This window comes from Zonotrichia leucophrys, unplaced genomic scaffold (genome assembly GCF_028769735.1).
Source record: "Zonotrichia leucophrys gambelii isolate GWCS_2022_RI unplaced genomic scaffold, RI_Zleu_2.0 Scaffold_363_52118, whole genome shotgun sequence".
Lineage (NCBI taxonomy): Eukaryota > Metazoa > Chordata > Aves > Passeriformes > Passerellidae > Zonotrichia > Zonotrichia leucophrys.
The window spans coordinates 1-52,118 of NW_026992568.1; the positions used below are offsets into that span (position 1 = coordinate 1).

At 61.8% G+C, this 52,118-nt stretch overlaps 2 protein-coding genes across 2 annotated transcripts; both read right to left on the bottom strand.

Moving 5' to 3' along the window:
- Positions 1-468: 468 nt before the first annotated feature.
- LOC135441597 (lysine-specific demethylase 5C-like) lies at positions 469-18,483 on the bottom strand (the record flags this gene model as incomplete). The annotated part of the gene is made up of 7 exons (XM_064701157.1): positions 17,541-18,483; positions 14,088-14,165; positions 13,867-13,989; positions 5,988-6,158; positions 5,781-5,915; positions 5,574-5,697; positions 469-645 (listed from the first exon to the last, which is right to left on the bottom strand). Coding segments are annotated over exons 1-7 (1,438 nt in total), but the record flags the coding sequence as incomplete, so codon positions are not given.
- A 2,478-nt stretch (positions 18,484-20,961) lies between these two features.
- Positions 20,962-45,106, bottom strand: IQSEC2 (IQ motif and Sec7 domain ArfGEF 2). The gene is made up of 14 exons (XM_064701159.1): positions 45,027-45,106; positions 41,707-41,983; positions 38,288-38,758; positions 36,929-37,776; positions 34,945-35,106; positions 33,688-33,810; positions 31,778-31,944; positions 30,653-30,792; positions 28,213-28,338; positions 28,035-28,134; positions 27,016-27,177; positions 24,653-24,814; positions 24,029-24,078; positions 20,962-22,489 (listed from the first exon to the last, which is right to left on the bottom strand). The coding sequence occupies exons 1-14, from the start codon at positions 45,089-45,091 to the stop codon at positions 21,464-21,466; spliced, it is 3,879 nt and encodes a 1,292-aa protein (XP_064557229.1). The 5' UTR covers positions 45,092-45,106; the 3' UTR covers positions 20,962-21,463.
- Between the last annotated feature and the right edge of the window lie 7,012 nt (positions 45,107-52,118).

A 52,118-nucleotide genomic window follows, 5' to 3' on the forward strand; every position in this document is an offset into this window, starting at 1 on the left:
CTAAAAGAGCCCCAAAACTGAAATAAAACCCCCAAACCTGTGGATTTTCCCCTACTCATGAACTGGCTGTTGCACTAAAAGAGCCCCAAAACTGAAATAAAAACCCCAAAACTGAAATAAAAACCCCAAAACTGAAATAAAAACCCCAAACCTGTGGATTTTCCCCTACTCACGAACTGGCTGTTGCACTAAAAACAGCCCCAAAACTGAAATAAAAACCCCAAAACTGAAATAAAAACCCCAAAACTGAAATAAAACCCCCAAAACTAAAATAAAAACCCCAAACCTGTGGATTTTTCCCCTACTCATGAACTAGCTGTTGAACTAAAAGAGCCCGAAAACTGAATAAAAACCCCAAAACTGAAATAAAAACCCCAAACCTGTGGATTTTCCCCTACTCACGAACTGGCTCTTGCACTAAAAACCCCAAAACTGAAATAAAACCCCCAAAACTGTGATTTCCCCTACTCACGAACTGGCTGTTGCTGTGGCTGCGGCGCAGCCTCATGGTCATCTTGGTGCAGGGCTCGGGGCTGTGGCGCAGCTCGTCCCGAGCCCCCCCCGGGGAAATTGGGGACCCCCGGGGCTCCCCCGGAGGCTCCTCCTTCACCACCACCGTGGGGGGGCACTCGGGGCCGTCCTTGTCTGTGGGGAGGGGGGAAATGGGGGTTAACGGGGGGTTTGGGGGTCACAGGGCAATTGGGGGTTAACGGGGGGTTTGGGGGTGACAGGACAATTGGGGGTTAACGGGGGTTTGGGGGTGACAGGACAATTGGGGGTTAACGGGGGGTTTGGGGGTCACAGTGCAATTGGGGGTTAAGGGGGGGTTTGGGGGTGACAGAGCAATTGGGGGTTAACGGGGGGTTTGGGGGTGACAGGGTAATTGGGGGTACTGGGGGGTTTGGGGTGACAGGGCAATTGGGGGTACAGGGAGGTTTGGGGGGACAGGGCAATTGGGGGTTAATGGGGGGTTTGGGGGTGACAGGGTAATGGGGGTTAACGGGGGGTTTGGGGGTCACAGAGCAATTGGGGGTTAAGGGGGTTTTGGGGGTGACAGGGCAATTGGGGGTTAAGGGGGGTTGGGGGGTGACAGAGCAATTGGGGGTACTGGGAGGTTTGGGGGTGACAGGGCAATTGGGGGTACTGGGGTTTGGGGGTGACAGGGCAATTGGGGGTTAAGGGGGTTTTGGGGGTGACAGGGCAATTGGGGGTTAAAGGGGGGTTTGGGGGTGACAGGGCAATTGGGGGTTAATGGGGGTTTGGGGGTGACAGGGCAATTGGGGTACTGGGAGGTTTGGGGGTGACAGGGCAATTGGGGGTTAATGGGGGTTTGGGGGTGCTGAACTATTGGGGGTTCACGGGGGTTTGGGGGGTGACAGGACAATTGGGGGTTAATGGGGGGTTTGGGGGTGCTGAACTATTGGGGGTTAAGGGGGGTTTGGGGGTGACAGGACAATTGGGGGTTAAGGGGGGTTTGGGGGTGACAGGGCAATTGGGGGTTAATGGGGGGTTTGGGGGTGACAGGGCAATTGGGGGTACAGGGAGGTTTGGGGGTGACAGGGCAATGGGGGTTAACAGGGGGTTTGGGGGTGACAGGGCAATTGGGGGTTAAGGGGGGTTTGGGGGTGACAGGGCAATTGGGGGTACTGGGAGGTTTGGGGGTGACAGGGCAATTGGGGGTTAAGGGGGGTTTGGGGTGACAGGGCAATTGGGGGTACTGGGAGGTTTGGGGTCACAGGGCAATTGGGGGTACTGGGAGGTTTGGGGGTGACAGGGCAATTGGGGGTTAAAGGGGGGTTTGGGGGTGACAGGGCAATTGGGGGTTAACGGGGGGTTTGGGGGTGACAGGGCAATTGGGGGTTCACGAGGGGTTTGGGGGTGACAGAGCAATTGGGGGTTAATGGGGGGTTTGGGGGTGACAGGACAATTGGGGGTTAACGGGGGGTTTGGGGGTCACAGGGCAATTGGGGGTTAACAGGGGGTTTGGGGTCACAGGGCAATTGGGGGTACTGGGAGGTTTGGGGGTGACAGGGCAATTGGGGGTTTACGGGGGGTTTGGGGGTGACAGAGCAATTGGGGGTTAAGGGGGGTTTGGGGGTGACAGGGCATTGGGGGGTTAATGGGGGGTTTGGGGGTCACAGGGCAATTGGGGGTTAAGGGGGGGTTGGGGGGTGACAGGGCAATTGGGGGTTAATGGGAGGTTTGGGGGTGACAGGGTAATTGGGGGTTAAGGGGGGTTTGGGGGTGACAGAGCAATTGGGGGTTAAGGGGGGTTTGGGGGTGACAGGGCAATTGGGGGGTTAATGGGGGGTTTGGGGGTCACAGGACAATTGGGGGTTAAGGGGGGGTTTGGGGGTGACAGGGCAATTGGGGGTACTGGGAGGTTTGGGGGTGACAGGGTAATGGGGGCTAACGGGGGGTATGGGGTGACAGGGTAATTGGGGGTTAAGGGGGGTTTGGGGGTGACAGGGCAATTGGGGGTTTACTGGGGGTTTGGGGGTGCTGAATCATGGGGGGCTTAATGAACAATTGGGGGTTACTGGGAAATTTGGGGGTAACAGAACAATTAGGGGGTGCTGAACTATTGGGGGTTACTGGGAAATTTTGGGTAACAGAACAATTGGGAGGTGCTGAACAGCTGGGGGTTACTGGGAAATTTTGGGGGTAACAGAACAATTGGGAGGTGCTGAAGTATTGGGGGTTACTGGGAGATTTGGGGGTGCTCGACCATTGGGAGTTGCTGGACATTGGGGTTACTGGGAGATTGGGGGGTGCTGAACTATTGGGGTTACTGAGAGATTTGGGGATGCTGAAGCACTGGGGTTAGTGAGAGATTGGGGGTGCTGAATCATGGGGTTACTGGGAGATTGGGGGGTGCTGAGAGATTGGGGGGTGCTGAATCATGGGGTTACTGGGAGATTGGGGGTTACAGAACAATTGGGGGTTACTGGGAGGTTTGGGGGTAACAGAACAATTGGGGGGTGCTGAACCATGGGGGGTTACTGGGAGATTGGGGGGTGCTGAGAGATTGGGGGCGCTGAATCATGGGGGTTTGGAAGGTTGGGGGCTGCAGAATTGGGGTTACTGAGAGATTGGGGGGTGCTGAATCATGGGGGTGTTACTGGGAGATTGGGGGGCGCTGAACTATTGGGGGTTACTGTGAGATTTGGGGGTGCTGAATCACGGGGGGGTACTGGGTGGCTGAATTATTTGGGGTTACTGGGAGATTGGGGGTGCTGAACCATGGAGGGGTTAATGAGAGATTGGAGGGTGCTGAACAATTGGGGGTTACTGGGAGATTTGGGGGTGCTGAATCACGGGGGGGTACTGGGTGGCTGAACCATGGAGGGGTTAATGAGAGATTGGGGGGTGCTGAACAATTGGGGGTTACTGGGAGATTTGGGGGTGCTCAACCATTGGGAGTTATTGGGACATTGGGGTTACTGGGAGCAATTGGGGGGTGCTGAACCATGGAGGGGTAACTGGGAGATTTGGGGTGCTGAATCGGTGGGGTTAGTTAGAGATTGGGGGTCCTGAATCGGGGGGGTTTACTGAGAGATTTGGAGGTGTTGAAGCATTGGGGGTACTGAGAGATTTGGGGGTGCTGAACTATTTGGGGGTTAGTGAGAGATTGAGGGATTACAGAACAATTGGGAGGTTACTGAACTATTGGGGGGTGCTGAACCATTAGGGGGGGTGGGGGGTTACAGAACAGCTGGGGGAGTTCTGAATTATTTGGAAGTTATTGAACCATTGTGGGGTTATTGAACAGCTGGGAAAAGGGACCTGAAAAACGGGAGGGGGTGTCAAAAGAATGGGAGGGGGCAAAAGGACTGGAAGGAAAAAGGGGTTCCCTAAAGAACTGGAAGGAAAGGGGGTCCCTGAAGAACTGGGGGGAAAAGGGGGTCCCTAAAGAACTGGAAGGAAAAGGGGTTCCTAAAGAACTGGAAGGAAAAAGGGGTTCCTAAAGAACTGGAAGGAAAAGGGGTCCCTAAAGAACTGGAAGGAAAAGGGGTCCCTAAAGAACTGGAAGGAAAAAGGGGGTCCCTAAAGAACTGGAAGGAAAAGGGGTTCCTAAAGAACTGGATGGAAAAGGGGTTCCTAAAAAACTGGAAGGAAAAGGGGATCCTAAAGAACTGGAAGGAAAAGGGGTTCCTAAAGAACTGGGGGTAAAAGGGGTCCCTAAAGAACTGGAAGGAAAAAGGGGGTTCCTAAAGAACTGGAAGGAAAAGGGGGGGTCCCTAAAGAACTGGAAGGAAAAAGGGGTTCCTAAAGAACTGGAAGGAAAAAGGGGGTCCCTAAAGAACTGGAAGGAAAGGGGTTCCTAAAGAACTGGAAGGAAAAAGGGTTCCTAAAGAACTGGAAGGAAAGGGGTTCCCTAAAGAACTGGAAGGAAAAGGGGTTCCTAAAGAACTGGAAGGAAAAGGGGGGTCCCTAAAGAACTGGGGGGAAAAGGGGTTCCTAAAGAACTGGAAGGAAAAGGGGGGTCCCTAAAGAACTGGAAGGAAAAGGGGTTCCTAAAGAACTGGAAGGAAAAAGGGGGTCCCTAAAGAACTGGAAGGAAAAGGGGGGGTCCCTAAAGAACTGGAAGGAAAAAGGGGGGTCCCTAAAGAACTGGAAGGAAAAGGGGTCCCTAAAGAACTGGAAGGAAAAGGGGGTCCCTGAAGAACTGGGGGGAAAAGGGGTCCCTAAAGAACTGGAAGGAAAAAGGGGGTCCCTGAAGAACTGGGGGGAAAAGGGGTCCCTAAAGAACTGGAAGGGAAAGGGGTTCCTAAAGAACTGGACGGAAAAGGGGGGTCCCTAAAGAACTGGAAGGAAAAGGGGTCCCTGAAGAACTGGAAGGAAAAGGGGTTCCTAAAAAACTGGAAGGAAAAGGGGTTCCTAAAAAACTGGAAGGAAAAAGGGAGTCCCTAAAGAACTGGAAGGAAAGGGGGTCCCTAAAGAACTGGAAGGAAAAGAGGGGTCCCTAAAGAACTGGGGGGAAAAGGGGGGGTCCCTAAAGAACTGGAAGGAAAAGGGGGGTCCCTAAAGAACTGGAAGGAAAAGGGGTCCCTAAAGAACTGGAAGGAAAAGGGGTCCCTAAAGAACTGGAAGGAAAAGGGGTCCCTGAAGAACTGGAAGGAAAAAGGGGGTCCCTAAAGAACTGGAAGGAAAAGGGGGGTCCTCAAAGAACTGGGGGGAAAAGGGGTCCCTAAAGACTGGGAGGGGGGTGTCTGTCCCACAACAGAGAAGTCTGTCCATAAGTAAGTGGGGAGAGAAGGTTCCTAAAGAATTGAAAAGGGGAGACCCCATAAAACCTGTGGGTGTGGGAAGGCATCCCAAAAGAATGAGGAGAGGTGTGAAACTCTGGGTGGTGTGACCCAAAAGAGAGAGAGGAGATGAAGGAAAGAGGGTCCCTGAAGAACCCCAAAGAATTTGGGGACACCCCAAACAAACTGTGAGCAAAGAGGCTCCCACAAGAACGCCAGAAGGAATAAAAAAGATCCCCAAAAAAACCACAGAGGCTCCCAGAAAGATTTAAGAAGTCCCAACCACCCCTGCACCCCCACATGAGGATGGGGGATCCCCAATACCTTTCTTCCTCATGGTCTTATCCTTGGCCACCAGCCCCAAACCCAACATTTTGGGCCCGGCCCCGTAAATCTGCAGCTTCTTCAGCTCGGGGTTCTTTTCGATGTCCTCCTCCGTGGGCTCGGGCTGCGGGACAGTGACATCAGGGGGGGATGTGGGGATGCCAGGAGGGATTTTGGGGTGATTTAGGAGGGTTTAGGGGTGCCCACCTCCTGCTGCAGGCGCTTGGCACGCCGGCCGTAGCTGTTGAACTTGGAGGGCTGCACGGACTGGCGCAGGGGGATGCTGTGCGGTTTGTACTCCCTGTCCTTCTCCTCGCTCTCAAAGGGCCGCGCGTGGCACTGCTGGAGGATGGGGGGGACCCTCAGCGCGGCCTGGGGTGCCCCCCAAAGCCCTCCCCGAGGCCCTGCACTCACCACCAGGTTGGCCCCGGACTGGTACATCTCGTAGGGGTAGATGATGCGCTCGTAGTGCGCCCGCAGCAGCGAGCCGATGTTCTTGCCCGACGGGTACGAGAGGCGCTGGGCCACCCGCGCCCACCGGCGGTCCTTGCAGATGGCCTCGTAGCCACCCTCCTCCATCACCACCTGGGAGAGGGGACACAGGGCTCAGGGACAGCCAGGGACACCCCAGAGTCACCCCTGGGTCCTTGCAGATGGCCTCGTAGCCACCCTCCTCCATCACCACCTGGGAGAGGGGACACAGGGCTCAGGGACAGCCAGGGACAGCCAGGGACACACAGGGACAGCCAGGGACAGCCCAGGGACACCCGCGCCCACCGGCGGTCCTTGCAGGTGGCCTCACAGCCACCCTCCTCCATCCCCACCTGAGAGGGGACAGTGCTCAGGGACAGCCAGGGACAGCCCAGGGATAGCCAGGGACAGCCAGGGACACACAGGGACAGCCCAGGGACACCTCTGGTCCTTGCAGATGGCCTCACAGCCACCCTCCTCCATCACCACCTGGGAGAGGGGACACAGGGCTCAGGGACACACAGGGACACCCCAGAGTCACCCTTGGGTCCTTGCAGGTGGCCTCGTAGCCACCCTCCTCCATCACCACCTGGGAGGGGACACAGGGCTCAGGGACACCCAGGGACAGCCAGGGACAGCCCAGGAACAATCAGGGACACCCCAGAGCCACCCTAAGTCCTTGCAGGTGGCCTCGTGGTCACCCTCCTCCATCACCATCTGGGAGAGGGGACAGTGCTCAATGACAGCCAGTGACACACAGGGACACCCCAGAGCCACTCTAAGTCCTTGCAGATGGCCTCATAGTCACCCTCCTCCATCACCGCCTGAGAGGGGACAGTGCTCAGGGACAGCCAGGGACAGCCAGGGACACACAGGGACAGCCCAGGGACACCTCTGGTCCTTGCAGGTGGCCTCACAGCCATCCTCCTCCATCACCACCTGGGAGGGGACAGTGCTCAGGGACAGCCAGGGACAGCCAGGGACACCCAGGAACTCCCCAAGCCAGCCAGGGATGGCCAGAGCCACCACTGGTCCTTGCAGGTGGCCTCATAGTCACCCTCCTCCATCACCACCTGGGAGAGGGGACAGTGTGCTCAGGTACAGCCCAGAGACACCCAGGGACAGTCAGGGTCACACAGGGCCACCTGCGCCCACCGGCGGCCCTTGCAGATGGCCTCAGTGCCACCCTCCTGCATCACCACCTGAGAGAGGGGACACTGTGCCCAGGGACAGCCCAGGGACACCTCTGGTCCTTGCAGGTGGCCTCATAGTCACCCTCCTCCATCACCACCTGGGAGAGGGGACAGTGTGCTCAGGGACAGCCAGGGACACCCAGGGTCACACAGGGCCACCCGTGCCCACCCGCAGTCCTTGCAGATGGCCTCAGTGCCACCCTCCTCCATCACCACCTGAGAGAGGGGACACTGTGCTCAGGGACAGCCCAGAGTCACCCAGGGACACCTCTGGTCCTTGTAGATGGCCTCACAGCCACCCTTCTCTATCATCTGCTGAGAGGGGACAGTGCTCAGGGACACCCAGGGACAGCCAGGGTCACACAGGGCCACCCATGCCCACTGCCGGTCCTTGAGATGGCCTTGTAGCCACCCTCCTCCATCACCTCCTGTGAGGGGACACTGAGCACTCAATGACACCACAGGGACAGCCAGAGCCACTCACAGCCACCCCAGGGACACCCACAGCCACCCCCAGTCCTTGCAGGTGGCCTCGTAGTCACCCTCCTCAATCGTCACCTGAGAGGGGACAGCAAGCACTCAGGGACACCACAGAGCCACCCAGGGACACTCCCAGTCCTAGCAGGTGGCCTCGCAGCCACCTTCCTCCATCACCTCCTGTGAGGGGACACTGAGCACTGAGGGACACCCCAGAGACACCCAGGGACACCCACAGCCACCCGCAGTCCTTGCAGATGACCTCACAGCCACCTTCCTCCATCACCACCTGGGAGGGGACACAGCACTGAGGGACACCCCAGAGACACCCAGGGCCACCCCTGGTCCTTGCAGGTGGCCTCACAGCCACCATCCTCCATCACCACCCATGAGGGGACACTGAGCACTCAGGGACAGCCCCAGGACACCCAGGGACAGTCAGAGCCACCCAGAGCCACCCACAGCCACCCGCAGTCCTTGCAGGTGGCCTCGTAGCCACCCTCCTGCATCACCACCTGAGAGAGGGACACTGAGCACTCAGGGACAGCCCAGAGACACCTCTGGTCCTTGCAGATGGCCTCACAGCCACCCTTCTCTATCACCAGCTGAGAGGGGACACTGAGTGCTCAGGGACAACTCAGAGACACTCAGAGCCAGCCAGGGCCGCCCCAGAGCCACCCATGCCCACTGCCAGTCCTTGCAGGTGGCCTCAGCCACCTTCCTCCATCAACACCTGTGAGGGCACACTGAGCACTGAGGGACACCCCAGAGACACCCAGGGCCACCCCTGGTCTTTGCAGGTGGCCTCACAGCCACCCTCCTCCATCACCATCTGGGAGGGGACACTGAGCATTCAGGGACAGCCCAGGGACACCCCAGTGACACCCAGGAACAATCAGGGACACCCCAGAGCCACTCTCTAAGTCCTTGCAGGTGGCCTCGCAGTCACCCTCCTCCATCACTACCTGGGAGGGGACACAGGGCTCAGGGACAGCCCAGGGACAGTCAGAGCCACCCACAGCCACCCGCAGTCCTTGCAGGTGGCCTCAGCCACCTTCCTCCATCAACACCTGTGAGGGGACACTGAGCACTGAGGGACACCCCAGAGACACCCAGGGCCACCCCCAGTCTTTGCAGGTGGCCTCACAGCCACCCTCCTCCATAACCACCCATGAAGGGACACTGAGCACTCAGGGACAGCCCCAGGACACCCAGGGCCACCCCAGAGCCACCCATGCCCACCCCCAGTCCTTGCAGATGGCCTCAGCCACCCTCCTGCATCACCACCTGTGAGGGGACACAGAGCACTGAGGGACAGCCAGGGACACCCACAGCCACCCCCAGTCCTCGCAGGTGGCCTCAGCCACCTTCCACCATCACCACCTGGGAGGGGACACTGAGCACTGAGGGACACCCCAGAGCCACCCAGGGCCACCCCAGAGCCACCCAGGGCCACCACCAGTCCTTGCAGATGGCCTCGTAGCCACCTTCCTCCATCACCACCCATGAGGGGACACTGAGCACTCAGGGACTCCCCAGTGCCACCCCAGGGACAGTCAGAGCCACCCAGAGCCACCCGCAGTCCTTGCAGGTGGCCTCGTAGCCACCTTCCTGCATCACCGCCTGAGAGAGGGGACACTGAGCACTCAGGGACAGCCCAGAGACACCCAGGGACACCCCTGGTCCTTGCAGATGGCCTCACAGCCACCCTTCTCCATCACCAGCTGAGAGGGGACACTGAGTGCTCAGGGACACCTCAGAGACACTCAGAGCCAGCCAGGGCCACCCCAGAGCCACCCATGCCCACTACCAGTCCTTGCAGATGGCCTCGTAGCCACCCTCCTCCATCACCACCTTAGAGAGGGGACAGTGCTCAGGGACACCATAGGGGTCGGCCAAGGCCACCCCAAGCCAGCCAGGGCCGTCCCAGAGCCACCTGCAGTCCTTGCAGATGGCCTCGTAGCCACCCTCCTCCATCACCACCTGGGAGGGGACACTGAGCACTCAGGGACAGCCAGGGACACCCAGGAACAATCAGGGACACCCCAGAGCCACTCTAAGTCCTTGCAGATGGCCTCGTAGCCACCTCCTCCATCACCACCTGGGAGAGGGGACAGTGTGCTCAGTTACAGCCAGGGACACCCAGGGACACCCAGGGACAGCCCAGGGACAGCCCAGGGACAGCCCAGGGACAGCCAGGGACACACAGGGCCACCCGTGCCCACCCGCAGTCCTTGCAGGTGGCCTTGTAGCCACCCTCCTCCATCACCACCTGGGAGGGGACACAGGGCTCAGGGACAGCCCAGGGACAGTCAGAGCCAGCCAGAGTCACCCACAGCCACCCGCAGTCCTTGCAGGTGGCCTCCTAGCCACCTTCCTCCATCACCTCCTGTGAGGGGACACTGAGCACTCAGGGACAGCCCAGGGACACCTCTGGTCCTTGCAGATGGCCTCACAGCCACCCTTCTCTATCACCACCTGAGAGGGGACACTGAGCGTTCAGGGACAGCCCAGAGACACCCAGGGACACCCAGAGCCACCCACAGCCACCCGCAGTCCTTGCAGGTGGCCTCGTAGCCACCCTCCTCCATCACCACCTGGGAGGGGACACAGGGCTCAGGGACAGCCAGGGACAGCCAGAGCCACCCGCTAGTCCTTGCAGGTGGCCTCATAGCCACCCTCCTCCATCACCACCTGGGAGGGGACACAGGGCTCAGGGACAGCCCAGGGACAGTCAGAGCCAGCCAGAGCCACCCACAGCCACCCGCAGTCCTTGCAGGTGGCCTTGTAGCCACCTTCCTCCATCACCTCCTGTGAGGGGACACTGAGCACTCAATGACACCACAGGGACAGCCAGAGCCACTCACAGCCACCCCAGGGACACCCACAGCCACCCCCAGTCCTTGCAGATGGCCTCACAGCCACCTTCCACCATCACCACCTGGGAGGGGACACTGTGCCCAGGGACAGCCCAGGGACACCTCTGGTCCTTGCAGATGGCCTCACAGCCACCCTTCTCTATCACCAGCTGAGAGAGGACACTGAGTGTTCAGGGACACCTCAGAGACACTCAGAGCCAGCCAGGGCCACCCCAGAGCCACCCATGCCCACTGCCAGTCCTTGCAGATGGCCTCGTAGCCACCCTCCTCCATCACCACCTTAGAGAGGGGACACAGTGCTCAGGGACACCATAGGGGTCGGCCAAGGCCACCCCAAGCCAGCCAGGGCCGCCCCAGAGCCACCACTGGTCCTTGCAGATGGCCTCGTAGCCACCCTCCTCCATCACCACCTGGGAGAGGGGACAGTGTTCAGGGACAGCCAGGGACAGCCCAGTGACACCCAGGAACAATCAGGGACACCCCAGAGCCACCCTAAGTCCTTGCAGGTGGCCTCGTGGTCACCCTCTTTCATCCCCACCTGGGAGGGGACACAGGGCTCAGGGACAGCCAGGGACAGCCAGGGACAGCCAGGGACAGCCAGGGACAGCCCAGGGACACCCAGGGTCACACAGGGCCACCCGTGCCCACCCGCAGTCCTTGCAGATGGCCTCAGTGCCACCCTCCTCCATCACCACCTGGGAGAGGGGACACAGTGCTAAGGGACAGCCCAGGGACAGTCAGAGCCAGCCAGAGCCACCCACAGCCACCCGCAGTCCTTGCAGGTGGCCTCGTAGCCACCTTCCTCCATCACCTCCTGGGAGGGGACACTGAGCACTCAATGACACCACAGGGACAGCCAGAGCCACTCACAGCCACCCCAGGGACACACAGAGCCACCCCCAGTCCTTGCAGGTGGCCTCAGCCACCTTCCTCCATCAACACCTGTGAGGGGACACTGAGCACTGAGGGACACCCCAGGGCCACCCCTGGTCCTTGCAGGTGGCCTCACAGCCACCATCCTCCATCACCACCCATGAGGGGACACTGAGCACTCACGGACTCTCCAGGGCCACCCCAGTGCCACCCCAGTGCCACCCCAGAGTCATCCAGAGCCACCTGTGCCCATGGCTGGTACTTGTACCCCCCCTCTTCCATCACCAACCATGAGGGGACGCTGAGCACCCTGGGTCACCCAGGGCCACCCCAGAGCCACCCATGGTCACCCAGGGCCACCCCAGAGACACCTGTGCCCATGGGTGACACTTGTACCCCCCACCTTCCATCACCACCACTGAGTTCTCCAGAACTGGGCACAGTTCCCCCTAAATGGGGACAGCACCCCCTAAATGGGGATGTCACCCCAAAAATGGGAATGTCACCCCCTAAATGGGGATGTCACCCCCTAAATGGGGACATCACCCCCTACATGGGGACAGCACCCCCTGAATGGGGATGACACCCCAAAAACGGGGATGTCACCCCAAAAATGGGGACAGCAGCCCCTGAATGGGGACGTCACCCTCTAAATAGGGATGTCACCCCCTGGATGGGGATGTCACCCCCTAAATGGGGACAGCACCCCCTAAATGGGGACACCACCCCCTAAATGGAGATGTCACCCCCATAAATGGGGACAGCAACCCCTAAATGGGGACAGCAACCCAAAAATGGGAATGTCACCCCCTAAATGGGGATGTCACCCCAAAAATGGGGACGCCACCCCCTAGATGGGGACAGCACCCCCTAAATGGCAATGCCACCCCCTAAATGGGGACGCCACCCCCTAAATGGGGACGTCACCCCCTAAATGGGGACGTCACCCCCTACATGGGGACAGCACCCCCTAAATGGGGACATCACCCCCTACATGGGGATGTCACCCCCTACATGGGGACATCATCCCAAACATGGGGATGTCACCCCTGGATGGGGACATCACCCCCTACATGGGGACAGCACCCCTAAATGGGGACATCACACCAATAAATGGGGACTGCACCCCAAAAATGGGGACAGCACCCCCTAAATGGGGACAGCACCCCCTAAATGGGGACGTCACCCCAAAAATGGGGATGTCACCCCCTACATGGGGATGTCACCCCAAAAATGGGGACGCCACCCCCTAAATGGGGACGTCACCCCAAAAACGGGGACATCACACCAAAAATGGGGACAGCACCCCAAAAATGGGGACGTCACCCCCTGGATGGGGATGCTACCCCAAAAATGGGGACGGCACCCCAAAAACGGGGATGTCACCCCAAAAATGGGGACACCACCCCCTAAATGGGGACAGCACCCCAAAAACGGGGACGCCACCACCTAAAAGGGGACAGCACCCCCTAAATGGGGACATCACCCCAAAAACAGGGATGTCACCCCATAAATGGGGACAGCACCCCCTCAATGGGGATGACACCCCAAAAACGGGGATGTCACCCCAAAAATGGGGACAGCACCCCCTAAATGGGGACAGCACCCCCTGAATGGGGACGCCACCCCAAAAATGGGGACAGCACCCAGCACCCCCTGGATGGCGACGCCACCCCAAAAACGGGGACGTCACCCCATAAATGGGGACGTCACCCCCTAAATGGGGACGTCACCCCCTAAATGGGGACATCTCCTCCATGGGGCAGTGAACTCCTCTAAAACCAAACATTTCCCTCTCACAGAAGTAATTCATTCTAATTAGAAATACTCACCCAGAAAAAACAGAAATATTCTCCCACAGAATTAACCCCCCCCAAATAGAGAAATATCTTCCAAAATAACAAAATATTTCCCCAAAACCACAATTCCTAAATGGGAAAATTAAATTAAATTCCTAAATGGGAAAATACCCTCAAGGAGGGCAATTAACCCCCCCAAATGAGAAAATGTCTCCATGGGGGGAATTAATCCCCCAATAAAAAATGAACCCCCAGAGGAACAATCACACCCACAGTTCAGAAGACACCCCAAAATTTGGGGAATTTACACCCAAAAAAGGAAAATCCTCCCCCCAGGACTATTGGGGGGCACCTTCATCATCCTCACCCCCAGGTGAGACCCCCAGGCAGGTCTGGGGGTCCCCATTTTGCCCCCCCAGATCTGAAAACACCCCTAATTTTAACTTTAATTTTCCCAAATTTTGGGGGAATTAACCCCCAAAATAACAAAATATCCCCCCCTAGGAAACAATCACCACTGGGGGGGCACCTTCCTCATCCTCACCCCCAGGTGTGACCCCCCCAGGGATGTTTGGGGGTCCCCATTTTGCCCCCCCCTCACCTTGCTGAGGCTGTAGAGGTCGAGGATTCGCCGCTCCACGTTGGGAATTTTGAGGGAGGAGCCCTGGATCTCCCAGAATTTGGCGATCTGGTCCAGGTAGTTGAGCTTCACCCGTGTCTGAGCCTGCGGGGGGAGCAAATTGGGGGGGCACAGATGGGGGTGAGACCCCAAAATCAGCCCCCAAAGCCCCCCCCGGGTCCCCCCCATGCCGCCCCTCTCACCTCCAGCTCGTTGAGCCGCTGGATGCGGGGCGTGAACCTGAAGTTGTCGACCTCGACAGCAAAGGGGGGCTGCCAGTCCTGGGGGGGCAAAGGGGGGGTCAGGGACGGACAGACGGACACACTGACCCGGGGGGGGGCAGCAGCCATGGACCAGCCAGGGTGGTACAGACAGGGCAGCACTGGGAGATCCATAGGGGAAAAGGGGGAATGAACCCCAAATTCGGGGGGGAATAAACCTCAGATTTGGGGGAAATAAACCTCAAATTCAGGGGGAATAAACCTCAAATTCAGGTGGAATAAACCTCAGATTTGTGGGAAATAAACCTCAAATTCAGGGGAAATACAACCCGAATTCGAGGGGAATAAACCACACATTCAGGGGGAATAAACCCCAAATTTGGGGGGAATAAACCCCAAATTCAGGTGGAATAAACCCCAAATTTGGGGGGAATAAACCCCAGATTTGAGGGGAATAAACCCCAAATTGAGGGGGAATAAACTCCAAATTCAGGAGGAATACACCCCAAATTCAGGGGGAATAACCCCCACATTTGGGGCAAATAAACCCCATATCTGGGGGGAATAAACCCCAAATATGGGTGGGTATAAACCCCAAATATGGGGGGAATAAACACCAATTTCAGGGGGAATAAACCTCAAATTTGGGGGGCATAAACCCAAAATTTGGGGGGAATAAACCCCAAATTCAGGAGGAATAAACCCCAAATTCGAAGGGAATAAACCCTAAATTTGGGGGGGGGTCAGCAGCAATGCCCCCTCCCCAGTCCAGCATGGGCAGGGAGAACACACAGCCCAAATTTGGGGGGCACAGAGAACACACAGCTCAAATTTGAGGGCACAGAGAAAATACAACTCAAATCTGGGGGGTCCAAATCTGGGGGGCACAGAGAACACACAGCCCAAATTTGGGGGGCACAGAGAACACACAGTTCAAATTAGGAGGGCAAATTTGGGGTACGCAGCTCAAATTTGGGGGGTACAGAGAACACACAGCCCAAATTTGGGGGACCCAGAGAACACACAGCTCAAATTTGGGGGGCACACAGAAAATACAGCTCAAATCTGGGGGGCCCAAATTTGGGGGGCACAGATAACACACAGCCCAAATTTGGGGCACGTAGCTCAAATTTGGGGGGCACACAGAAAATACAGCCCAAATTTGGGGCACACAGCTCAAATTTGGGGGGGCACAGAGAACACATAGCTCAAATTTGAGGGGCAGGGGGGTCAGCAGCCATGGTCCCCCCAGTCTTGCATAGGCAAGAAGAAAGTTGGAGGGCACAGTTCAAATTTGGGGGGCACAGAGAACACACAGCCCAAATTTGGGGGGCATTTTTGGGGCACACAGCCCAAATTTGGGGGGCTCAGAGAACACACAGCCCAAATTTGGGGGGCAAATTTGAGACACGCAGCCCAAATTTGGGGGGCACAGAACACACAGCCCAAATTTGGGGGGCAAATTTGAGACACACAGCCCAAATTTGGGGGGCACAGAGAACACACAGCCCAAATTTGGGGGGCACAGAGAACACACAGCCCAAATTTGGGGGGCACACAGCCCAAATTTGGGGGGCACAGAGAACACACAGCCCAAATTTGGGGGGCAAATTTGAGACACACAGCCCAAATTTGGGGGGCACAGAGAACACACAGCCCAAATTTGGGGGGCACACAGCCCAAATTTGGGGGGCACAGAGAACACACAGCCCAAATTTGGGGGGCAAATTTGAGACACACAGCCCAAATTTGGGGGACAGGGGGGTCAGCGGCCATGGCCCCCCCAGTCCTACAGGGGTAAAGAGAAATTTGTGGGGGCACAGAGAACACACAGCCCAAATTTGGGGGGCATAGAGAACACACAGCTCAAAATTAAGGGGGGCAAATTTGAGACACACAGCCCAAATTTGGGGGGGCAGGGGGTTCAGCAACCATGTTCCCCCCAGTCTTGTAGATGCAAGGAGAAATTTGGGGGGGGGGGCACAAAGAACACACAGCCCAAATTTGGGGGGTTCAGCACCCACAGGAAGCTCAGCCCCGCTGAACCCCAGGTTTAAAGCGGGGGTGTCCCACCCCAAATCCCGGCTCTCCCCGTGCCCCCCCCCGCACCGAGGGCCACCCCCGCACCCCCATTGGCGGGGGGGGGGGACACACCGGGGGTGCCCCGCGGGGCCGGTGACGCCAGCCCGGCCCAGCACGGCCCGGCCCGGCCCTCCCGGAAGCCTCTCCCTCACCGAGCAGCGGGGACCGGCTCAGCCTGTGCCCCCCCACACACCCACCAGGACCCCCCCAAACCGGCCGCGGGCACAAAGGGACCCCCACAGGGCGGGGAGAGAGCGAGACCCCCCCCCCCCCCCAAAAACAGGAAACCAGCCGGGAAATGAGGGAGGGGGGGCGCAGCGCGGTGGGTGCGGATTGGGGAGGGGGGGGTTCAGCCGCCTCCTGCCCCCCCCGGTGCCCCCCCCGGTTCTCCCCAATGCCGGGGGTCGATGCCCGAGCCGGGCCCCCCCCCCGGGAGCGGCCGGACCCCCCCGCGGCCGCAGACAAAGGCTCGGCGCTGGCGCCATATTGGCCGTGGCACTGTTGTTGTTGTGAGGCCGCGGGGGGGGCACCGGGACCCCCCCACGGAGCGGCTGGGGGGGCACCGAGACCCCCCCGGAACCCGCGGGGACACCCCCGGGTCTGCCCCCGATACGGGCATGGGGGGTCCTGGGGGATGGGGGGGGGGGGTCCTGAGCCCCCTCCCCCACCACGAGGTTTGGGCTGTGCGGGACCCCCAAAATCCGCCCCCCAAAATTCACCCCAAAATCCGGGACTCCCTCCCACACGCCCCCCTCCCCCCCCCGAGTTTACCCCTGAATGGGTGAGGGGGCATTTACACCCCCCCCCCGTGAGGATTTGCCCCCCCACATTTGGGTCACCCCTCCCCCCAAACCCATAACTGCCCCCCCCGGGGGCATTTTCCCCCCTCCAGGAATGCAGCAAGAACACTGAGGATTAATTACCACCCCTGGTGGGGGTCATTATCCCCCCCCTTAATTAGAAATTACTCTGGGGGGGAGGGGTAATTAATCCCTCCCCTAAATTAGAAATTACACCGGGGGGAGAAGAATGAACCCCCCCCCCAAGTGGGAATGTGCCACCCCATGGGGGCAATCAATCCCAACACAAAATATCTCCATAAATCCAATTATATCCTAAAATAGAAAATATTCACCCTTCCCCCTCAGGAAATAAACACACAAAATGGGGGAGGGGGGCAATTCCCACCCCCCAAATTCAGAAATGACCCCACCAAGGGGACAACTCTGTCCTGAGGGGGGGCACCGACCCCAACCCCACACCGAGGGACGCCGGGGAGAACCCCCAGCCCCTCCTGAGTCCCCACAGCGAGGGGATCCCCAAAACCCCCCCCGGAACCCCCCCCATACTCACGGCCGGGGGTCGGATTTTGCAGATTCCGCTTTTCTCGGCGATCGGGCGGATCTTGGCGATGTAACCCAGGGGGTCGCTGAACTCGGCCCAGCTGGGCTCGAACACGGGACACTCCGGGGGCGGCAAAAAGTCCTCGGGGGGCTCCGGTTCCGCCGCCAGCCACGGCGACCCCCACTCCCCGCGCTGCTCCGGGCCGGCCCCGCCGCCGCGGGTGCCCCCGAGGGGCCGCCGGGCCTTGTCCTCGGCTCCGGGCCGCTCCCCGCCGCCGCGGGCCCCGCGCTCCTCGGCGGCTTTGCGGGGGCTCCGCTCCTCGCCCGGGGGGCGCCCCGCGGCTCCTTTGCCGGGTCCCCCCCCGCCCTTAGCCCGCGGTTCTGCCCCGGTCCGGGGGGGCCGCGGGGCGCTCGCGGCCTTCTCGTCCCCCGCCGCTTTGGGGGGCGCGGCCGCCGGCCGGGGGGGCCCCGCGTCCCCGGAGGGCTCCGGGCCCCCCCACTCCGCGCCGCGGCCCCGCTTGGGCTCCTCGTCCCCGTCGGGCGGCGGCGGCGGCGGGGGGACCCACGGCGGGGACCCCCCCGGGCCGGGCCCCCACTCGGGCCAGCCGCCCCCTGCACGCTGCTGCTCCCCCTCCTCCATGCCTCGCACCGAGGGGAGCGGGGGGTTCCGGGGCTGCCCGCCGGGACCCCCTCAGGGGGCCATGGAGGCCCCGCCGCCCCCGCGCCGCCCCCTCACAGGCCGCGGGCCGCCCCCCCCGGCCCCGAGCCGCGGGGAAAGGGGTGTCAAGACAACGCCCGCGAGCTCCGCCGACCCGCCGACCCCTCCGCGGCCCCTGCGCCGCCTCTCCGGCCCGTCCAGCCCCGCCGCCCCGCGCTCCGCCCGCCTCACAGCCCAGGCCTGCCCGGTCCCCCCGGCCGGGCCGCCGCCGCCATCTTGGATCCTCCTCCTCCTGCCGCCCGCCCCCCGCCCGCGCGCACGCGCGCACTGCGCAGGCGCGGCCGCGCACGCCGCCCCGGGCGGTGTGATGAGTCCCGCGTGTCCTTCCGCCGCGGAACCGGAACGGGCGCCGAGCGCCGCCACAGCGCCGCCACCGCCGGCGAGGGCGGGAACAGGGAGAGGGGAAAACAGCACCGGAGCCTCCCCGCCGCGGTCCGGGTGGCGGGAGACGGTGTGGCGGGATGAGGGACGGAGAAATAGTCCCCAGGCTCCGCCCCGTTCGCAGCGGAGGGATCTGCGGCACCGCTCGCCTCCGCGGCTGGGTCAGCGGTGGGGCCGGGACTTGATGTGCACGTTTAAAGGGACACACGGCGCATGCGCGCCCGGCGGCCGCTGGGTGGGCGGGGTCACGCGGAGGGGCGGAGTTTGTTGATGCCACGCCCCTGTAGGTCACGCCTCTCCGTCCCTCCACGCCCTTCTCGAGACCCCCGGGACCCCCAGGGACCCTCATGGTTCCTATAGACCCCTAAGGACCGTCATGAATCCTATAGACCCCTATGGACTCTCAGGGACCCTCATGGATCCTATAGAGCTCCATGGACCCTATAGACCCCTATGCACCCCAGGGACCCTCATGGACCCTGTAGACCCCTATGGACTCCCCAGGACCCCCAGGGACCCTTATGGATACCTATAGACCCTCACCCAGATTGATTCCTGGGACTCCCATGGACCCCTTTAGCCCCAGGACCCCTATAACTCCCATAGCCTCCAGGACCTCTGTAGCCCCCATGGCCCCTATAGCCCCCAGGACTCCTACGGCCCCCATAGCTCCTCTAGTTCCCACAGACCCTATAGTTCCCAGGAGCCCTATAGCCCCCAGGACCCATTTAACCCCCATGGTCCCTATAGTCCCAACAACCCCTATAGCCCCCATGGTCCCCATGGCCCACACAGCCTCTCTAACTCCCAAGACCCCTATAGCTCCCAGGACCCCTATAACCCCCATAGTCCCCATAGCCCCCATAGCCTCTATAGCTTCCAGGACCCCTATAGCCCCCAGGACCCCTATAGTTCCCACAGTCCCTATAGCCCCCATGGCCCCTATAGCCCCCAGAACCCCCATAGCCCCATGATCCCTATAGCCCCCTTAGCCCCTATAGCCCCCACAGCCTCTATAACCCCAGGACCCCAATAGCCCCCATGTTCCATCCCCATAGCCCCCATCTACCCTACAGCCTCTATAACCCCCAGGACCTCTATAGCCTCCATGGTCCCTATAGCCATCATAGCCCCTATAGCCCCCATAGCCTCTATAGCTTCCAGGACCCCTATAGCCCCCAGGACCCCTATAGTTCCCACAGTCCCTATAGCCCCCATGGCCCCTATAACCTTCAGAATCTCTATAGTCGCACAGCCCCTATAGCTCCCAAGACCCCAATAACCCCCATAGCCTCCACGGTCCCTATAGTCCTCATAGCCCCTATAGCCCTCATAGCCTCTATAACCCCCAGAATCCCTGTAGCCCCCCAGAATGCCCACAGCCCCATGATCCCTATAGCCCCCTTAGCCCCTATAGCCCCCACACCCTCTATAACCCCCAGAACCCCTGTAGCCCCCCAGAACCCCCATAGCCCCATGATCCCTATAGCCCCCTTAGCCCCTATAGCCCCCATAGCCTCTATAACCCCCAGGACCCCAATAGCCCCCAGAACGCCCACAGCCTCATGATCCCAATAGCCCTCATACCCCTATATCCCCCATAGCCTCTATAACTCCCAGGACCCCTATAGCCCCCGGAACCCCCACAGCCCCATGTGCCCTATTACATCCCCTATACCTCCCAGACCCTTTCAATCTCCCTGCCCACCTCCACTCCCATCCCCTATAGCTGTGTCGCCCCTATCCCCTACAGCCCCTATAGGCGTGTCCCCCCAATCCCCTATAGGTGTGTACCCCCCCAATACCCTATAGCCCCTATAGGTGTGTCCCTTTGCCGTCCTTTTTGACAGCTTCCCCCCATCCCCTATAGCCCCTATAGGCGTGTCCCCCCCATCCCCTATAGCCCCTATAGCCGTGTCCCCCATCCCCTATAGCCCCTATAGGCGTGTACCCCCATCCCCTATAGCCCCTATAGCCGTGTCCCCCCCATCCCCTATAGCCCCTATAGGTGTGTCCCCCCCATCCCCTATAGCCCCTATAGGTCGCCCCCTCCCCATCCCCTATAGCCCCTATAGGTGTGTCCCCCCCATCCCCTATAGCCCCTATAGGTGTGTCCCCCCCCATCCCCTATAGCCCCTATAGGTGTGTCCCCCCCATCCCCTATAGCCCCTATAGGTGTGTCCCCCCCCCATCCCCTATAGCCGTATCCACCCCCATCCCCTATAGCCCCTATAGGTGTGTCCCCCCCCATCCCCTATAGCCCCTATAGCCGTGTCCCCCCCCATCCCCTATAGCCCCTATAGGTCGCCCCCTCCCCAAAGAAGCGCTGGCGGGCGGGGCCGGCCGGTCCGTTTATGAAGCATCAAATATACAGTCTCGTCTCTTATATACAGGGCCCGGCGCGGGCGCATGCGGGTGCCTGGGGGGCTCCCCGGGGGGGCCCGGCAGCCTGGGACCCCCCCCCAAAAACCCCAAAACCCCCGGGGGGACCCCAGGCGGCCGGGGGGGGGCGAGGGGAGGAGGGGGGAGGGGAGGTTAAAGTGCCATGTGACATTCAGCCTGAGCTGGGAACGGGGGGACGGGGGGATTTGGGGTGAAGGAGGGGGGGGGCAGCATCACCGCCGGACCCCCGGGATGGTTTTGGGGGGGGGTTGGGCAGAGACCCCCCCCATTTCCTCGCTCCCGGTGGGTGGGGGGTGGCGGGAGCAGCCAAACACGAGCCACGTGCAGGTTTTGTTTTTTGGGGGGACATGGAGGATGGGGGGGGGGTTACAAAAATAACCACCGCGTCCAGCAGGCCGGCGCCGTCCGGGATGGGGGCGTGGGGAGGGGGCTCAGACCACCGTGCTGATGCGGTTCCCCCCCTTGGGTTTGGGGGGGCCCTGGCCGGCCTGGGCCAGGGGCGAGGTGGGGCCGGCGGGCGAGTGGGGGCTCAGGGGGGTGTGGGGCGATGGGGGGGGCAGGGGGGGGTAGGAAGGGTGGGGGGGGATGGGCGAGTGGGGGGGCGCGTGGGGGTGGTGGTGATGGTGGTGATGGTGGTGATGGGCAACGGGGGGCGCCGCCCCTCCCCCGCCGCCGCCCCCTCCCCGCAAAGCCCCCCCGGCCGGGCCCCCCCCCACGCCGCCGCCCCCCCCGAACACGAAGTGCTTGGCGGGGGCGGGGGGCGGCGGCGGGTGGTGGTGCGGGGGGGGCCCGGGGGGGTACGCGTGGGACAGCCCGTGGTGCGCGGGCGCGGGGCTGTACAGGGGCAGCGGCGACAGCGGCTGCCGGGGGGCGCCGGGAGGAGCCGCCCCCCTCTTGCCGGGCCGGTGCAGCGTGTAGTGGGGGTGCGGGGGGGGGAAGCCGCCGCCGGGGGGGCCGTGCTGCTGCGGGGGCGCCGAGAGCGGAGGGGTGGGCCCGCCGTGGAAGCGCGGGGGGGCCCCGGCGGCGATGGCCGGCAGCGGCGGGGGGGGCGCGGGGCGGCTGGGCGGCGGCGGCTGCTGCGGGTACGGGGGGGGCGGCGGAGGGCCCGGGCCGCCCCCCGCGCCCGCGGAGCCCCCCCCGGGCCCGTGGCAGTACTGGGCGTGCAGCGCCTGCAGCTTGGAGGGGCCCTCGGGGGGCGCGGCGGGCGGCGGGTGGTGGTGGTGGTGCGACGAGGACGCCGAGGAGGAGGAGGCCGAGGCCGAAGCGGGACCCCCCGCGCCGGGGGGCGGCCCGGCGGGGCCTTTCCCGCGGCGGCTGCCGAAGAGCGAGCCCAGGAAGGACGAGGAGTTGGAGACCGGGCGGGCCGGGGGCTTGTAGCCGCCCCCCCCCTCGGGAGCGCCCCCCGGCCCGCCCGGGCCCCCCCGCGCCTGCGGCCGGGGGCTGCTGATGATGGAGCCCTGAAAGGGGGCGGGGTCAGAAAGCAAAGCCACGCCCCTCGCGGGATTTGGCGCCTCCCATTGGTTTAGTCAGCCCCGCCCATTCTGTGTGCAAGCCATGCCTCCCAAAGCTAGCCCCGCCCCCAAGGCAAAAGCGAGCTCGCATTGGTGGATGAGAGCAGCCATCAGTTGTTGGCCCCACCCCATCCACTCAGGCCCCGCCCATTCCACGTGCAAGCCATGCCTCCCAACCTCTAGCTCCACCCCCGAGGCACAAGTGGGCTCCCATTGGTGGATGACAGCAGCCATCACTGGTTGGCCCCACTCCCAGAGCATGCACAAGCCCCGCCCCATCCATCCAGGCCCTGCCTCTTTTCCAGATTAAGGGTGGTTTGAGAGCCTGGGGGCGGGGCTAAAGTGGGCGGGGTTTGGGTGTGGCATTGGGGTGTGGCTTTAGGGGTGGCACTCAGGGGGTGACATTCGGGGTGTGACATTTGGGGTGGCACTCAGGAGGTGTGACACTCTTGGGTGTGACAGGGGTGTGGCACTCAAGGTGTGACATTAGGGCTGTGACACTCGGGTGTGACGGGGTGTGGCACTCAGGGGGTGTGACATTCAGGGGTGTGGCACTCAGGGTGTGGCATTAAGGCTGTGACATTCAGGGGGGGGCACTCAAGGGTGTGACAGGAGTGTGACATTAAGGGTGGCACTCAGGCTGTAACAGGAGTGTGACGTTCAGGGTGTGACATTCAGGGGGTGACACTCGGGGTGTGACAGGGGTGTGACACTCAGGGTGTGACATTCAGGGGTGTGATGAGGTGTCACAGTCAGGGGGTGACACTCAGAGGGTGACAGGGGTCTGGCAGGGGTGTGGCACTCGGGTGTCACTAAGGGTGTGACAGAGGTGTGACATTTGGGGTGACACTCAGGGGTGTCACTCGGTGTGACATTCAGAGTGTGGCACTCAGGGTGTGGCACTCGGGGATGTGACATTCAGGGGTGTCACAGTCAGGGGGTGGCACTCAGGGGTGTGACAGGGCTGCAACATTTGGGGTGGCACTACGGGTGTGACACTCAGGGATGTGACATTTGGGGTGACACTGGGTGGCACTCAGGGGGTGTGACATTCAGGTGTGGCACTCAGGGGTGTGACAGGGTGTGACAGGGGTGGCACTCAGGGGGTGTGACAGGGTGTGACACTCAGGGGCTGTGACATTCAGGGGTGGCACTCAGGGTGTGACAACTCAGGGTGTGACATTCAGGGGTGGCACTCAAGGGGTGACATTCAGGGGTGTGGCAGGGGTGTGACATTTGGGGTGGCGCTCAGGTGTGTGACAGAGTGGCACGCAGGGAATGTGACAGAGGATGTGACATTTTTGGGGTGGCACTCAGGGTGCGACATTAGGGCTGTGACACTCAGGGGGTGTGACATTCAGGGGTGTGGCACTCAGGGGTGTGACACTCAGGGGGTGACACTCAGGGGGTGTGACATTCAGGGGTGTGGCACTCAGGGTGTGGCACTCAGGGTGTGACACTCAGGGTGTGGCACTGTCCCCTCACCTCGATGGTGCTGTCCAGGGACCCCACGCTGTTCCGCCGGCCCCGCTTGCCTGGGGGGGGGGAGGGAACAGTGAGGGGAGACCCCCAGGGGACCCCCCCAGGGCACCCCAAATCCCCCAAGGGACCCCAAACCCCCCCCGTGGAGACCCCAAACTCCCTCCCAGCTCCTCCCAGTCCCTCCCAATCCCCCTCCCAGTCCCCCCCAGTGCCCCCAGAGCCTCCCAGACCCTCCCAGTCCCTCTCAATCCTCCTCCCAGTGGCTCCCAATCCCTCTAAATCCCCCCTCCCAGTCCCCCCCAGTTCCTACCAATCCCACACCCAGTGCCCCCAGCCCCTCCCAGTCCCTCCCAACCCCTCTCCCTGTGCCCCCCAATCCCCCTCCCAGTCCCCCCCAGCCCCTCCCAGTTCCTACCAATCCCACACCCAGTGCCCCCAGCCCCTCCCAGTCCCTCCCAGTCCCTCCCAACCCCTCTCCCAGTGCCCTCCAATCCCCCTCCCAGTCCCCCCCAGCCACTCCCAGTCCCTCTCCCAGTATCTCCCAGTGCTCCCAGTCCCTCCCAGTCCCTCCCAGTCCCTCCCAGTCCCTCCCAGTGCTCCCAGTGCTCCCAGCGCTCCCGCTCTCACCGCTGTCGGACAGGTCCCGCAGGGAGCTGCTCAGCGCGCTCCGCTTCAGCCCCTCGGCCCCGAACGCCTCCTCCAGGGAGCTGCGGCTGAGCCCGTTCAGCGCCTCGCGGGGGGGCCCCGCGCCCCGCGGCCCCGCCACGCCCTTCTGCTTCTCCAGCTCCGCTGGGGGGCACACCAGTTACACCAGTGACCCCCCAGAAACCACCCAGTAACACCCAGTTACACCAGTAACCAACCAGTGACCACCCAGTGCTCCCAATGCCCAACGCCCCGCGGCCCCGCCACGCCCTTCTGCTTCTCCAGCTCCGCTGGGGGGCACACCAGTTACACCAGTGACCACCCAGTAACCACCCAGTTACACCCAGTTACACCAGTGACCCACCAGTGACCACCCAGTAACACCCAGTTACACCAGTAACACCAGCAACCAACCAGTGACCACCCAGTAACCACCCAGTAACACCCAGTAACACCAGTAACCACCAGTGACCACCCAGTAACACCCAGTTACACCAGTAACCAACCAGTGCCCCAATGCCCCGTGACCCCGCCACGCCCTTCTGCTTCTCCAGCTCCGCTGGGGGACACCAGTAACCACCAGTGACCCCCCAGTAACCACCCAGTAACACCCAGTTACACCAGTAACCAACCAGTGACCACCCAGTAACACCCAGTTACACCAGTAACCCACCAGTAACCACCCAGTAACCACCCAGTAACACCCAGTTACACCAGTAACCACCAGTGACCACCCAGTAACACCCAGTTACACCAGTAACCACCAGTGACCACTCAGTGACCCACCAGTTACACCCAGTTACACCAGTAACCAACCAGTAACCACCCAGTAACACCCAGTTACACCAGTAACACCAGCAACCAACCAGTGACCACCCAGTGCTCCCAATGCCCAACGCCCCACGGCCCCGCCACGCCCTTCTGCTTCTCCAGCTCCGCTGGGGGACACACCAGTTACACCAGTGACCACCCAGTAACCACCCAGTAACACCCAGTTACACCAGTAACACCAGCAACCAACCAGTGACCCCCCAGTGCCCCAATGCCCCGCACCCCACGCCCTGCCATGCCCTTCTGCTTCCCCAGCTCCGCTGGGGGACACACCAGTTACACCAGTGACCACCCAGTAACCACCAGTGACCACCCAGTAACCACCCAGTAACACCAGTAACACCAGTGACCCACCAGTAACACCCAGTTACACCAGTAACCAACCAGTGACCCCCCAGTGCCCCCAATGCCCCGCACCCCACGCCCCTGCCATGCCCTTCCACTTCTCCAGCTCCGCTGGGGGACACCAGTAACCACCAGTGACCCACCAGTAACACCCAGTTACACCAGTAACCCACCCAGTAACCGCCCAGTAACCACCCAGTAACCACCCAGTTACACCAGGGACCCCCGAGTGCCCCCAATGCCCCGCGGCCCCGCCACGCCCTTCTGCTTCTCCAGCTCCACTGGGGGGACACCAGTAACACCAGTGACCCCCAGTAACCGCCCAGTAACCACCCAGTAACCACCCAGTTACACCAGGGACCCCCCAGTGCCCCCAATGCCCCGTGACCCCGCCACGCCCTTCTGCTTCTCCAGCTCCGCTGGGGGGACACCAGTAACACCAGTGACCCCCCCAGTCAGACCAGTAACCCCCAGTGACCACCAGTGACCAACCACCCAGTCACACCAGTGACCCCCTTAGTCACACCAGTGACCTCCAGTGCCCCTCCCAATGCTCCCAGTGTCCCTCCCAGTGCCCATTTTGGTGCTCCCAGTGCTCCCAGTGCCCCTCCCAGTGCTCCCAGTGCCCATTTTGTTGCTCCCAGCAATCCCAGTGCTCCTCCCAGCACTCCCAGTGCCCATTTTGATGTTCCCAGTGTCCCTCCCAGCACTCCCAGTGCCCATTTGGATGTTCCCAGTGCCCTCCCAGCACTCCCAGTCCCCCTCCCAGGGCTCCCAGTGCTCCTCCCATTGCTCCCAGCACAATCCCAGTGCCCCTCTCAGCTCTCCCAGTGCCCATTTTGTTGCTCCCAGCAATCCCAGTGCTCCTCCAAGTGTTCCCAGTGCCCATTTTGATGTTCCCAGTGTCCCTCCCAGCACTCCCAGTCCCCCTCCCAGTGCTCCCAGTGCCCTCCCAGTGTCCCCCTCCCTCCCAATGCCCATTTTGATGCTCACATTGTTCCCAGTCTCCCTCCCAGTGCTCCCAGTGTCCCTCCCAGCTCTCCCAGTGCTCCCAGTGCCCATTTTGATGTTCCCAGTGCTCCCAGTGCTCCTCCCATTGCTCCCAGCACAATCCCAGTGCCCCTCTCAGCTCTCCCAGTGCCCATTTTGGTGCCCCCAGCAGCGCTCACCCTCCACCCGGTACTTCTCCATCTCCTGCACCTCGGCCACGGACTCTCGGAGGTCGCTGGCGAAGCGCAGCCGGTCCTGGGGGCTCGGGGCGTTGAACACGATCAGCACCTTGCGCTCGCCGCCCGGCGCCGCCGACAGCAGCTTGATCCCAAACTGGTAATCTGGGGGGACATGGGGGGGCACAGGGGTCAGGGACACCCCCAGAATGTCACAGACACCCCCACAGTGTCACCAAACCCAGCTTGATCCCAAACTGGTAATCTGGGGGGCACGGGGGTCAGGGACACCCCCATGGGGACAGGGACACCCCCAAAGGGACAGGGACACCCCCAAACGGACAGGGACACCCCCACAGGGACAGGGACACCCCCAAAGGGACACCCAGCTTGATCCCAAACTGGTAATCTGGGGGATAATGGGGTCAGGGACACCCCCAAAATGTCAGAGACACCCCCACGGGGACAGGGACACCCCAAAAGGGTCAGGGACACCCCCACAGGGTCACCAACTCCAGCTTGATCCCAAACTGGTAATCTGGGGGGGGGGATATTGGATCAGGGACACCCCCATGGGGTCACCAACCCCAGCTTGATCCCAAACTCGGAATCTGGGGGGGACAGGGAGGGGGGGACACAGCAGGATGTCCCAGAGGGTCCTGTTGGGGTCCTACAGGGTCCCATGGGGTGCTGTGGGGTCCCATAGGGTGCTATAGAGTCCCATGGGGTGCTGTGGGGCTCTTTGGGGTCCTGTAGGGTCCCATGGGGTGCTGTAGGGTTCTTTGGGGTGCTGTAGGGTTTTTTGGGATGCTGTAGGGTCCCAGGGGATCATGTGGTGTTCTTTGGGGTGCTGTAGGGTTCCATGGGGTCCTATAGGGTCCCATGGGGTGCTGTAGGGTTCTTTGGGGTGCTGTGAGGTCCTGTAGCATTCTTTGGGGTTCTGTAGGGTCCCATAGGGTTTTTTGGGGTGTTGTAGGGTTTTTGGGGTTCTGTAGGGTCCCACAGAACGCCCTGGGTCTCACAGGCGTTCTGGAAGAGCTGCATGTGCATCTCCACCAGCGGGAAGCTCTGCCGGAAGCTGTAGGTCACCAGGATCTTCTTCTTCTGGAAGATCTTCGTCACCTGCCGAGGCCAGGGGGTCACCAGGGACCCCTCCCCTGTGACCCCCACCCCGAGACCCCCCGGGACCGCCCCGCTCACCACCAGGAGGTCGTTGAAGAGGAAAACCTCGCGCTGGTGCAGCCCCAGGCGCTGGGGCCGGTTGGGGTCGGGCACCTCGTAGAGTTGGCAGCAGCAGACGAGGCGGCGGTGGGGCAGGGACAGCACCTGGGGACAGCCATGGGGAGGGGGGGGTCACAGCTGGGACAGGGGGACACGGCCCCACGGACACCCCGGAGCTGCCCTGGGGTGGGGATGGTGGCCTGGGGTCTTCACTGGGGTCACACGGAGCGTGGCATCATTGGGTCACCCTCAATGTCCCTTGTGACGTCTTGACTTTCAGGGTCACCCCAAATGTCCCACATGGGTCACCCTGAATGTTACACGTGGGTCACTTTGAGTGTCCCCCAGAGGTCACACCAAATGTCCCCTATGGATCACTTCAAATGTCACCCAAATGTCCCATGTGGGTCACTTGAAGGGTGACCCCAAATGTCCCCGTGGGTCACTTAAGGTGACCCCCAAATGTGCCATGTGGTCACTTTGAGCATCCCCCACAGGTGACCCCAAATGTCCCACATGGGTCACTTCAAGGGTCACCCTGAATGTCCCACATTGGTCACTTCAAAAGTGACCCCAAATGTCCCGCATGGGTCCTTCAAGGGTCACTCTAAATGTCATATAGGTCACTTCAAAAGTCACCCTCAATGTCCCTTGTGACGTCTTGACTTTAAGGGTGACCCCAAATGTCCCACATGGGTCACCCTGAATGTTACACGTGGGTCACTTTGAGTGTCCCCCAGAGGTCACACCAAATGTCCCCTATGGATCACTTCAAATGTCACCCAAATGTCCCATATGGGTCACTTCAAATGTCACCCAAATGTCCCCGTGAGTCACTTAAGGTGACACCCAAATGTGCCATGTGGTCACTTTGAGCATCCCCCACAGGTCACCCCAAATGTCCCACATGGGTCACTTTGAGTGTCCCTCACAGGTCACCCCAAATGTCCCACATGGGTCACTTCAAGGGTCACCCCGAATGTCCCACATTGGTCACTTCAAAAGTGACCCCAAATGTCCCACGTGGGTCCTTCAAGGGTCACTCTAAATGTCATATAGGTCATTTCAAAAGTCACCCTCAATGTCCCTTGTGACGTCTTGACTTTCAGGGTCACCCCAAATGTCCCACATGGGTCACCCTGAATGTTACACGTGGGTCACTTTGAGTGTCCCCCAGAGGTCACACCAAATGTCCCCTATGGGTCACTTAAAAAGTGACCTCAAATGTCCCATATGGGTCACTTCAAATGTCACCCAAATGTCCCATGTGGGTCACTTGAAGGGTGACCCCAAATGTCCCCGTGGGTCACTTAAGGTGACCCCCAAATGTGCCATGTGGTCACTTTGAGCATCCCCCACAGGTCACCCCAAATGTCCCACATGGGTCACTTTGAGTGTCCCCCACAGGTCACCCCAAATGTCCCATGTGGGTCACCCCAAATGTCCCACTTGAGTCACTTCAAGGGTCACCTCAAGTGTCCCATATGGGTCATTTTGAGTGTCCCCTACAGATCACCCCAAATGTCCCACGTGGGTCACTTCAAAGGTCACCCTGAATGTCCCACATGGGTCACTTCAAGGTCACTACAAATGTCCCATGTGGGTCACTCTGAGTGTCCCCCAGAAATGACCCCAAATGTCCCGTGTGGGTCACTGCAAGAGTGACCCCGAATGTCCCACATGGGTCACTCTGAGTGTTCTCCCCAGGTCACCCCAAATGTCCCACATGGGTCACTTCAAGGGTCACCCTGAATGTCCCACATTGGTCACTTCAAAAGTGACCCCAAATGTCCCACGTGGGTCCTTCAAGGGTCACTCTAAATGTCATATAGGTCACTTCAAAAGTCACCCCAAATGTCCCACCTGGGTCACTTTGAGTGTCCCCCAGAAGTCACACCAAATGTCCCATGTGGGTCACTTAAAAATTGACCTCAAATGTCCCGCATGGGTCACTTCGAGAGTGACCCCAAACGTCCCAGTTGGGTCCCATACGATATCCCCCATTGGTCACCTGGATCATCCCCCATTGGTCACCTGGAATGTGTCCCTTGGGCCACTAGAACCTGCCCCATGGGGCCACCTGCCCCATCCTTCCCTCAGGATCTCCTGGAACGTTGGAACACCTCCCATGGGTGGCCTAGAACATCCTCCCCACCACAGGGTCACCTGGAACATCTCCTTTGGGTGGCCTAGAACCTGTCCCATGGGGCCACCTGCCCCATCCTTCCCTCAGGATCTCCTGGAACGTTGGAACACCTCCCATGGGTGGCCTAGAACATCCTCCCCACCACAGGGTCACCTGGAACGTCTCCTTTGGGTGGCCTAGAACCTGTCCCATGGGGTCACCTGGCCCCGCCCCCGTGGGTCACCTGGCCCCGCCCCCGTGGGTCACCTGGCCCCGCCCCCCGGGCACACCCACCGGTTTCTTGCCGACGATCATGCGCTCCACAGCCTGCACCTGGGACACGTGGTCGTCGTTGGTGCGCAGCTCGCGGCTCTGGATGCGCTGGTAGATGCCCACCAGCATGTCCCGGGGGATGTCCTCGCCATTGTCCACCCCTGCGTGACACCCGGACCTGCTCTGGAACCGCTCCAGAACCCAGAACACCTCCAACCCCCAAGAACCTGTAACAGCTCTAGAACCCACAACTTCACACCCAGCTCCAAAACTCACAACGGATGGGTGAGAGCCCAATGACATCTGGACCCAATCTAGAACCATTCCGGAACCCACAACACCCTCAACCCCATAAACCCACAACAGCTGGAACTGCTCTAGAACCCACAACTCCAGATCCAGAGCTCACTATTAATGGGTGTCTCTAGAACTCGATGACCTCTGGGTCTGCTTTAGAACCCACAACACCCAGTTTGACTCCAGGACCTGAGACACCCAGACCCCTTTTAGAAGCCCCAACACCCAGATGTGCTCTGGAACCCTTGTCACCATGAGCTACTCCAGAACCTGTAACACCTGAACCACTCCAGAACCTGCGACATCTGCCCCCATTCTAGAACCCTCCAGACTCAGGTTGAGGGTGTTGCGCCACTCTTGCACCAGTGTCATCCTGGACCCCCCCCCAGAACCCAGGCCCACTCTGAGCCTAAAACCCAAAACTGAGCCTAAAAACCAAACCTGACCCCAAAAGGGACCCTGAATTTTCCATTTTTTGTCCCATTTTCCCCAAATTCCCATGTTTTTCCTTAATTCCAGGAGCAGAGGAAGGCCAAGTGCAAGGAGGCCGAGCTGTGCCCCCTCCCCACCCCAAAATTCCCTTTTTTCCCCCCCAAATTCTGATTATTTTCCCCCCATTTCTCCCCAAATTTCCATTTCCAATCTAGAACCCACAACACCCCGGTCCACCCTCAAACCCATAACACCTGACCCTGTTCCAGAACCTACAACTCCTGGGACAGCTCCAGAACCTCCAACACCCAGCCCTGCTCTAGGACCCACCACACCCATCCCTGCTCTAGAACCCACCACACCCATCCCTGCTCTAGAACCCATGTCCCTGGCAGGAGAACACCGCGGGGGCCTCACCTCGCAGGTTCTTGATGAAGTCCTCGAGCTTCATCTTGCGCTCGGCCTTGACGCTGGGGCTGTACATGTCGGTGTTGAGGAGGATGATGGCGAAGGCCAGGATGAAGATGGTGTCCGGGTTGCGGAACTGGCGCAGCAGGGCCGCGTTACACACGCAGTAGCGCTGGCTGCGGGGCGGACAACCCCCACGGCCCATGGGGTCACGGTGCCCCACGGCCTCTGCACCCCACGGCCGCCCCTGAGCGTGGGGCGGCGCCCCCATGGCTGCAGGGTCACCTAGAACGTGGGCCACCACCCCCCCATGGCCCCTCCTTGATCCACAGGGCCACCTAGAACAGGAGCCACCACCTGTTGTGTCCCACCTCAATCCACAGGGTCATCTAGAACGTGGGCCACCACCCCCATGGCCCCTCCTTGATCCACAGGGTCACCTAGAACAGGTGCCACCACCTGTTGTGTCCCACCTCAATCCACAGGGTCATCTAGAACGTGGGTCACCACCCCCATGGCCCCTCCTTGATCCATAGTATCACCTAGAACAGGTGCCACCACCCCCATGGCCCCTCCTTGATCCACAGGGTCACCTAGAATGTGGGCCACCACCCCCTTGTGCCCCTCTCAGCCCACAGGGTCACCTAGAACATGGGCCACCACCCCTATTATTCCTCCTTGATCCACAGGGTCAACAAGAACAGACCCTGGTGCCACCACCCCCTTGTGTCCCCTCTCAGTCCATAGGGTCACCTAGAACAGCCCCTGGTGCCACCACCCCTTTGTGTCCCCCCTCAGCCCATAGGGTCACCTAAAATGTCACCCTGTGGTCCAGGGGCCATTACCCAATGTCCTGCCAGTCTGTAGGGTCACCTAGAACATGGGCCACCACCCCTATTATTCCTCCTTGATCCACAGGGTCAACAAGAACAGACCCTGGTGCCACCACCCCTTGTGTCCCACCTCAATCCACAGGGTCATCTAGAACGTGGGCCACCACCCCCATGGCCCCTCCTTGATCCACAGGGTCACCTAGAACATCACCCTGTGGTCCAGGGGCCATCACCCAATGTCCTGCCAGTCTGTAGGGTCACTTAGAATGGCCCATGGTGTCACAGGAGCCACCACCCCCTTGTGTCCCCCCTCAATCCAGAGGGTCACCTAGAATGTCACCGTGTGGTCCAAGGGCCACCACCCAGTGTCCTGCCAGTCTGTAGGGTCACTTAGAAGAGCCCTATGTCCCACAGGTGCCACCACCCCCTTGTGTCCCCCCTCAATCCACAGAATGATCTAGAACATCCGTTGGTCCCTCAGGTGCCACCACCCCCTTGTGTCACCCCTCCATCCATAGAATGACCCAGAACGTCACCCCATGGTGACCACTGTGTGCTGCTGGTGGCAGGGGCAATGCAATGGGGACACGGGGACATGGGGACATGGGGACACAGGGACATGGGGACATCACAGGGACATGGGGACATCACAGGGACATGGGGACACGGGGACATCATGGGGACATGGGGACATGGGGACACAAGGACACGGGGACATGGGGACACGAGGACGTCATGGGGCCATCATGATGACATCATGGGGACATGGGGACATGGGGACATGATGGGGACATGGGGACATCATGAGGACATGGGGACATGGTGACACAGGGACATGGGGATATCATGGGGACATGGGACATGAGGACATAGGGACACAGGGACGGGGGGACATCATGGTGACATGGGGACACAGGGACGTGGGGACACGGGGGCATCATGGTGACATGGGGACACGGGGACGTGGGGACATGAGGACACGGGGACATGGTGACATCATGTTGACATCATGTTGACACCATGGGGACATCATGGGGACATCATGGGGACATCATGGGGACACAGGGACAGGGACCCACCCCTCACCTGAAGGCCTCGATCAAGCGCTCGACCTTCTGCGCCTCGCCCTGCACCCGGATGTGGGACTGGAACTTCCGCAGGGCCTCGTCCAGCTCCATCCCGGAGAAATCCATCTCGTCCACCACGCAGCTGCCGGGACCCCGCGGCGGGGATGGGTCTGGGGGCTGCCCCTGTCCCCAGCGTGTCCCCTCTGTCCCTGGTGTGTCCCCCCCTGTCCCCAGCGTGTCCCCTCTGTCCCTGGTGTGTCCCCCCCATCCCTGGCATGTTCCCCCATCCCCGACGTGCCCACCCTGTCTTCAGCATATTCCTCCTGTCCCCAGCGTGTCTGCCGCAGCCCTGGCATGTCCCCCCTGTCCCCATTGTGTCCCCCCCATCCCCAAGGTGTCCCCTCTGTCCCCAGCAAATCCCCTCTGTCCCCAGGATGTCCCCCCATCCCCACCATGTCGCCCCCCATCCCCAGTGTGTCCCCTCTGTCCCCACCGTTTCCCCCCAGCGCCGGCATGTCCCCCTTGTCCCCACTGTGTCACCCCAAATCCCGGTGTGTCCCCCCATCCCCAGCATGTCCCCCCCCATCCCCAACGTGTCCCCCCATCCCTGCCGTGTCCCCCCTGTCCCCACTGTGTCCCCTCCGGCCCCGGTGTGTCCCTCTGTCTCCGCTGTGTCCCCCCCGTGTCTCCCCCATCCCCACCGTGTTCCCTCTATCCCCAGTGTGTCTCCATCAGCCCTGGTGTGTCCCCTCTGTCCCCAGCGTGTCCCCTCCTGTCCCTGGCATGTCCCCCCCTGTCCCCAGTGTGTCCCCACCATCCCCACCGTGTCACCCCCCATCCCCAGTGTGTCCCCCTCCTGTCCCCAGCATGTCCCCCCCAGCCTCTGCTGTGTCTCCCCATCCCCAGTGTGTCCCCCCCAGCCCCAAGGTGTCCCCTGTCCCCACCGTGTCCCCTCCACCCCCAGCATGTCCCCCTGTCCCCACCGTGTCCCCCTGTCCCCATCGTGTCCCCCTCGTCCCTGCCATGTCCCCCCCATGGCTCACATTTCCCCTCTGTCCCCACCGTGTGCCCCCCTGTCCCTGGCGTGTCCCCTCTGTCCCCAAGGTGTCTCCTCCAACCCCACCATGTCCCCCAAGCCCCACCGTGTCCCCTCCATCCCTGGCGCGTCCCCCCCATCTCCAAGGTGTCCCCCCCATCTCCAAGGTGTCCCCCCTGTCCCCAAGGTGTCCCCTCTGTCCCCAAGGTGTCCCCCCATCCCCACTGTGTCCCCCCATACTCGAGCACGTCGCGGTTGAACTGTTTCTGGCGGTTGCCCAGGAACTCGCCGATCATCTGCCGGCTCAGGCCCTTCCGCTCCAGGATGAAGTGAGCCACGCCCACGGGCGTGTCCGACAGGAACCCCCTCTCGATCAGGTACTGGATCCCCTTCTCCGGCTTCCTGTGGGGGCATGGCCATGGTGGTCAGTCATGGTGGTCAGCCATGGTGGTCAGTCATGGTGGTCAGCCATGGTGGTCAGCCGTGTGGTCAGCCATAGTGGTCAGCCATAGTGGTCAGTCACGGTGGTCAGCCATGGTGGTCAGTCATGGCGCTCAGCCATGGTATTCACCCATGGTGGTCACCCATGGTGGTCAGTCATGGTGGTCAGCCATGGTGGTCAGTCATGGTGGTCAGCTGTGTGGTCAGCCATGGTGGTCAGTCATGGTGGTCGGCTGTGTGGTCAGTCAGGTGGTCAGCCATGGTGGTCAGTCAGGTGGTCAGCCATGGTGGTCAGTCATGGCGCTCAGCCATGGTGGTCAGTCATGGTTGTCAGCCATGGTATTCACCCATGGTGGTCAGCTGTGTGGTCAGTCACGGTAGTCAGCCATAGTGGTCAGCCATGGTGGTCCGCCATGGTGGTTAGGTGTGGTCATCAGCCATGGGGGTCAGCCATGGTGGTCAGTCATGGTGGTCAGCCATGGTCTTCAGCCATGGTGGTCAGGCGTGGTGGTCAGTCATGGTAGTCAGCCATGTGGTCAGCCATGGGGGTCAGCCATGGTGGTTAGGCGTGGTCATCAGCCATGGGGGTCAGCCATGGTGGTCAGCCGTGTGGTCAGCCATAGTGGTCAGCCATAGTGGTCAGTCACGGTAGTCAGCCATAGTGGTGAGCCATGGTGGTCACTCTGGCTGTAGAGTGACCTAGAACGTCACCTGCCCCCACCTCTATGGTCACCTGGTCACCTACGGGGTCACCTCAGGTGACATCTGCACCCCTAAAGGGTCACCTGGGACGCTGCCATGTCTTGAGCATTGGGTGACGTGGAACGTCACCATAGGGCTACCTAGAACTTCACTGTAGAATTTTCTAGAACAGCACTGTAGATGTACCTAGAACATCACCATGTGGTCACCTAGAACTAGAACATCACTGTGGGGTTCTACAGGGCCACCTCAAACATCACCTTGTCCTTGCTACAGGGCCACCATGGCCACCCTGTCCTTCCCTAGGGCCACCCAGGCCACCTCGCCCTTCTCCAGGTCAGTCCCCGTCCTTGCTTATAGTACTACACCCAGATTACTAACTTCACCGTGGGGTCACCTGGAATGTCACTGTGGGGTTCTACAGGGTCACCTGGAACATCCCCCTGCCCTCACTATAGGGTCAGCTAGAACATCACCATAGGGTCACCTAGAATGCCATTGTGGAGTTCTACTGGGTCATCTCAAACATTCCCCTGTCCTTGCTATAGGCTCACCTAGAACCATCACCGTGGGTACCTAGAGTGCCATTGTGGGGTCTACTGTGTCCCTATACATTAACTCCCCATCCTGCTAGAGGCTCACCTAGAACATCCCGCCCTAGTCCATTGTGTTTACAGGTCACCCAGACATCCCTTTGTCCATGGGCCACTCAAATTCACCCCGCCCACTACAGGCTCACCTAGAACCTCACCATAGGGTCACCTAGAACATTATTGTGGGGTTCTCCAGGGTCACCTCAAACATCACCCTGCCCTCACTACAGGCTCACCTAGAACATCACCGTAGGGTCACCTAGAACGTCATTGTGGGGTTCTACTGGGTCACCTAGAACATCCCCCTGCCCTTGCTATAGGCTCACCTAGAACACCCCCCTGCCCTCACCATGGCATCACCAACAATCCCACCCCACCCTTCCCCTGCTGACCATGGCAGCACCGCACGGCCCCACTGCCGGACCCCCGGACCCCACCCCACGTCCAGCACAGCCCCCCCAGGACCCCCAGGACCCGCAGCCCCTCACTTGTTGAAGAGGTTGAGGCCGATGCGGTACTGGCGCCGCTGCACCACGTCGTTGTTGAGCGCGGGCGAGTCCCAGCTCTGCCGCGGCTCCCGCTGGTACGTGGCCTTGCCGGGGGCGCCGGCGGCACCGGGGGGCTGCGGCGGCGCCGTGGGCGGCGGCGGGGGCGGCGGGGGCGGCCGGCGCAGGCTGTCGCGGGACGAGGAGCCCGAGGAGCAGTTGAGGGTCTCGTTGGAGTTGGAGCTGCTGCCCAGGCTCTCGTTGTCGCCCTCGGAGCCCTCCTCGGCCGCGGGCGGGGGCGGGGGCCCGGGCGGCGGCGGGGGCGGCCCCTCGGGGTGGAAGCAGCGGTGGGGAGGGGGCCCGGAGCGGGGCAGGGTGCCGCCCCCGCCGCCCGTGCCCTCGGGCTCGTAGGGGCCGCCGCGGTTGATGGAGCCGCGGTCGGAGCGGTCGCTCAGGTCGGCCGAGCTGTCGCTGGGGGGCTCCACCGTCAGCAGCGGGGGGTGCCCGCCCCCGGCCCCCCGCCCCCGGCACTCCAGGCACGGGGGGCCCCTCCGGGGGGGCTCCTCGGGGGGGCCCCCCCAGCGCTCGGCGGGGCCGGGGGCGTTGGCGGGGGGCGGCGGCGGGGGCGGCGGCGCGGGCGGGGGCGGGGGTCCCGCCGTGTCCGGGGGGGGCTCGGGGCTGGGGGGCCGCTCCGGGGAGCGGGGGGAGCCGGGGAGCCCCTCGTCCATGTACAGCGTGACGTCACTGGCCGAGGTGGCCGCGCTGTCGCCCGCGGGGGGGTCCGGGGCGCCGGGGGGGACACCGCGACCCCCCCCCAGCGCCTCATCGATGGAGGCGGCCAAGGACTTCACCTGTGGGGACAGGAGCACCCCGTGAGACCCCCAGGGGCTCCGGACCCCCCATATTGGCCCCTGTGACCCCCATGACCTCCCCAAGACCCCCAAATCCCTGTGACCCCCCCATGACCCCACAGTTCCCTTTGTCACCTGTGACCTCCCATGGCCGCTGTAATGTCCATGGTCTTGTGACCTCTGTGACCCTCCTGACCCTGTCACCCCCTATGACCCTTTAACCCCCATCCCATGACCCTTTGACCCCATAAGCCCCGGACCCTCTCTGACCTCCCTGACCCTATAACCCCAGGACCCCATGAGCCCCTGACCCCATAACTCCCATAACTGCCACGACCCCCATAACCCCTAAACCCCCAGGACCCCCATAACCCCCATAACCTCCAGGACCCCCATAACCCCCATAACTCCCTGATGCCAGGACTCCCCCAGCCCCTTAACCCCCATGACCTCCCTGACCCCCAAAACCCCCATAACCCCCAAAACCCCCATAACCCCCCCAGACCCCCACCTGCTGCGCAAACGCCTCCTCCAGGTCGGCGCCTCCTGGCCCGAAATCGGCCGAAGCCGAGAGCTGCCGGGGGGGGCTTCCCGCGCCCCCCACCCCGGAGCCCCCCCCAACCTGGACCCCATCTCCGGGACCCCCGCCCCCGTCCAGGCCGGCCCGGCAGGACCCCCCGTATCGGGGGGCGCGGCGCGGGCCCCCCAGGACGCCCTCGTCCAGCGAGGCCGGCTTGCCCTGGAAGTAGGGCGGGGGCGGCGGGGGCGGCCCCGGGGCGGGGGCCGGGGGGCCGCGGTCGTACTCCTCGAAGGAGAACTGCAGGCGCAGCCCCGGCAGCGCCAGGCGCCGCGCCCGGCCGCCCTCGCTGCGCAGCCGCTCGAACTTCTGCGCCATGCGGTAGCGCCGGAACGCCGCCTGGATGGTGCGCGCCGCCCGCCGCGAGCGGAAATAGCCGCCGTACTTGCGCTCCAGCATCTCCACCTGGGGGGACATGGGCACGTGGTGGGGGTGTGGGGACAGCCATGGGGACATGGGGACGTGGTGGGGATGTGGGGACGTGGGGACAGCCATGGGGACATGGGACATGGGGATGTGGATGAGGATGGGGACATGGGTGGAGATATGGGGACATGGGGACGTGGTGGGGATGTGGGGACGTGGGGACAGCCATGGGACATGGGACGTGGGACATGGGGATGTGGATGAGGATGGGGACATAGGTGGAGACATGGGGACATGGGGACATGGGGATGTGGATGAGGATGGGGACATGGGTGGAGACAGGGGACATGGGCACGTGGTGGGATGTGGGGACAGCCATGGGGACATGGGGATGTGGTGGGGATGTGGGGACATGGTGGTGAGTGTGGGGACGTGGGGAAATGGGGCATGGGGACATGGGTGGATGTGTGGACATGGGGACAATGATGGGGACATGGGGACACGAGGACATGGTGGGGATGTGCAGACATAGGACGTGGGTGGGGACAGACATGGGGACATGGATGAGGATGGGACACGGATGGGAGACATGGAGACATGGGGACATGGGGACATGGGACATAGGATGGGATGGGGACATGGATGGGATGTGGGACATGGGACAGCAATGGGGACACGGCGAGGGACGTGGGGTCATGGGGCATCAATGAGATGGGACATGGGACATGGGTGGGAACAGCCATGGAACGTGGGGACATAAGTAGGGATGTGGGGGCATGGGTACATGGTGGGGATGTGGAGACATGGGGACACGGTTGGGACAGCAATGGAGACATGGGGACATGGGTGAGGACAGCCAAGGGGTCATAGGGACATGGGTGGGGATGTGGGACATGGGTACAGCATGGAGACATGGCGGGCACATGTGGTGTGCAGACATGGATGAGGATGGGGACATGGGTGGAGACATGGGGACATGGGCACGTGGTGGGATGTGGGACATCCATGGGGACATGGGGACATGGGTGGGGATGTGGGGACATGGTGGTGAGTGTGGGGACGCGGGAAATGGGGCATGGGGACATGGTGGGATGTGTGGACATGGGGACAATGATGGGGCATGGGGACACGAGGACATGGCGGGGGACGTGCAGACATAGGGACATGGTGGGGACAGACATGGGACATGGATGAGGATGGGGACATGGGACATGGATGGGGAGACATGGAGACATGGTGACATGGGGACATAGGGATGGGGATGGGGACATGGATGGGATGTGGGGACATGGGGACAGCAATGGGGACACAGCAAGGGACGTGGGGTCATGGGGACATCAATGAGGATGGGGACATGGGACATGGGTGGGAACAGCCATGGGAACGTGGGGACATAAGTAGGGATGTGGGGCATGGGTACATGGTGGGGATGTGGAGACATGGGGACACGGTTGGGGACAGCAGTGGAGACATGGGGACATGGGTGAGGACAGCCATGGGGTCATGGGGACATGGATGAGGATGGGGACATGGGGACATGGGTGGGGACAGCCATGGGGACATGGGACATGGCGGGGACATGGGGACACGGGTGGCAACATGGGGACGTGGCGGGGCACGTGGGGATGTGCAGACATGAGTGGGGATGTGGGGAGACGGGTGGGGACAGCAATGGGGACAAGGGGACATGGGTGGGGATGTGGGGACGTGGGGACACGGATGAGGACAGGGACATGGCGAGGGACGTGGGGGTGTGGATGAGGATGTGCGCATGGGGACATACGTGGGGACAGCAATGGGGACACGGGGACATGAGTGGGGATGTGGGGGCGTGCGGAAGATGGATAAAGATGGGGACATAGGGACATGGCAAGGGACATGGCAGGGACGTGGGGACATCGGGACATGGCGGGGCACGTGGGGACATGCGGACATGGATGAGGATGAGGACATGGCGAGGGACGTGGGGATGTGGGGACATGGATGAGGATGTGTGCATGGGACACGTGTGGGGACATGGATGGGGACAGCCATGGGGACATGGTGGGGATATGGGGACAGCAATGGGGACATGGCGGGGCACATGGGGATGTGTGGACATGGATGGGGATGGGGACACAGTGACATGTGTGGGGAGATGGATGATGATGGGGACATGGGGACAGCAATTGGGACATGGGGACATGGGTGGGGATTTGGGGACGTGGGGACAGCAATGGGGACATGGCAGGGGACGTGGGGATGTGCGGACATGGATGAGGATGGGGACATGGGGACACGTGTGGGGATGGGACATGGGGATGTAGGGATGGGGACATGGGGACATGTGGGACCCATTGCATGGGACAGGGACCGTGACATGGGTCTGCTGGCCACCACACAGGCTGGGGACAGTCACATGTGGTTGGTGACCACCACACGTGGGCTGTGACCGTCACACAACCAGGATCCACCTCGGGTGTGTCCCCAGGTGTGTCTCCAGGGTGTCCCCAGATGTTCCCAAGTATCCCCAAGGGTGTCCCCAGAGGTGTCCCAGGTGTGTGATCAAGTACCCCCAGGTGTCCCCAGAGGGGTGCCCAGGTGTCCCCAGGTGTCCCAAGGGTGTCCCCAGGTGTCCCAAGGGTGTCCCCAAAGTGTCCCCAGGGGTGTCCCCAGGTGTCCCCAGGGTATCCCAGGGGTGTCCCCAGGGTATCCCAGGGATGTCCCCAGGTGTGTCCCCAGGTGTCCCCAGGGGTGTCCCCAGGTGTGTCCCCAGGTGTCCCCAGGGGTGCCCCCATAGGTATCCCCAGAGATGTCCCAAGGGTGTCCCAGGGGTGTCCCCAGGTGTTCCCAAGGTGTCCCAGGCGTCCCCAAAGTGTCTCCAAAGTGTCCCCAGAGGGTCTCCAGTTCCCCAGGCGTGTCCCAGGTGTGTCCCCAGGTGTGTCCCCAGGTGTGTCCCAGGTGTGTCCCCAGGTGTGTCCCCAGGTGTCCCAGGTGTCCCCAGGTACCTTCTTGTCCTGCAGGTCGGTGGAGAGCTCGTAGCTGTCGCTCAGAGCCTTCGGCCTCTTGCTCTCCTCCTCCTCCTCCTGCTTGCGCAGGGCCACGCTGGCGGGCTGGGGGGGCAGCCGGGGCCAGGCCACGCCCCCGGCACCGCCCCCGGGGCCGCCCCCGGAGCCCCCCGGGCCTTGGGGCGCGGGCTGGGGCAGGGCCCGGTACGGGGGGGGGCGCCCGGGGCTCTCGGGCACCGCGCCCCCCCCCTCGCTGCCCGGGGCCTCGCCGTCCACGCTGCGGGGACAGCGTGTCAGACACGGGTGGGGACACCCCAAAAACACCCCAAAATCACCCCAAAAACACCCCAAACCAGCCCAAAACAACCCCAAAACCACCCCAAAATCACCACAAATGCACCCGGGACCCCCCAGACCTCCCTGGAACCCCCAAAATTCCCCTGGGACCTCCCAGGTCCCCCCTGAGATCCCTCAAAGGGTCTGGAGGCAGCAAGGTGGGGACCAGGGGGACACCACAGGGACACGGGGACAGACAGACAGACAGACATGTGGCAGGGGACAGACAGACACATGGACATGCGACACGGAGACATGGAGACAGACAGACACAGGGACAGGCAGAGAGACACATGGACATGGAGACAGAATGTGGGCAAGGGGACATGGAGACAGACACATGGACATGAGACAGAGACATGGGGACATGGGGACAGACAGACACAGGGACATGGGGACAGACAGACACATGGACATGGGACACAGGGACATGGGGACAGACAGACACAGGGACATGGGGACAGACAGACACATGGATGTGGGACATGGGGACATGGGGACAGACAGACAGACACAGGGACATGGGACACAGAGACACAGGACATGGGGACAGACAGACATGTGGGCAAGGGGACATGGGGACAGAGACACATGGACATGGGACACAGGGACAAGGGGACAGACAGACAGACACAGGGACATGGGACACAGAGACACAGGACATGGGGACAGACAGACATGTGGACACAGGGACATGGGGACAGAGACACATGGATATGGAGACATGGGGACAGACAGACAGACACATGGACATGAGACACATGGACATGGGACACAGGGACAAGGGGACAGACAGACAGATGTGGATGTGGGACATAGGGATATGGGACACACAGACATGGGGACACATGGACACAACTTGGGGACACAGGGACAGATGGACACGGCCAATGTGGGGACACAGGGAACTGGGGACAGACAGGTGTGGGACACACGGACACTGACATGGGGACATGGATGTGGGACAGATGGACATTGGGACACAGGTAGATGGGGATACATGGACACACAGACATGGGGACACACGGACACGGGGGTACAAGGACATGAGGACATTGGCCATGGGGACACAGGGACACACGGATACATGAACATGGGGGCATATGGACAAATGGACATGGGGACACAGGGACATTGGGACACACGGACATGAGAACATGAGGACATGGGGACACACGGACAGACGGACATGGGGACATCGGCCCTATGGACACGGGGACACACAGACACGGGGACACACGGACATGGGGACACGAGGACAGGGGGACATTGGCCCTATGGACATTGGGACACACGGACATATGGACAAATGGACATTGCACCACAGGGACACACGGACATGGGGACACACAGACATGAGGACATTGGCCATATGGACATGGGGACAGACAGACATGGGGACACAGGGACACAGACACATGGACATTGGGACACATGGACACACAGACATGGGGACAGACAGACATGGGGACACAGGGACACAGACAAATGGACATGGGGACACCAGACACGGGACAGACGGACATGGGGACATTGGCTTTATGGACATGGGAACACACGGACATGGGGACAAACAGACACACAGACATGGAGACACAGGGACATGAGGACATCAGCCTGTGGACATGGGGACACAAGGACACTGGGACACATGGACAGATGGACATGGGGCCATCTGGACATGGGGACATTGGCTTTATGGACATGGAGACACACGGACACAGGGACATAATGGACATTGGGACACAGCGACAGACAGACACATGGACACATGGCCACATGGCCATGGGCCCTATGGACATGGGGACACATGAACAGGGGGACAGACAGACATGGGGAGAAACGGACAGACGGACACATGGACATGGGGAACACAGACACGGGGACATTGGCCATATGGACATGGGGACACACGGACAGACGGACATGGGGACATTGGCCATATGGACATTGGGACACACGGACACATGGACAAATGGACATTGGGACAGACAGACATGGGGACATTGGCCATATGGACATTGGGACACACAGACATGGGGATACACAGACATGAGGACAGATGGACATGGGGACACAGGGACACACGGACATGGGGACACAGGGACATGGGGACATGGGCCCTATGGACATTGGGACACATGGACATGAGGACATTGGCCATATGGACATGGGGACAAACGGACACATGGACATGGAGGCACAAGGACATGGGGACATTGGCGATGTAGACATTGGGACACATGGACACTCAGGGGGCACAGGGACACGGGGACATGGGGACACATGGAGAAATGGACATTGGGAAGCAGGGACAGACGGACATGGGGACACATGGACATGGGGACAGACGGACATGGGGACACACCGATACGAGGACACACGGACATGGGAACAAATGGACATATGGATACGCAGATATGGAGACACGGGGACACACAGACATGGGGACATCGGCCTTATGGACATTAGGACTCATGGACACACGGACAGGGCGGCACATGGACACGGGGACATGGGGACACACAGACATAGGGACACATGGACACACAGATGTGGGGACAAACAGACACATGGACACACAGATGTGAGGGCACACAGATGTGAGGACACACGGACACACGACAGGGACATGACAGGGACGTACGTGCACGCACGGCCACGGGGGACGCACGGACACACGGACATGGGGACACACGGACAGGGACGTACGTGCACGCACAGCCACGGCGGGGGGGGGACACACGGACACACAGACAGACGGACAGACGCCTCCCCTCCCCCCCAGCCCCGCGGGAACCCAGCGCCGGAATTGGGGGGGGGAGGGAAGGGGGCGGAGAAAAGCGTGGGGGGGGAGGGGGGATCCCCAAAATTCTGGGGGGGGTCCCGGGCAGGTGGGGGGGAGGGAAGGGTTGGGGGGTCCCGGGGGGGTCTCGGAGGTACCGGGGGGGTCTCGGGGGAATCCCGGGGGTCCCCCGACTCACCCGTGCAGCAGCCGCTGCCGGAGCGGCCCCCGCCGCCGCTCGGCCGTGCACTGCAGGCACCACATTTTGGGGAGGGGGCGGCACCCCCAAATCAATGGGGAGGGGGGGACACGCACACACCGAAGGGGGGAGGGGGGGACACCCCCGGGATTGGGGGGGAGGGGTCCCGGGTGGGGGAGGGGCTGGGGGAGCCCCCGGCGCCTCCGCAGCAGAACCAGGGCCCGGCCGGGCGGGGCGGGGGGGGTGAGGGGGAGGAGCCGAGCAGAGACCCCCCCCTCCCCCCCGCCCCCCCCCCACCGCTCTGCGCGTGCCCGGACACCGAGACCCCCCCTGGATTTGGGGAGCGGGGGGGGGATTTGGGGGAGGGTCCTGAGGGGGGTGGGGGGGGGAGGGGAGGACGCCTGGGTCCCTGTGATATGGAATGGGGGGGGTCGTGTGTGTCCCCCCCCAAAAAAAGAAAAAACCACGCCCAGATTGTGAGGGGGCGCCCCCTATAATTGGGGACCTCCCCCCGGAATCAACTGGGGGGTCCCCGATGGGGGGAGGCGGCCCCAGACCCCCCCCAAGGCCGGGGGTCCCCAAGGAGGGGAGGGGGAGTTGGGGAGGAGGTGTCCCCGTCCCGCTGCGCATGCGCAGAGCGCCCCCCGGTGGATGGCGGTTGCCATGGCGACGCGGCGGGCGGGGGGCGGCGGTTGCCATGGGAACGCGGCGGGGGATGCGGGAGGGGGGGAGGGAAGGGGGGGTTCCCCGGGGGGGAGGGGCGAGGCCGCGGGGTCCCCCCCTTAGCCCCGCCCCCACCCTCGGCACCGCCCCCTCCCCAAAATAGCGCCGGGATGGAGGCGTTGCCATGGCAACCGCCCCCAAACTGCGGCCGGGGGAGGAGCGGGCGGCGCCTGTGGGGGCCCTATAGGGGCCGGGGATTCATATGGGGGCCATGGGGGTCCCTGTAGGGCCATGGGGGCCCTATAGGGGCCAGGGACCCATATGGAGGCCATGGGGGTCCCTGTAGGGCCATGGGGGCCCTATAGGGGCAGGGGGATCCATAAAGGGCCTGGGGATCCATATGGGGCCTGGGGACCCTGACAGAGCCCTGGGGATCCCTATAGGGGCCTGGGGATCCCTATAGAGCCTGGGGACCACTATAGGGCCATGGCGGCCCTATAGGGGCTGGGGGATCCATATGGGGCCGGGAATCCATATAGGCCATGGGGATCCCTATAGGGGCCAGGGGGTCCCTGTAGGGGCCTGGGGATCCATTTAGAGCCTGGGGATTCCTATAGGGCCATGGGGGCCCTATAGGGGCAGGGGGATCCATAAAGGGCCTGGGAATCCATATAGGGGTCTGGGGATCCCAATATAGCCATGGGGGCCCTATAGGGGCCGGGGGGATCCATATAGGGCCCTGGGGATGCCTGTAGGGCCTGGGGATCTCTATAGGGGTCTGGGGTCCGTACAGCCCCTATAGAGGTCCGTATGGGCTCTAACGGGGTCTATATGGGCCCCTATAGGGCTCTCGGGGGTGTACAGCTCCTATGGGGGGTCTATATGGGCCCCTATAGAGACCCTGGGGTGTGTATGGCCCCTATAGGGGTCTGTATGGGCTCCTATAGGGCCCTAGGGACCCCTATAGAGACCCAGGAGTCCGTACAGCCCCTATAGGGATCTATATAGGCCCTAAAGGAGTCTACATGGGCCCCTATAGAGACCCTGGGGTCTGTATGGCCCCTATAGGGGTCTATATGGGCCCCTGTAGGTGCCTGGGGTCCCTATAGAACCCCCATAGGTGCCTGGGGTCCCTATGGCCCCTATAGGGCCCCAGGGTCTGTGCTGCCCCTATAGGGATCTATACGGGCCCCTATAGGGATTTGATATGGGTTCCTATATGGACCTATATGGGCCCCTATAGAGCCCCTATAGGTCCCGTGGTCCCTATAGGGACCATAGCGATTTATACGGGCCCTAAGGGGTCTGTATGGGCCCCTATAAGGCCCTGGGGTCCCTATGGCCCCTATAGGGATTCTGCATGGGTCCCTATAGGGATTTTATATGGGCCCCTATAGGTGCCTGGGGTCCCTTATAGAGCCCCGATAGGTCCTGGGGGTCCCTATGGCCCCTATAGGGATCTATGTGGCCCCTACAGGGCCTTCAGGTGTGTACAGCTCCTATGGGGGATCTATATGGACCCCTATAGGGCCCTGTGGACTCCTCTAGGACCCTGGGGATCCCTAGAGGGCCATGAGGTTTGTACAGCCCCTATAGGGATCTATATGGGCTCCTATAGGGTCCTGGGGTTTGTATGGCCCCTATAGGGATTTTATATTGACTCCTTTAGGGATTCTATAAGGGCCCCTACAGGGCCTGGGGTCCCTTACAGAGCCCCGATAGGATCCCTATAGGGGTTCCTATAGAGCCCCTATAACGATTTTATATGGGCCCTTATATGTGCCTGGGGTCCCTATAGAGCCCCTATGGGATCCTGGGGGTCCCTATGGCCCCTAGAGGTCTCTATATGGCCCCTATGGGGATTTTATATTGACCCCTATTGGGATCCATATGTTCCCTACAGGGATCCATATGGCCCCTGTAGATCTATATGGCCCGTATAGGTACCTATATGCTCCCTATAGGGATCTATATGTTCCCTACAGGGATCTGTAAGGGCCCTATAGATGGCAGGGGTCCCTATAGAGCCCCCATAGGTCCCAGGGGACCCTATGGCCCCTATAGGGATTCAATATTGACCCCTACAGGGATCTATATGGCCCCTATAGGGTGCCAGGGGTCCCCATAGAGCCCCCATAGGGATCTATATGTTCCCCATAGGGGTCCCTATAGAGCCCCCATAGGATCCTGGGGGTCCCTATGGCCCCTATGGGTCCCGGGGGTCCCCACAGAGCCCCCATAGGACCCCGGGGTGCAGCATGTGGGGGAGGGGCGGCTCTTACCTGCGGGCGGGGGGAGGTTGGAGCAGCCAAAGCACCTGAGGGTGGCACCTGGAGGGGACAGGGACACACGGGGGGGGACGGACGGACAGACGGACACGGGACAGACAGATGGACACGGATGGACACAGGGACAGGGACACACGCGGGGACGGACGGACAGACGGACACGGGACAGACAGATGGACACAGGGACAGGGACACACGCGGGGACGGACGGACAGACGGACACGGGACAGACAGATGGACACAGATGGACACAGGGACAGGGACACACGGGGGGACGGACGGACAGATGGACACAGATGGACACGGGGACACACGGGGGGATGGACAGACGGACACGGGGACACAGAGATGGACACGGGGACAGGGACACACGGGGGACAGACAGATGGACACAGGGACAGGGGACAGACGGACACGGACGGACACAGAGACTGGGGACACACAGGGGACAGACAGATGGACATAGGGACAGACAGGGGGACACGGGGACAGGGACACACGGGGGACGGACAGATGGACACGGATGGACACAGGGACAGGGGACGGACAGATGGACACGGATGGACACAGGGACAGGGGACACACAGGGGACAGACAGATGGACAGGGGACAGACGGGACAACGGACAGGGGGACAGATGGATGGGGGGACAACGGGGGGACAGACGGACACACGGGTCTGTGCGTGAGGGGGACACGGAGATGGACAGAGAGGGGACAATGGACAGAGGGACACAGGGATGGACAGGGGACAGGCAGGGGACAATGGATTACCGGGACAGTGAACAGGGGGTGATAGAGGGGGGGACAGACGGACAGTAGGGACAGAAGGACAGCGGGGGCAGGGGACAGAGGGATGATTGACAGGGGGACAGACAGACAGAGGGGACACCGAGGGACAGATGGACGTAGTTACACTGAGGGACAGACGGACGTGGGGACAGCGGGCAGGAGGTGACAGAGGGGAGGGGACAGATGGCTACGAGTCACTGTGGCAGGACGGACAGACGGACAGGGATGGACAATGGGGGGCACAGACAGACGGACAGGGACGGACAGAGCGGGGCACAGACAGACAGGGATGGACAAGGATGGACAGATGGACAGTGGCGGGGACAGATGGATTGGGGGGAGGGTTGGATGGCAGACAGACAGACAGACATGGGGGGGGATGGATGGACAGACGGACACAGGGAGGACATGGACAGACGGACACGGGGAGGACATGGACAGACAGACAGGGCAGGGGATACAGATGGACGGACGGACACATGGGGGAACATGGATGGACAGACAGACACGGTGAAACATGGATGGACAGACAGACGGGGGGGAATGGACAGACGGACATGGGGAGGGGACATGGATGGACAGATGGACACAGGTGGACATGGATGGACAGATGGACACGGCGGGGGGGGGGGGACGACACAGACAGACACGGGAAGGGGGACACGGACGGACAGACAGACACGGACAGGGAGGAGAGAGAGGAGAGAAACGAGTCAAGAGCCGGAGGGGGGGGGAACGGACGGACAGACGGACACGGGGGACACGAGAGGGGGGAGCGGGGAACACGAGTGGGGGGAGGGGCGGGGGGGGATCCAGCGGGGTGGGGGAGGGGCCCCGGGGGCGGCGGGTCCGGCCCTGACCCCCCCAAACCCCCCCGGACCCCCCAAAATCCCCAAATCCCACTCGGGGGTGTCCCAGGTGTCACCTCCCCCCCCCCCCAATGTCCCCAGGGTCACACTCACGGCATGGGGGGGCCGAGCTGGGGGGTCCGCGGGGGTCCCGGGGGTGTCCTGGGGGGCTTTGGGGTGTCTGGGTGGGATTTTGGGGTGTCCAGGGTGGGTTTTGGGGTGTCCGGGTGGGATTTTGGGGTGTCCAGGGTGGATTTTGGGGTGTCTGGGTGGGTTTTGGGGTGTCCAGGGTGGGTTTTGGGGTGTCTGGGTGGGTTTTGGGGTGTCCGGGTGGATTTTGGGGTGTCCGGGTGGGTTTTGGGGTCTCCGGTCCCTCGGTCCGGCCGGTCCGGCCGCTGCCCCTCCCCCCCTTTCCTGCCCCCCCGGTCCGGAAGGGCCCGGGCGGAATTCCGGCCCTGCCCGACCCTGGGGACAGCGGGGACAGCGAGGGGACAGGGACAGGGGATGGGGACAGGGAGGGGACAGCGGGGACATGGCCCTGAACAGGGACAGGGGGCGGGGACAGGGGACAGGGATGGGACAGGGGATGGGGATGGGGACAGGGAGGGGACAGGCGGGGACAGGGGGACATGGGGATTGGGAGGGGGGACACGGCCTGGGACAGGGACAGGGACATGGGGACAGCAGGGACATGGCCCTGAACAGGCACAGGGATGGGGACAGGGACATGGGGACACGGAGAGGGACAGGGACATGGGGACAGCGGGACATGGAGGGGAGAGGGACAGGGACAGGGGACAGGGACGTTGGAGTCACAGCTCAGCACAGGGACCGGGAGGGGACAGGGACAGGGACATGTAGGGGACAGGGACAGAGACAGGGACAGGGAGGGGGACAGGGACATGGGGACAGGGCGGGGACAGAGACAGGGACATGGGGACATGGCCTGGGACAGGGACAGAGGGACAGGGACAGGGGATGGGGACAGGGACGCTAAAGTCTGCCTGGGACAGGAACAGGGACATGGGCACAGGGAGGGGACAGAGGGGTGGGGACATGGGGACAGGGACAGGGGATGGGGACAGGGACGCCAGAGTCACAGCCCAGCACAGGGACAGGGGGGACACGGCCTGGGACAGGGACAGGAACAGGGACAGAACAGGGACAGAGGGGACATCGCCCTGCACAAGGACAGGGACAGGGAGGGGACAGGGACATGGAAAAATGGGGACATGGAGGGGACAGGGACAGAGCCTGGGTTGGGGACAGGGGGGACATGGCCATGCACAGGGACAGGGACATCGGAGTCACAGCCTGGGACAGGGAGGGGACAGGAACAGGGGGGCATGGCCCTGCACAGGGACAGGGATGGGGACAGGGACATGGGGACAGGGATGGGGACACAAGGAGGAGACAGGGAAGGGACAGAGAGGGGACAGGGACACCGGAGTGGCAGCCCTGCGCAGGGACAGGGACAGGGGACGGGGACAGGGAGGGGACACTGGAGTCACAGCTTGGGACAGGAATAGGGACAGGGAGGGGACAGGAACAGGGGAGGGGACACAGCCCGGGACAGAGGGGACATTGCCCTGCACAGGGACAGGGACAGGGAGGGGACACAGCCTGGCACAGGGACAGGGACAGGCAGAGAGACAAGGAGGGGACAGGGAGGGGACACAGCCCGGCACACCCGCACATGGCCCTGGCACGGGGGTGCCACCACCTGGCACTGTGTCACACGGGGTCACACAGTGTCACAGTGTCACACACGGTGTCACACACGGTGTCACATGGCCCGTGCACACCCCGGCACTGCCCTTGCACAGGGGTCACACCTGGTGTCACACCCTGGCACGGTGTCACACACAGTGTCACACGCCGTGTCACCATTGTCACATGCCCTTGCACGAGGTTACACAGGGTCACACACAGTGTCACATGCACTGTCACACGCGGTGTCACCACTGTCACATGGTCCTCGCACAGGGTTGCACAGTGTCACACCCTGGCACGGTGTCAGTGTCACATGCAGTGTCACACGCGGTGTCACACACAGTGTCACCATTGCCACACGCCCTTGCACAGGGGTCACACCTGGTGTCACCCCCTGGCACGGTGTCACACACGGTGTCACCACTGTCACATGCCCTTGCATGGGATTGCACACTGTCACCCCCGGCACGGTGTCACATGCAGTGTCACACACGGTGTCACCATTGTCACACGCAGTGTTGCCATTGTCACACACTCTTGCACGGGGTTGCAGTGTCACACCCTGGCACGGTGTCACCATTGTCACATGCCCTCGCACAGGGGTCACACGAAGGTGTCACACCCTGGCACAGTGTCACAACACGGTGTCACCGTTGTCACATGGTTCTTGCATGGGGGTCACACCTGGTGTCACACCCTGGCACGGTGTCACACGCGGTGTCACCACTGCCACATGGCCCTTGCACACCCGCACAAAACCCGGGAAGTTTCACACGGTGGGCACACCCC

What these genes read in the sequence shown, in the direction of transcription:
- IQSEC2 (XM_064701159.1), bottom strand. Translation starts at nt 45,091, where the DNA reads ATGTGGTGCCTGCAGTGCACGGCCGAGCGGCGGCGGGGGCCGCTCCGG. An exon ending in TGATCGTCGGCAAGAAACCG is followed by an intron (nt 28,339 to 30,652) that starts GTGGGTGTGCCC and finishes GGCTGTCCCCAG; the next exon opens with GTGCTGTCCCTGCCCCACCG. An exon ending in GCAGCTCTTCCAGAACGCCT is followed by an intron (nt 27,178 to 28,034) that starts GTGAGACCCAGG and finishes ATGTCCCCCCAG; the next exon opens with ATTACCAGTTTGGGATCAAG.